This window comes from Notolabrus celidotus, chromosome 13 (genome assembly GCF_009762535.1).
Source record: "Notolabrus celidotus isolate fNotCel1 chromosome 13, fNotCel1.pri, whole genome shotgun sequence".
In the NCBI taxonomy this organism is placed as follows: domain Eukaryota; kingdom Metazoa; phylum Chordata; class Actinopteri; order Labriformes; family Labridae; genus Notolabrus; species Notolabrus celidotus.
In genome coordinates this window covers 32,833,342-32,905,430 of record NC_048284.1, presented here as the reverse complement: position 1 = coordinate 32,905,430, position 72,089 = coordinate 32,833,342, and the positions used below count along the sequence as shown (strand labels likewise).

The 72,089-nt window shown below is 42.6% G+C and overlaps 2 protein-coding genes across 2 annotated transcripts; one reads left to right on the top strand and one right to left on the bottom strand.

Moving 5' to 3' along the window:
* Positions 1 to 23,473: 23,473 nt before the first annotated feature.
* hsf2 (heat shock transcription factor 2) lies at positions 23,474 to 53,264 on the top strand. Its single transcript, XM_034699527.1, has 12 exons — positions 23,474 to 23,699; positions 31,393 to 31,501; positions 34,387 to 34,514; positions 40,066 to 40,190; positions 41,076 to 41,151; positions 41,381 to 41,442; positions 43,909 to 43,987; positions 44,105 to 44,238; positions 46,003 to 46,320; positions 46,470 to 46,572; positions 46,704 to 46,770; positions 50,655 to 53,264. Exons 1-12 carry the CDS (start codon positions 23,607 to 23,609, stop codon positions 50,978 to 50,980), a joined length of 1,620 nt encoding a protein of 539 aa, XP_034555418.1. The 5' UTR covers positions 23,474 to 23,606; the 3' UTR covers positions 50,981 to 53,264.
* Positions 53,265 to 55,263: 1,999 nt separating this feature from the next.
* On the bottom strand, positions 55,264 to 70,334 carry serinc1 (serine incorporator 1). The gene is made up of 10 exons (XM_034699531.1): positions 70,069 to 70,334; positions 69,204 to 69,365; positions 61,112 to 61,305; positions 59,851 to 59,930; positions 59,575 to 59,712; positions 59,243 to 59,412; positions 58,918 to 59,008; positions 56,564 to 56,705; positions 56,211 to 56,435; positions 55,264 to 56,029 (listed from the first exon to the last, which is right to left on the bottom strand). Exons 1-10 carry the CDS (start codon positions 70,105 to 70,107, stop codon positions 55,891 to 55,893), a joined length of 1,380 nt encoding a protein of 459 aa, XP_034555422.1. The 5' UTR covers positions 70,108 to 70,334; the 3' UTR covers positions 55,264 to 55,890.
* Between the last annotated feature and the right edge of the window lie 1,755 nt (positions 70,335 to 72,089).

Genomic DNA, 72,089 nt, shown 5'->3' with positions numbered 1-72,089 from the left:
GGATGTACTGGAGTTTATTGAGGACTTTGGATGATGAACCATATAAGATGCTGTTACAGTACTCAATTCTGGAGGTGATGAAAGCATGGATCAGGGTTTCAGCTGCAGCGAAGGAGAGTAGTGGGCGGAGTCGGGCGATGTTTTTCAGGTGAAAGAAGGCGGTTTTGGTGATGTTAGTGACATGTTTTTCAAAGGTGAGGTTGGTGTCAAAACCAACAGTTTCTTTTTAAAGGTGTGTGAACCGCAGAGCTCAGAGAAGAAGGAGAGCTGAATGAGGACAGTTTCATGTTCAATCCACCACAACAGGCAGAGAAGAATCCATCACCATGGAACGATCACTGACGAGGAATCACTGGGACTATTTTTAAAAACTGTAAACATGAATCATTTAAATCAATAAAATCATCTTTAATCAATGTTTTTAACAACATGTTTGTATCTGAAGTTAGTACCCTGGTGGCATAATGTATAGAATCTCCTTCAGGGTGCTTACCATACATAATGTACGGTTACGTATCAGGTGTGTCTGCACGTCCACCAGCTGCAGGAACATTCATAAGCATCAATTGAAGGATTAGAGAGTACGATACACCCCTCGTCTGGAGTTATCTACCGATCTTTAGCAGTTCAGCTTCAGACCACATCTAATGGCTCTGCTGAGTTTCAATGTTGTTGTAGGAAAATGTAACTCGTGTGGACACTACAGCTCTGCATGATCAAGAAAACACTGAAGCTGTATTTGATTTAGAAAAGGCGCGTCGTACTCTCAGGTGCAGAGCTCTTTTGTGCTCAGCTGGAGCACAAAGAGGAAGCAGATGGATTCACGTCAGATTATCAACACAGCTGAAAACAAACCATATCAGCACTTCTGTTCAATCACTTTATACTCTTAGTCCTGAGCCCCTATGTGACATTCTCTGTGGTATTTTCTGCTCTTATTGGATTAACACCTCAACACATATGCTGCCAATTGTCAGGAGCTAAATTGAGGTAATTAGGTGTTTTCACTTAAAAATAGAAGCATTAACGGTGTGAAACAGAACCTTGAGTCCTTTCACTAGTCCCCATGAAGTTCTTGCCTCATTTATTGATGCAGACTTTGCCACATTACACGAGAACTGCCAGTATTGGATGTGACTGCCAAACCTGTAAATCCCTATTTATTTGCCTCAGTCTTCTAATCATCGTGCACAGAATGGAACATTTGTTAAACCAAATAAATGGAAATGTGTTCTGAGATGTTAAAGTGTTTGCTTACAGCTTACATGGGTTCATTTTTATTATCACTGATTGTTTATTGTGAGAACGATCCATCACATAATCTGTGAGCTGCAGCCACGTGAAGATAACAGAGTGTTTCTCTGGATGCCATGTTGCAGGATTTTGATAAACTAAAGAGGATGCTGCAAACAAAGAGATGTTTAAGAGGACAGACAGCTTCATGTAAAGTCAGAGCAAAGACACAGAGGACACATGTCCCCCACTAATTTAAATTCAAACATCAGCAGTCAAACAAAGTGCAAACAAAGCTTTAAAAAGTGTCTCTCTGGTTTGGTCAGAACAAACATTGAGTGTTGAACCAGAGCTAGCTCCTGCAGTGACTCACATTAACTGATTCATTCTGCAGAGCACAACTGTACATGAATTTAAATGCTAAAGTTCAGTCAGTTACAGTAATACACAGTCAACTTCCAGTATTTGACATATTATATTACATTTACACATTTCTTAGATTTAACTGATCATATTCTTACATCAGCCTCTTTGATGCTAAATGTTTAGCGGTAGATAATCTTCCAAATCATTTTACTTTGTCATTTATTCTTTAATGCATGATGAGAAAAGGAAAACTACACATTTAAAATCCTGGAGGAACATGTATGTTTGCTGCATGTTTGCTGTATATTGGTTGCATGTTGGCTGTGTATTGGCTGCATGTTTGCTATATGTTTTCTGCATGTTGACTGTATTGGTTGCATGTTGACTGTGAGTTGGCTGCATGTTTGCTGTAAGTTAGCTGCATGTTGGCTGCATGTTTTTTGTATGTTGGCTGTATGTTGGCTGTATGTTTGCTGTATATTGGTTGCATGTTGGCTGTGTGTTTGCTGTATGTTTGCTGTATGTTTGCTGCATGTTGGCTGTGTATTGGCTGCATGTTGACTGAGTTGGCTGCATGTTTGTTGTATGTTAGCTGCATGTTGGCTGTGTATTGGCTGCATGTTGACTGTGAGTTGGCTGCATGTTTGCTGTAAGTTAGCTGCATGTTGGCTGTATGTTTGCTGTATGTTGGTTGCATGTTGGCTGCATGTTGGCTGTATTTTTGCTGTATGTTGGTTGCATGTTGGCTGTGTGTTTGCTGCATGTTGGCTGTGTATTGGTTGCATGTTGACTGTGAGTTGACTGTGAGTTGGCTGCATGTTTTTTGATTGTTGGCTGCATGTTTGCTGTATATTGGTTGCATGTTGGCTGTATGTTTGCTGTATGTTTGCTGCATGTTGGCTGTGTATTGGCTGCATGTTGACTGAGTTGGCTGCATGTTTGTTGTATGTTAGCTGCATGTTGGCTGTGTATTGGCTGCATGTTGGCTGTGAGTTGGCTGCATGTTTGTTGTATGTTAGCTGCATGTTGGCTGTGTATTGGCTGCATGTTGACTGAGTTGGCTGCATGTTTGTTGTATGTTAGCTGCATGTTGGCTGTGTATTGGCTGCATGTTGGCTGTGAGTTGGCTGCATGTTTGTTGTATGTTAGCTGCATGTTGGCTGTGTGTTGGCTGCATGTTTGTGGCATGTTTGCTGTATGTTTGCTGTATGTTGGTTGCATGTTGGCTGTATGTTTGCTGTATATTGGTTGCATGTTGACTGTATGTTTGCTGTATGTTGGCTGTGTATTGGCAGCATGTTTGTGGCATGTTTGATGTGTGTTCACTGCAGGTTGGCTGCATTTTTGCGGCATGTTTGCTTCGTGTTGACTGCATGTTGGCTGCATGTGTGAGTTGACTGCATGTTGATTTCATGTTGACTGCATGTTTGCTGCGTGTTTACTGTGTTTTGAGTGTGTGTTGGTTGTGTGAGTTGCTGCTGTCAGCCCATTTTAAATGTTTCTGAAAATAGCAGAGAAAATAACTCAATGTTCTTACTTGACATATGGTCTCATGTCCCTCCACTGGTTATTTTTTTTTTCATTTGCTCATCTTCAGAGAGGCACTTGAAATACTTAAAAAAAAACATCACTATACAACATTTTATTTAAACCTTTAAAACTGGAAGACAGCAATTCAGCTGCAGTCTTAGTAACCCTCCAAAAAAATGACCACAGAGAGGATTTGACTCCAGGAAAATAGTTCTTGATGCATTAGTGCAGAAAAAGCAACATGTTTATAGGATCAAACACTTCAGGAGGGAAACAAGATAACACACACCGACAGCCTAATGATCTGTTTCCTCACAATCCTCTATGAACGCTCACAAAGAACCAATTTACACACACACACACACACACACACACACACACACACACACACACACACATACACTGCAGTGCACAGACCCTCCCCTAAACATTGTTCTAATGTTAGTCCAGAGACAATCAGAGTATTTACGGCTTCAATAACTCAATCTGCTTCATTAGAAGTCACTGTTGTGCAGCGGGGCCCTCCAGGGGCCACAGAAGAAGACTTTATTGTTGGAGGTTCAGATCTGAGGCCCCGCAGCAGCTTCCATCATGCTGCAGTCATGTCAGTCCGCCTGTAAACACCCAACACAGTGATTTACTCACAGAGGTTATCATCTGTGTGTGTGTGTGTGTGTGTGTGTGTGTGTGTGTGTGTGTGTGTGTGTGTGTGTGTGTGTGTGTGTGTGTGTGTGTGTGTGTTCTGGGTATGTATCCAGAATGTCTAAGTAACTTCTCAATGGGGGGGGGTCACCCTGTGAAAAGGCCAGAGCAAAGCCGAAACAAAGAGAGAACCTGAACTCCTCAAGTGCACCCACGGGTGGGGGGGGCCGGGTTGTTTGGGTGTGTGGGTGTGTGTGGGTGTGTGTGTGTGGGGGGGGAGTCAGAGGGGAGTTTAATGGTAAACTAGCATTGAGGTTTAAAGAGGATCAAAGCAGAGCCTGAAGTGGAAGGTTAGCTCATCACATACAGTGTGAGCTTGCGGTGCAGCTTGGTCAGAGGGCCTGCACCTCAAAAAGAAGATGTTGTAGCTCTTGTAGTGTCAGTTTGGTTCCTGCAGGGCTCCAGCATCAAGTTAGCAACACTAAATAAACAAATTCTTATGAAAAATTAAACCATGATGTGAAGTTGAGGACGGTGAATCATACATCATAACAATATGAACACGTCCATCTTTGAGTTCCAGGCTGCTAACATGTTTATTTCTGCTGTAAGCACAGACGTTTGTCCTCCGGTGTAAAGATACACCGGTGTGTCCACTCGGGGCTGTCTCCAAAAAAGAGTAGATACCAGCAAACTCTTAAACCAAGGAGCTTTTCTTAGGGGCTTTATGACAACTCTTCAGAAACCAATGGGGAACATCATTGAGACCACACTCAAAAAAAGCAACATGGGTGTCTGTTTTATCAACATAAGTATAACATAGCTTCTATTATATTAATTCATGTTTAGTGGTTAAACATTTTTAAGTCATGTAGTTTTAACATTACATGCAAAATCCTGAAAGGTGACATATCACGCTTTTTTCATCAATATATATTGGTCTAAGAGGTCCCCAAAACATGTCTTTAAAGTTTATGCTCAAAAAAACACTTTGAAATCAGATTTTGGTCTGCCTGAAAAACCCTCTTCTTCAGTCCTCCTCAGAACACTCTGTTTTCTCTCTGACCACGCCCCCTCAGGAAGTGGATGTGCATCGGCTGTCCAGCACGTTGATCTAATGTTTACATGTTGGCTGAATATACACGGCTGCTCAGAGATCACGTTACTTCAACCCTCTGAATCTGATCATGAATCTGATCCTGACGGAGAGGCGCCTGCAGCGGGACCTTTCTGAAGGATTGGTCACAGATTTAGTGTTTCTTGTTGTTTTATTTATCAGTATGTCGACGTGTGTCTTGGTACACAGCTACGAACATGTAGCTATGTGGCTATGCTAACTAGCGCTAGCACTTTTCCATGATAAATAAAAATCATCCACTAGATCTTCAAATCTGCAGACGTGGGGAGTAAAACCGACCTTTGTGTTTATTAAGACAGCCTACAACTAGCATGCCTCCCTCCTAAGCTCCTTGTTAGCACACATTTGTGCAGGTAATGAAAAACGGAGGAGGGGATTCAGTATTAGTTTATACAGTCTATGGGCTGAACAAGCTCCGAGCTCTGACTCCGTGACAGACCGGATATTGTTGTGACGTAACAAAAACACTGAAGTCTGAAACGTCTCGTTTCACACACATTTACAGAAAGGTGGAGAAATCAAAACAGGGGCAGAATGGATTTTTTTCATTCTCGGGGGGTTTGTAGACATGCCAGGGACACATATTTCAGGTAGAGAACCATTAAAAAGTCCATTTTGCATGATATGTCACCTTTAAAACTACAAGATTGCTTCATGTCAACACAACCTAAAGAGTTTAGGTAGGAATCCCATCTGCAATACCTCTCCAGAGCAGAAGGTGGCAGTAAAGTGCAACAGGCCCTATTCATCAGCCAAGGTAATGTGCTTCTGGCAAAGAAGAGTCATTACGGTTTGACTCCCGGCAGGTTGACCATTCACTGCATATCTTCCCCCACTCTCTACTCCCCACGTTTCCTGTCTCTCTTCAGCTGTCCTGTCAATAAAGGCGAAAAAGCTCAAAAAATATAACTTAAAGTAAATAAAATAAGCTATCCATAATCATATTATACAAGTTATTTTGACCCAAGACCATAAAGTCAGATCCTACCTCAGTAAATATGTTGAAACAACCTTTACAAATGAAGTTGGACCCAAACATTGCAAAATGGTAACATCAATACTTTATGTTCACTCAACATATTTACAATTAGTTGGTTCAACAAAGTTGTGTTTTGCTTAATGAAAGCATTTTAATTAGGTGGAAATTATCTCCATAACTTTAATACGTTCACCCAACAAATGATTTATTTGAGTGCAGGACTATGTTTCATACAGTCTTTCTTCTTCATATTGGCTTTAAAGTTACTAACCATAGACCTTTCTGGAGTCCCTGAGCTCCCTTGTCTCGTAGCTTCCTCTGGATCTCTGCTGCTGTGGACGTGCCAGACTCCAGCTGCTACAACTACTACTATCTGTCTCTCTCTCTCTTCATCTCCCTCTATCCCTCTCTTCAACACGGTCTCAGCAGATGTGTGTCTAACATGAGTCTGGTCCTGCTGGAGGTTTCTGCCTGTTAAAGGAAGTTTGTCCTTGCCACTGTAACTTGCTAAATGCTGCAAAGTGCTCTGCTCATGGTGGATTAAGATGAGATCAGACTGAGTCCTGTCTGTAAGATGGGACTGGATCTGATCCTGTCTTGATGTTGGGTTTTTGTTAATAATAGAACATGGAGTACGGTCTAGACCTGCTCTGTTTGCAAAGAGTCTGAGGAGAACATTTGTTGGGATTTGGTGCAATATAACTAAGTATTCATTGATTGACCCGGTTTTCTTGTCTGCTTGGTAGCCACAGTTGTCCAAAACCAAAGGAACATGTTGCACAGTGAAAACAGGACTTTAGTAAGAGGCCTTAAACCGTTCTCCTTCAAGCCCTGTCAACAGCGTCACATAGCTTAGCTTCAGAGTCTCCACACAGGAGCAGTGTCTACTGCCCTCTACTGTACGTTATACTGTGACTATTAATAAGTACCTCATACAACCCTACTTTAAAAACATCCAAAGAATCCCTGTAACTGCACGGCATCCAAAGAAACTATTCAGACATCACTGCCAGGAGCAGTAAAGAAGATTGAAGACTGACAGCAGCTAGAGCTTTTCACAGAAACCATCAGTGGTAGAGCAATAATTTAACCTTCAAAATAAAGGTCCCTTTAAACCTCAACCATACTAGTACACTGCAGCAGGTCCATGCTGGGTTCATTTGTGAGTCCTCACAGCTCCAACCATCCCTGTAAACTTTTAAAGGGTCAGAGTGTTAGACGGAGGATGTCGGTGTGATTGCTGTTAAATCCGAACGCCAGCTGCTTCACCCTTTCTTTTATCGTATACATATTTATGTGGTTTTTAGGAGGATCTGGTGCAAACACAACACAGAGCTGCTCCACGGCTCGGCTTTAGTATCCACAGGTGTCGGACAGTGTGAGAGGAGCATTGTCAGACGTACAGCTCATCTACTGGACAGGATACAGAGGTGTGATATCAGCAGAGTCAATCCTAACGAGCCGCTCTCTCGTCTGCAAACAGAAAGTAAGCTCGGTCAGGTGCTGCAGACACAGGATACGATTAGTAAGGGCTCTGGTATCAACGCTGACTGGATGAGGTCAGAGCTGCAGGCAGGTGGTGAGAGACGTTCACCATCCAAGAGAAACCAGAGAAAGAGAAGATTTAATGACTCGGATTCTTCACTCAGACCCAGTTCATAGTCAGTGATGCAGTTTGAACCATGTGAGGTGTAGCATGAAGAGTATTTATAAAGTATTGACCTTCTCCAGGCCAAAAATAATCAACATGTCATTAGCTAAATACATCATACACTTGTGCTCTCACAGCCGATCAGTCAGCTTAAATTCAGAATTCTAAAAATGAATTAAAACCGCAAGCAGCTATGAGCAGGCCCTTGCAAAACCACCACCTGATGTGCAGCAGGTGTTGCTTATCTGCACTTTATGAGGCCTCGGCTGAAACTGTGAGCATACTCATGCAGTTCTAAGTACATTGCAGTACTGCCTGTCAGACTCAAGTGCTGAAGTATCCTCCCATCTGTGGTGGAAGATGACACAGAGATAAATCGTTTTGGCAGCAGAAGATATTTTGAAGATTGCTTTTGACCTCATTAAGTTGTTCGTCTTTGGTGAGTTTGACATTTCATTTTATATCATGTAGTATGGGCCTGAGTAGATTTATGAGTCTACCTTTGGAGTTATATGTGATTTAGTAACAGTACCGGTTCTGCTGGTAGGTGGTTGCCTTTTTTTTCGGAGGTGCTGGTGGATAGAGGAGGAGTCAGGCCCTGCTACTTTTAAATGCCTTTCACTGTCCATGCATTGGACATCATGACAGTGTAGAATTGGTGTCCTATTGTGTGTTTTACTTTCTATTCTGATCCGTCTCCTCATCGGATCTGATTTCTATTCTAGTCAATGTGTTAACTTCCACTGGATCCGCTCCGTTGCGTTCCGGCTGCGTCTCTGATCCGGCAGGTTGGAGTCCTCCGGATCAGATACACAAGACTTCTAGTTTTGCCGGATGCAGGAGCACGACGCATCAATTTCAACAGAGCAGATGGAGAGGGACAGGAAGTCAGGCACCAAAACAAAATGAAAACATCCGGTTAATTTTCAAAATAAAACACTCTGTGTTATCACCAGATCGTATTTCACTTAACTACAACAACAAACCGTCATGATGAGCGGAGCAAGGCCTGGAGTCAACAGGTCAGAGGTTTTCAGAGGACTAGAAAGACAACATGGATGAGGAGAGGAGGAGGAGAATCCTTGATTCAGTGATTACTGCGGGAAAACCTCGGTCACATGAGTCTGGCTGCCCGGTGGTCCTGCTCTGTCCTGTGTTCTGAAACACAACCGGTGGGTGTTGACGAGAGAGCACGGAGCCAGACTGGTCATAGATCACTCACACAGCAACAAGCTCTTTCAAAAGAAAGATGGCATATTAACTGCATTTTGTTCTTTGATTTTCATCCTACAGATTCTGCAGACTTGAACAAAGCAGCTCTGCACTTTGACCAACATGACATGCATAGAGGCTCCACCATCAGATCACTGGGATCCTTTAGGAGGTTTTGGTTGGCAGGTGGCTCCAGAACGTCAAACAGTTTTTGTGTTCCTAAAAAAAAGAAAAGACTTCCTCTGGGTAGTAAACGATGAGAGAGAGAGAAATGTGTTTTATGATGCTTGAAGAGAATCAGACTGAATCTGAGGAGGTGTGTTTTATTGTAATATAATATAAGGGTGAGATCATTTATTATCAGATTTGTGTTGGGGGTTGCATACCTTTTGTGTTACACTTAATCAAACAGTGTTTGAAGGTGCAGTAAAAGTCCTGCTTTGGCAGTCTGGGAGCTCGATGCCCGCCCACCTCCATGAAACATATTTATTCATTAGACTGAAGTCTGAAAGTGCTGAGGTCAGCTGTTAGACTCTACCTTTTTTCTCCTCTCGTCTTTTTGTCCTGTTAGACCTCAATATTCATCAGGTAACGAGAGAGAACAACAGCTATAAAACCAATGTCCAGGATCTCCATCCAATGGAAAATGTCTGCGCTTTCCAACCTCTCTGTGTTCCAGCACACACACACACACACACACACACACACACACACACACACACACACACACACACACACACACACACACACACACACACACACACACACACACACAGGCCAGGTTTGGGTATTAAACAGGAATGCTTTGGTTCGAGCTCACAGATTTCAAATGTTAAAGATCTCAGCTGACACGTTGCGTTTCATGACATCAGTGATTCCTTCAGATCACTTTGTTTTTTGCTTTGTTGATTAAGGAAAAGTTATTGTCCTTGTTTTTTGATGTTTATAATTTAGATTGACATTTTGTCATGATGTGATGTCAGCTTCAGAGACACAGCTTGCATTGATTTAGGCAGCTCACTAACCCCCCTGGTGGCTGGAAGCATACATGCATGAATGGATTTAGATATGCTTTAATGATAACACAGGACTTTTTATCAGACTGCTTCTCATTGTGAAGTCAGTGATCAGTGCTGGTTTATTTCACACACACACAGAGAGAGAAGTCCATGCTCTGTGAAATTATAGGGTAATAAATATGGCTGCTATGCACTGAGGTACAACCAAAGTTCAGCTGGGTTCACCCTACTTTTCTTTTCACTGTGCTGGCTCTCCTTTCCGTCCACAGACTGGTGTTTAAACAAATGAGGGGGCTGATCTGTGAGAGACTGGACTCATGGTTCAGCAGTAGGTTAGGAGCAGAGAAGCAGTAGCTCACAGACCACAGGCAGAGGGAAGAGTGAAGCATGAAACTGTCTCAAGGTGTGAACACAGGAGAAACACCAGTCCAAGGACTTCAGGGGGACCGGTCGGGTGTGAAAAGGTTTGAAAAGTTCCATGAAAGTCCAAGATAAACCACCTTCATGATCCTGACTCAGACCCCTGAAGTTCACCCTCCGTCACACCTCTCAGGTTTTTAATCTGTCCTTCAGATGTTTTCATGAGAGCGTATCTGCATGAAACCATCTCCCTCTTCTGCTTCTGTTATTTCTTTGAGACATCACAGTGTAAGATTGTTCAAAGTACTTTAACACCTTGATCTGAATGAAGATGGAACTTCATATTGGGCTCATGCTCATGAACATCATTAATTCTTCTTCTGTAGATAGGAAAAACATGAGTCATGATGTTTGTTAATTACAATTAACTGATAATATATATATTAATAATAATAATAATAATAATAATAATAATAATAATAATAATAATAATAATAATAATAATAATAATAATAATAAATGATGATTATAATAATAATAATAATAATAATAATAATAATAATAATAATAATAATTTAAAAAAATAAAAATAATAATAATAATAATAGCACCTAAAAACAAATGTGCTTTGACAAACTAAGCATGGTTCAAATAACAAAGTAAACCTTTTGACATGGAGGAGGAATTTTAACAATGCAAAACAAAATACAACGCTAGAGGTTAAAAATCATTGTTTAAGAGGTTTTTCAAACATTAATAAATAAATAAAAATAAATAAATAAATAAATAAAATAAATAAAAATGGATACATAAATAAAAGCATTAAAGGACAATAAGAGGTTTTCAGAATGTGAGGACAACATCACATTGGGAAAATAAGAAAAAGTGAAAAGGATAAATTAGGAACATTAAAATAATAAATTAAAAAAATAAATTAAAACAATAAATAATCAAATACAATTCAAAACAATGAAGAAGTTGGATAAGAGCTCAAAATGATAATAAAATAGAGGTGAAAGTTGTTAGAAGGATGAAGTCACATAAAAGCAAGTCTGTAAAAATGGGTTTTAAGAAGAGATTTAAAAGATGTGATGATGGTTGTGTCTTGGTTGTGTCTTGTCAGAAATAAGTTTTAAGACTGTTGGATTCTTTTTTCAAAACAGACAGTGAAAGTTGTTTTTTTTCGTTCATCTTCCTCTATTCTTTTTCTTTTTGGTAATCATTTATTTTTTATTTGTAGGTTTTTTTTCGTGAAGCAGGTCAGATAGTTGCGTTATTGAATAATGTGGCTGATAAGTGCAAACATGCTGCAGCTGCTGCACAATGATGATTTCATTGATTCCTAAAGAAGTGCAGAACGAAAACTTATTCAGAAATTATGCTAATTAACTTGTGTCTGTGACCACGACTGAGTTCACACTCAACTTTATATTAACCTCACAACCTACATGGGCATTAATCCTAAAGTAGTCGTCTGACTTTTAACTGAGTGAAAGTTGAGTCTTTGTCCTATCCCCAGATCCTGTCGTTCAGCATGGATCCATCTGTTGCTGGGCAAACTTGACATATCTGTGATTAGGTGCAAACTAACAAGCAGACACAGCTCAGGCTCTGATTTGCAGAGGTGACATGAAGTATGTGAGCCAGTCTAACACTTCATTTATTTTGGGGTGATGCTGGATGAGCTGGAGGCAGACACACTGGGCTGCAGGTGCTCGGCCTGATGAACTTAAGATGTTGGTTTATTTTGTCCTCAAGATGTCTTGTAAATTGTTTGTTTGTGTTGCTGCTCCGTCGGAAATTCTGTGAACTGTGCTGCCGCCTCTCAGAGTTTTCTTTCCTGGTTAAATAAAGGTTAAAAATAAAAGCAATAATAATAATAATTATCTGCAGTCTGATGAATATTTGTGCAACCAATTTGATTATGTTGAAAGAAAACAAAATGATTCATATTTTCTAATTAAAGGGTACTTCCTGCATGAAGGTCTCACTATAATAAGATGTAAAGAATTTTTTATTTTATTTGTTAATTTTAAATATTTTTTTATTTTTAAAGTGTTCACAAAAGCCAGCATCATTGAAACTGCAAACAGGTCTAACGATACACCGCTAATCTTTATACACCGGCATCCCACCCCCTAACCCAGATAAGTTAAACAACAGCAAATACACATACATAAGTAAAATAAATTAAAGTCAATAATACTAATAATAATAATAATAATAATAATAATAATAATAATAATAATAATAATAATGAAAATAACAATAATAATAATGATAATAATAATAATAATTATTAATATTATTATTATAATTATAGTAATAATAATAATAATAATAATAATAATAATAATAATAATAATAATAATAATATTATTATTTTTATTTTTATTTTTATTATTATTATTATTATTATTATTATTATTATTATTATTATAGACTTTGGTACAAATGTATATCTATATGTTTGGTTCCATAGGACCTTATCCATTATTCATCTCCTCTAGAGCCTTTTCAAAGTTGGAGAAGAGCGAAAACCAAAGATCATGAAAAATGTGTCCTCTACTGTGCCGTCCCAAAGTAAATTCCCAAATGTGTTACTTTATAGTGTCATCTTAAAACTGAGTAGGTAATTAATAATATTAATTCAACACTCAACTAAAATAATACATTGTGAAGTATTAAACATAACTCACAGACCTTGCACAACAACCAAACCCAAGTTAAATTAGCAGCAGGGTACCTTTTTATATTTCAATGAGGGCATCTGAGAGGGCACATTATTACATGTTGTCCACTGTAACAGCTTTTTGTTTAGTTTGATCCACTTGAAAGGTAAACTAGGAGAGCAATGATGCACACGCTCTCCACTGACAGGGCACCAGAGAGGGCTTTATAATGTTTCCTGTACTACAGGGGCTTCCAAGAGGGCACTTCTACAGAGTTTTTTCAGATTTGAGGGCACCAAGGGGGGCGAGGGGGACAATTATCCCCCTTGAGTACATCACTGAGGGGACCAGCTTCTTTGAGGAAGAACAAAAAACTTTAAACATATATTTTTGTCCACAAAGTTTTTTTTTCCATTTCTAGCTGCTCATACACGCACAGCAAATGATGATTGTTCTTATCAATGTGTCAAACAACGTCTAAACCAAAGAGAAGCTGAAGGTCATTTTTTCTGATAAAGAAGTCATGAGCACGAATCTGAATCTAGAAACAAACATTTCCAGCTCACTCTTCCCGTACGGTGTGTGTGTGTGTGTGTGTGTGTGTGTGTGTGTGTGTGTGTGTGTGTGTGTGTGTGTGTGTGTGTGTGTAATCTGCTGTGATTCCTGCTCCTCCATAATCTCCCCTGTGTCCCGCTCAAAGAATGTCCTCATTACAGCCATTTATACGGAGCGTGTGACGTCTTTTGATGTAATATTACCCTCCGATCCAATTAGCCCAGCACATGTCAGCCTCACTCAGCGGGCTGAACTCAGGTCTGAGAGGATGGAGCAAACGTTTACTGCTGCTCTTAACACACAGAAACATTCCTCTACTGGGACCAGGCTACATGCTGAAGTTTAATCTACATCTTTCACTCTTTGTATTCATCTACAACCCTGATTCCAAAAGAGTTGGGACACTTTGTAAAATATTATTATTAACAGAATCCAATGGGTTGCAAATTACTCAAACTCAAAATGTTGAAACTGAAAATAAATATCAATTGCTTTATGACAACTATATGAATATATTATATGTGATGCTTGAACAAGTTTTAAAACAGCTGGTACAGGGGTATGTTTATCTTGTGTTGCACCATCAAAACCAAGGAGACCAGCTTCTGGCGATTTGTCCCATTCTTGCCTGATGGAGGATTTCAGCTGCTTAACACCTCAGGGTCTCCTTTGTCATATATTTAGTTTCATGATGCTCCAAATATTTTCAATGGGGGACGAGTCAGGACTGCAGGCGGGCCAGTTCAGCACCTGGACTCTTCTACTACAGAGCCATGCTGTTGTAACACGTGCAGAATGTGGTTTGGCGTTGTCTTGCTGAAATCTGTAAGGTCTTCCTGAAGACGTGATTGTCTGGATGGCAGCATATGTTGCTCCTAAACCTGTATATATTGTTCAGCATTAATGGAGCCTTCACAGATGTGGAAGCAACCCATGCCATGGTCTCTTATGATCCCCATACCATCAGGGACGCTGGCTTCAAACTGTGAGCTGATAACAAGCCGGGTGGTCCCTCTCCTCCAAAGAGGAGAGGGACCACCCGGCGTCCATGATTTCCAAAAAGAATGTCAGATTTTGATTCATCAGACCACAGGATTGTTTTCCACTTCCCCTCAGTCCATCTTTAAACAGGCTCAGGTCCAGAGAAGTCTCTGTGGTTCTGGATCATGTTTATGTGGTTTCCTTTTTAAATGGTTCAGTTTGAACCTGCAGTGATGAACTGTGTTCACAGACAACAGATTTTAAAAGTGGTTTGAGATCATGCAGTAATTTCCACTACAGAGTCATGTCTGTTTTTAATGCAGTGATTTCCACTACAGAGTCATGTCTGTTTTTAATGCAGTGATTTCCACTACAGAGTCATGTCTTTTTTTAATGCAGTGATTTCCACTACAGAGTCATGTCTGTTTTTAATGCAGTGATTTCCACTACAGAGTCATGTCTGTTTTTAATGCAGTGACTTCCACTACAGAGTCATGTCTGTTTTTAATGCAGTGACTTCCACTACAGAGTCATGTCTGTTTTTAATGCAGTGATTTCCACTACAGAGTCATGTCTGTTTTTAATGCAGTGACTTCCACTACAGAGTCATGTCTGTTTTTAATGCAGTGACTTTAGGTAGAGTCATGTCTGTTTTTAATGCAGTGACTTCCACTACAGAGTCATGTCTGTTTTTAATGCAGTGACTTCCACTACAGAGTCATGTCTGTTTTTAATGCAGTGACTTTAGGTAGAGTCATGTCTGTTTTTAATGCAGTGACTTCCACTACAGAGTCATGTCTGTTTTTAATGCAGTGACTTCCACTACAGAGTCATGTCTGTTTTTAATGCAGTGACTTCCACTACAGAGTCATGTCTGTTTTTAATGCAGTGACTTCCACTTCAGAGTCATGTCTGTTTTTAATGCAGTGACTTCCACTTCAGAGTCATGTCTGTTTTTAATGCAGTGACTTCCACTTCAGAGTCATGTCTGTTTTTCAGAGTCATGTCTGTTTTAATATGTTTTGTTGTCTTTGCACTTTTTCAATTTATTACAGGATTTAAATGATTTACGAACCATAAAAAGTGGACAAAGTTCACACCAAAGATATGGAAGTTAGTTTTCTGTGAAACAGCTTTTCACAACCCATATTATCATTTATGCCAGGAGGCAACTTCCAGCTGGGATTGTAGTCATGGCCCAAAGGAGGCTGACGTCTCATGACCCTATATAACAAACAAACGCAAGACCTGAGTTGACTCCCATGTGAACCCAAATGTTTTGTACATCAGTCCAGTTTCTATATTAATTTGTGTTAGGGACCACATATAAAACATAAATTACATTAAAACCCCAAAAGATACAAGAAGCTTGTTGTTCATCCATCGACTCTGAGGAGACCAGTGGAAACAACAAAACACAGAAGGAAAATCCACAACATATCCCCATATGAGCCACAAAATCAAGCATGTATCTATCTTTAACGTGTCAGTGCTGTCAGTGGGTCGGTGACAGACACGATTAGTTACAGCACGCTGCAGATACAGACTTTAGAAGACCCCACTCACATGAACAGGACTAAAGCAGCGGGGAGAGAAGACATGCTACTTTATCCAATGGGGGGGGGCTGAGTTCCTCACAGGAGCAGAAGTAGTTGCAGTGATGTCACCCTCTGGTTTTTGAGTTTTGAAGCCTAATAAGAGAAATGCTGATTCAACCTTTTCGTAGACCAAGCAAGAAGAGGAAAAGAGTTGAGCTGAGGTGGGCCTTCAAGCCTGATTTATACTTCTGAGTCGAATCGACGGCGTAGCCGACAACGGAGGTCCGTGTAGCTCCTGTACCTACGCAGAGGCCTACGCATGTAGCTGACGTGCATCTCCTCCAAAATGTAACTGCGTGTAGAATCGACGCAGACCACAAGCCCTGTGATTGGTCCGCTCGTCGGGATTGTTTTCCCCTTATTTACAGCACTTCCGGGCCCCCCCCCCCACATCAGCCGCACATCAGCCATGTATTTCATTCCCTCCTCTCTATTCTTCATGTAATCATGTCTGTATGATAAACAGCAACATGTATCAGCTGTAGATTAAAGCTGCTGTTGGTAGTCATGATATAAACATCAGTTCGGAGAGAGATTCCGAATGTCAACACTACCCCTCCCACCAGATGTCCTCTCACTCACCTCCCCCTCCCCTCTCTGCTTCCGTAACCCAGCCCATAAAAGATTGTCGCGTGCGTTCTATGAGGAAGAAGTGGCTTCCCAGCCAATCAGGGTGACAGAGGGTTGGGGAGTAGCTCTGATTGGTCCGTTATAACCGGAACGAGGGGAATAATAACATTGCTTGATACAAAGGCATTGGCAAACACAGAGATTTCCCCATAACCTCAAATTACTTCACTTACAGATGAGTACTGATGGGTATTATGACCTTTCTCCAAACCCAGCAGAAAAAATGTTTTTTTTACACAATTCCTACCAACAGCAGCTTTAACATAACACGCTCTGAATCTCTGTGGCTATCAGAGAGACCACACTGCCCTCAAGCGTTTCAGCGGAGAATTGCTGCGCGACATGGACACATCGAAGCACAAGTATTTGGTGCTCATGTCTGCGTCAGCCCCTGCTGCGTAGGGGAGATGCAGAAGTATAAATCAGTATAAATCAGCTGTTAGCGAGGCTCCTCCTCGCTAACAGCTATAGTGTTCCCACCTGTCACTCAAGTCAGCCACACCCCCAACTGTTCATTTTCATTCATTTTTCTGTACCAGGCTGTAAACATGTTTATTCTTGTTCTAATGATGGGCATGATGGACGAGAGAGCAGATAAAACCTCATATATCAATCAATCTTTATTTATAAAGCACCAAATCCCAACAAATGTTATCCTCAGACTCCTTTCAAACAGAGCAGGTCTAGACCGTACTCTATGTTCTATTATTAACAAAGACCCAACTTCAAGACAGGATAAGATCCAGTCCCATCTTACAGACAGGACTCAGTCTGATCTCATCTTAATCCACCATGAGCAGAGCACTTTGCAGCATTTAGCAAGTTACAGTGGCAAGGACAAACTTCCTTTAACAGGCAGAAACCTCCAGCAGGACCAGACTCATGTTAGACACACATCTGCTGAGACCGTGTTGGAGAGAGGGATAGAGTGTTTGAAGGTAGTCTGGCTGTCCTGTTGGATCTGGTCTGCAGGATGCTGGGTCAGGGGTCGCTGTATTTTCGGTTTCAGAAAGCGGAAGTAAACAACGACCAAGATGATAGATTAACTTCTTCTTTAACATCACTTATGATTTAGAAAGTTAAGAAGTGGTTTATATGGAATTTAATAATTTTCACAGCACCTAAAAACTGAGTCCCCTGCCATATACGGAAAAAAGGAGAACATTAGCCCTTTGCATTATGGGAAACAGTACGTAAGAGAGACTGGTCCGAGGCAGACTGAGGCTGTTTTCGAAACGGCCTGCTACCTACTAATGTAGTTTGCAGTAGGTACAGCCTACTACATACTGCGTTTGAATTTAGTCTGTAGTCTGTTCTGTTGGATCTGTGTTGCAGGATGCTGGGTCAGATGTCACTGAATTTCCGGTTTCGGAATGCAGAAGTAAACAACGACCAAGCTGATAGAGAAACTGCTTCTTTAGCATCACTTGGGATTTAGAAAGTTAAGAAGTGGTTTATATGGAATTTAATAATTTTCACAACACCTAAAAACTGAGTGCCCCCCGAGAAAATAAAAAGTGGAACGAGTGCTGTGCATTATGGGAAACAGTATGAGGGAGACTGGGCCGATGCATACTGTGCTCCCTAGATGTCTACTGACATCTAGGGAGTTTTGGCATACTGCAGATTTTGCTCTTGTTCACATACTACTTACTACATACTGAATTTTGGCCAAATCAGTACGTACTGCTAGTATAGTAGGCGGTTTGAAAACAACCTTCTTCTCTAACTGGAGAGCAGGAAGGATCATAAGTTACCTGGTGGTGCAGGTGTGTAAACGGTGAGCCCATGAACCTAGAGAGCTCCTGCTGACAGGAGTGGGACATGGTAGCAACAGGACTTCAGGATTTTTCTGAATCAGAGGAGACCAGCAGCTCACGTACGGCTGCAGTCTGCATCACAACATCCAGAGTCCCTGCAGCCTCACTGAACGCTGCTTTCTTCAATTTTCAGAAGTTAAACTAGAAAAGCAGAACGTATGTGTCTTCAGAGGAAGTTTTTAATGTTGAGCATTTGTTGCTTATAATTGTGTCAAACTGAGATGCACAAATATATCAGTGTATCATAGCCTACATCACAGAGCTGATCAGCTGATCAGTGCACTGCAGGCGAAGGATCACGTAGCCTGTGTGTTGTATCTGCAAACAGGAAACAAACAAATAGTCTGTCTGATGGTAAAGTTTGTAAGTAGGGCGCACACCTTCAGTATCTGTTGACATCAGTGTCTGGGTCAGAGTTTCTTCAAATGAGCAAAGAAGAGGAAGGAAAAACACAGCTACTCCTTTAAGGCTTAAAGCTCATTAACACAGAGTTGCAAAAGAGCAACTCCCCAACAAGAAGTGGGAACACCTGCTGGGTGAGGGAATTCTGGGTAATTATGGCCTCTGAGCAGCTGAAAGCCTGCACAGGGAAACAGAGGAGGTACTGTCTGAAAATGAGACATCAGAGCGGATGATTTGATCAGCTGCTGAAATGGTCAGTCACAGAGTTTTTATGGATTACTGAAAGTGTAAATATCCAACAGAGAAGCGTGATCATGGAAGGGATGTTTAGGTGAACATCTGTGATAAGGTTAGGGTTAAAGAAATTCAAGGTTTATTGCTGACACGCTTCAAGACATGTAGATCTCATACAGAGTACTTCAGGCTTTATTTTTTAGCTGCCGGGTTTATTATTGAAGCAATGAGTCCACCTGCCGGTGTAGAGAGGAACTACACTACATCTGCAGTGTGAGCCTTCTCCATATTGGAGCCCAGAACACTGATGCACTTTTGTTTTGTTGTTTGTGTGTTTTTTTGTTTGTTACTCACCCGGTTACTTACCCGCCCCTGCTCCAGAGCCTACATCACATCCATCCTTTAGTATCCCCATACAGCACTGAATCCATTTCAAGATCCTGCTCATCACCTACAAAGCCCTGAAGAACCTCAGCCCCTCATACCTGACCCACCTCCTGAAACGTCACTCACCATCTCGCTCCTTGATACCTGACCCACCTCCTCAAACGTCACTCACCATCTCGCTCCTTGATACCTGACCCACCTCCTCAAACGCCACTCACCAGCTCGCTCCTTGATACCTGACCCACCTCCTCAAACGTCACTCACCATCTCGCTCCTTGATACCTGACCCACCTCCTCAAACGTCACTCGCCAGCTCGCCCCCTCATAACTGACCGACCTCCTCAAATGCCACTCCCCATCTCGCCCCCTCATACCTGACCCACCTCCTCAAACGTCACTCGCCATCTCCCCGCCTCAGATCATCAGATGCCGACCTCCTGTCCCCTATCACTAAGACCAAGCGCTGCACCTTGTGGGACAGAGCCTTTGCCATCGCTGCCCAGACTCTCTGTAACTCTCTCCCTCCACACATCCACAACTCTGACTCACTTCAATCATTTAAAAAACACCTGTTCAAAAAACTACAGCACATGACCTCTACTCCTTCCCCCCGGCCGCTGCTTCAGAGCTCTGAGCACCAGAACATCCCGGGACCGGAGCAGCTTCTTCCCTCAGGCCGTATCCCTCATGAACAATCACAATGTAAACCACTAAAGACTCCTATGATACATCAGGGTTTGGCACATTTATCTATGTCTTTTAATATTTTTATACTTTTACTTAATTTATACATATTTTTACTGGTGTTTGAACAAGTCAGTTAATGTACAAACACATACATGTCCATCTCTAACATCCCCCAAACTCAGAAAGGTTGTAAAACAAAACAGGAAGTAACAGAAAAAGGTCAAAAAAACTCAAACTCTAACAAACAGAGATCATTTTAATTGGACCACCACACATGACCAAGCAGTTTCTGCCATCTGCTGGTCAAATGGTGAATCACATAAAAACCTGCTGTAAAGAATCTTGGCGTCTGGTTTGACAGCAATTTAACTTTCGAACATCACTCCACAAAACTTGTACAGTCGTGTTTTTACCACCTCAGAAATATTTCTAAATTTCGGTCCGTTTTAACTTTTAAAGACACAGAGATGATTTTACATGCTTTTATTTCTTTTTTAGCAGCCTGCACAACAAACCTCCTCGATGGTCTTCACACTGTACAGAACTCAGCTGCCAGGGCTTTAACCAGAACCGGAAAAATATGACTCTGGTTTTAGCTTCCTTGCACTGGCTTCTTGTATGTTTTATTTCTAATAAAAAAAGAACTATTTTGCTGCCCATGTAAAGCACTTTGTAACATGGTTTTTGGAAAGTGCTCTTCAAATAAAATTATTATTATTATTATTATTATTATTATTATTATTATTATTATTATTACCCATCCATCCATCCATCCATCCATCTTCTTCCGCTTATCCGGGTCCGGGTCGCGGGGGCAGCAGTCTCAGCAGGGAAGCCCAGACACTCCTCTCCCCGGCCACTTCCACCAGCTCTTCTGGGAGGACACCGAGGCGTTCCCAGGCCAGCTGAGAGACATAGTCTCGCCAGCGTGTCCTGGGCCTTCCCCGTGGCCTCCTTTTCGGACATGCCCGAAACACCTCCCCAGGGAGACGCCAGGGAGGCATCCTAACCAGATGCCCAAACCACCTCATCTGGCTCCTCTCGATCCAGAGGAGCAGCGGCTCTACTTTGAGCCTCTCCCGGATGTCTGAGCTCCTGACCCTGTCTCTAAGGCTGAGCCCAGACACCCTGCGGAGAAAGCTCATTTCGGCCGCTTGTATTCGCGATCTCGTTCTTTCGGTCACTACCCACAGCTCGTGACCATAGGTGAGGGTCGGAACGTAGATTGACCAGTAAATTGAGAGCTTTGCCTTCTGGCTCAGCTCTCTCTTCACCACGACAGACCGGTACAGCGCCCGTATCACTGCAGACGCCGCCCCGATCCGTCTGTCAATCTCCCGCTCCCTTTTCCCCTCACTCGTGAACAAGACCCCGAGATACTTGAACTCCTCCGCCTGGGGCAAAGACTCCCCTCGGAGAGGGCAGGCCACCCTTTTCCAACTGAGCACCATGGCCTCAGACTTGGAGGTGCTGATCCCCATCCCCGCTGCTTCACACTCAGCTGCAAACTGTCCCAGCGTGAGCTGGAGGTCACCGCTCGATGGAGCCAGTAGGACGACATCATCTGCAAAGAGCAGAGACGGAATCCCAAGGCCACCGAACCGGAAACCCCCCGCCACTTGGCTGCGCCTAGAAATTCTGTCCATAAAAGTTATGAACAGAACCGGTGACAAAGGGCAGCCCTGGCGGAGTCCAACCCCCACCGGGAACAAATTCGACTTACTGCCGGCAATGCCAACCAGACTCTGGCTCCGACAATACAGAGACTGAATGGCCCGTAGCAACAGGCCATCCACCCCATATTCCCGGAGCACCCTCCAAAGGATACCTCGGGGGACACGGTCGTAAGCCTTCTCCAGGTCCACAAAGCACATGTGGACTGGTTGGGCAAACTCCCATGCCCCCTCCAGCACCCTCCCGAGGGTGTATTTTTATTATAAAAAAGCAAAAAATAAGTCTATTTCTGGAACCTTGTGTTTGATTATGGATCAAAAGCATTTACTAAAACTATTACTCCAGACCCTCTTCTTGCTATCTTTGGTTCAGTAGACACAAACCCCTCCATAGATTAATATTTTGGGCGATCTATTTCCTTACGTACATTGTTGGCTAAAAGCCTTATTTTACAAATTGGCTAACAGAGAAAACCCTTTCATGAAAATATGGAAGTGCCTTTTGGACAAATGGACAACCTCTTCCAACATGCCTCCCTCTTAAGCCGCCTCGCATTGCGCTTGAACCCTCTTAATGGCTACTCAGATGACACTTGTGTTTTTAGAGCTGCCACCAACCCACATTGTAACACGCTGATGCCTACGTTTTGTTTTTTGTTTTTTGTTCTTTGTCTTTTTTTTCTTCTCATGTATTATGACCGTATGACTCTTATATTTTTGCTGTAAATTTTATATATATATATATATATATATATATATATATATGTATATATATATATACATATATATATAAACTGACAATGTGGTAAGAAAATAGAAACAATATAAAGTGACTTGCTTAATTATTTCCATTATTGTATGTCCTTAATGTTTGTCTTGTTTTTTTTTTATTTAAGTATGCCTAAAGATCAATAAAAAGAAAGTGAATATAAACAAATAAAATAAAAATAAAAAAATGAAAAAAAATAATAATAAAAATAACGATAATAATAATGATTGTTAGTATAATACTCATAATAATATAATAATAATAATAATAATAATAATAATATTTTAATAACAATAATAATAATAATAACAACAACAATAATAATATTATAATATTAATTAATAATAATATAATAATAGTAATAATAATAATAATTGCAATAATAGTAGTTATAATAATAATAATAATAATAATAATAATAATAATAATAATAATAATAACAATAATAATAATAATAATAAGAGGAAGAAGAAGAAGAAGAAGAAGAAGAAGAAGAAGAAGAAGAAGAAGAAGAAGAATGATAACAAAATAATAATAAATAATAATAATAATAATAATAATAATAATAATAATAATAATAATAATAATAAGAGGAAGAAGAAGAAGAAGAATGATAACAAAATAATGATAAATAATAATAATAATAATAATAATAATAATAATGATAATAATGATAATAATAATAATAAACACATGAGAAATGTGTAAAAAAAAACAGTTAAATGATACAATAAAATGAGTAATAACAGCAGTGTAATTACATGGTGAGTATTATCCATAATGCTGTTTTTGATTGTGTTTCATCAATACATTCTGATTTTGTAGAACTCACTCTCCCTCTTTGGAGGAGCATGCACTCTGTTGCTGTTTGCATGAAACTGCACGTGATAAAGCTTACGTAAAACCTTTTTGGACCAATCAGCTTCCGTCCCCAGAACCGGAAACTGTACCTCACACTTCCTCAGAAGCAGCGACAGAGCTGACCATAGCTGACCATCTTTCCAGGCTACAAACAGAGACACACTACGCACAGTTTAATCAGAGGGTGTAGGAGAGTGTGTGACAGACATGAAGCAGAGCTCCAGCGTGCCGGCCTTCCTCACCAAGCTGTGGACTCTGGTGGAGGATGAGAACACCAACGAGTTTATCTGCTGGAGCCAGGTAAGCCTGCTAACACAGCTAACGCACCTAGCTAACGCAGCTAGCCGTGGGGCTGCTTCAAACAGACCGCAGCGTGTGTAGCTGTTAGCATCACGGAGCACAACAAACAATAAGGAGGAGGAAGAGGAGGAGGGGGATAAGTGTTAGCTGTTTAACCTTTGAACTCTGTAGTTAGCTGAAGCTACAGATAAATAACACCGAGGAGCCCTGTTAAACACTGCGTGATAGCTAACACAAATGTAGCTGCTCAGTTCAGAGTGTACCTGTCCTGTTAGCGAGTTAATGTGTAAGTTTATTACACACACACACACACACACACACACACACACACACACACACACACACACACACACGAGGCCCAAACAACAGAGGCTCAGACCTAAAGCCTGCATGCTATGGTAGTGTTGATCAATATTCAGGTCATTTATTGGCAGTGGTGTATAAAGTACTTGAAAGTCGTACTTGAGTAAAAGTAAAGATATCTTACTTGAAATCTACTCAGGTAAAAGTGAAAGAGACCCATTAAAAAAGCACTTGAGTAACAGTCTGAAAGGAGCTCAAATTAAATGAACTTAAGTATCAAAAGTCAAAGTACAAAGACAAACAAAACAGCTAGAAATAGTTATTTCTCTCACAAGCTTTATTAAGTTTCATTCTCCCTCCCTCCCTCAACTCCCTTCTCCTCTTGCTCCCTCCCTCCCTCCTTCACCTCTTGCTTCCTCCCTCCTTCACGTCTTTCTCCCTCCCTCCCTCTCTCTCCCTCCCTCCCTCCCTCTCTCTCCCTCCCTCCCTCTCTCTCCCTCCCTCCCTCTCTCTCCCTCCCTCTCTCTCCCTCTATCTCTCTCCCCCCACCCTCTCTACCTCTCTCCCCCTCCCTCTCTCTCCCCCCACCTCCCTCTCTCTCTCCCCCTGCTCCCTCCCTTCCTTAATTAAAGTCCACAAATTTGCGGATCATCTTCAGCAGAAGTTGGTTTTCAAAATCGGGAGACTTCAGTCATGCTCTTCGTGGGCTGAAGTCCTGCGATGCTAAATATTCGTTGACAGGCTGCAGAGGCAGGTCGACGTGTGTTCAGCTTCACAGACAGCTTGCAGACAGAAGGGAACGATTTCAGTATTGACAATATGGTCTCCATACTTATTACTGCACTTAGTTCATTCACTTACTGCAATGTGTTTTATTAGGTTTGACGGTGAGTTTTGGAACGTCATTATTTTGGTGTTTTTCTGCAAACACGGGACAGACTTCATCCTGTAGGATGAATCTTTCAATCCCGACTAAAGTGAAAAGGTTTTTTAGATATGTCCACGGGTGTCTGTCTAGCAGGTGGAGGTGTGGAGGTATCTCCACTATCGCCAGTGGACGAGGCTGCTTCCATCATGCTGATGAGACGTTGAGACTGATGAATATTCGCAGGCTGTGTGGACAATTATTTTTACATTTAATTTTGTAACGTGTAACGACAGTGACAATATAAGATAAGATATTACTTTATTGATCCCCCGGGGGGAAATTCAGTTGTTACAGCAACCCAGACATAAGTACAATCAAGAAAGAAGTTTCAATAAGTACAAAATAAGTACAAAATAAAAATAAAATAAAAATAAGTAAAATAAAATAGATAAATAAAGCTAGAGTACAATTTAGGTATATACAATGTTACCAATGGAATTTAAATTAAATAGAAGTCATTACAGGCAGTATTAAAAAATGTTTCAGTAGTGACAGGTTGACATGGTGTGATTATGGTTGGTAATGACAAATTAAGCAATAAATAGAAAGAATATTTGTATGTAATATGACCATGGGTTGTAGTTAGAATAAACAATATACATACATACAGACAATATAAATGTAGCAGAGTAAAAGTATCATTTTTTTCTTTTTAATGTAACAAAGTAAAAGTGAAAGTTGCCAAAAACATAGAAACTCAAGTTAAGTATAGATACTCCCAAAACCTACTTAAGTACTGTAACAAAGTACTTTTACTTGGTTCCTTTACACCACTGGTTATTGGGTCACATTTGAGTGTAGCTTCATATGAAAACACATCTTAGTGAGGTGCATCTTCAATGGGCAAAGTGTTCCAGCTTTTACAAAACACTGAGACACATTTCCAAGCAAACCTCCAAGTGTAACGATTAGAGGCCGTCCATGCAGGTGTGTAACCATGGCTAATTTACAACCCCTGAACCAGTTCAGGTTGCTACAGTTAAAACAAAGTAGTGAGTTTAAGATGCAACAATTAAAAACACACAACAGGATAATTGTGTGCAGTAAGGTCTAAGACGTGAGCAGACATGAAGAACAAACAGTTAAACACTTGGCCCATTTATGTGTTTGTGATCTATGAATTTAACTGTAAAGTTAGTGTTCACGGATGGGTGGATAGATAGATAGATGGGTCGATGGATGGGTGGATAGATAGATAGATGGATGGGTGGATAGATGGGTCGATGGATGGGTGGATAGATAGATAGATGGGTCGATGGATGGGTGGATAGATGGGTCGATGGGTGGATGGTAGGGATGACCCCAATTAATCGATTATAGATTAATTGATGGTCAAGAAATTACTCAAAACACAAATTTTTGATTTAAATTAAAACATCATGTGGTCTCATATTACACTCAGCTATCAGGGAGGTGTTTTAATTTAAAGCATGTTTCAGTGAATCAGCTGTTAAAGGTCTTACACACAGCTGAGACTCTCAGCTGGGGGCTGTGCATCAGGTCTCTGCTTTTTAAAGAGGATCAATACGCAACTGCTGCCAACAACGACACAGACATGAAGGTTTATTACTTTAAACAGGACATTTCCCCACCTTTTAAATACAAAGCCAACAGACTGGTGGCAATTGCTAGTACACTATGTTTGCAGAGCGGCAACATCAGAGCCGTCTGAGCTTTTCTGCAGCTGGACTGATTATGACCCGGTTGCTCTCCCGGCTGACATCTGACCGAATACACATGTTTTTTATTCTCAATAAGAACGAGTAGACAGAAAACTGGACACTGGGAGTCTGAAATACTTTTCTGTTAGTATTATGAGGCTTCACATTATAAGAATATGTCCGCAGAGAATATTTCTATGAGCCTGATCGTTGATATTCAGCGTGTTAAACATGTTGTACCTGTATTCAATACTGTCACTTATATGCATTTTGTTGCTGTGGAAAATATGATTAAAAGGGGAAACAATGTATTTAGCCTTGTTTTTAAAATAAGAATAATAATGATTTTTTTTATTGATTAATCGATAAATGATCGTTAACATTTCCAAAAATCGATCACAGAAAATACTGAACATGTACATCCCTAGTGGATAGATGGATGGGTGGATGGGTAGATTAATATATAGATATATGGATGAATGGGTGATAGATGGATTGATAGATTGATGGATAGGTAGATTGATGGGTCAAAGGATAGATGGATGGATAGACGGATAGTTAGATTTATAGATAGACGGATAGTTAGATGTATAGATAGACGGATAGTTAAATAGACAAAGGGGTGGATGGATGGATGTATAGATAGATAATAATAATTAAAAAATATACACTATAAAACAATTTCAAAATAAAAAGATCAGTAAAATACAGCAGATATAACATATATCAACTTCTACTCTTCTATCTAATGAATGGATAGTAAGGTGAGTTATTGCAGCATGTTTTTATGAGGACACACAGAATGCTTCAGTTTCACTCATTTCTTTATGTGTGTTAAAATGTTAAAGAATGAAAATGGTTCTAAATACACTAACATATTTAAAACAACAAATTCTGTAATAGAAAGTATTTTACCAGAGAATCCTCACCATGGATTACCAGCAAATACACACAATATGTTACTCTGCTACTCCTCCTCCTCCTCCTCCTGGATCCATGTCTCTGAAGCTTAATGAACGAACCAGAAGATGTCTTTGTGTTTGTCCTCCTTTTTTATTGCTTGACGTCACTAAAACAGAAACACACATTCAGCCGATGAAGAGCCGTTTCAAGGAATCAGCTCTGCCTCTTCTGACCAGGGTTTTCAGAATATTTGATGCCTTAGTACTTCCATGCTTTAGAATGATCTACACCCTTTTATGTCTGGTAGTATGTGAAGCACCAAAGCTTTCTAACAGGCACCACAGATCTTCAGTCATATATTTAACCTGCAGCTGTCACACGCCACAGAGAGAGCAGCTGCAGTCCAGACAGCGCCAGTTCTAATCACAAACAAAGAGCAGGGACTTCTGACTTTAAGTGTCTCTGATCTAGGGCTGGATGATATGGCAAAAAAAAAAAAATCACAATATATTTTTTTCATATTGTCCAATCTCGATTATATTATTAATATTGTTTTTAAACTGCCGGTTTTAAAGCATCTGTACGGAAAAACTAAAGAAACTAGAGATTAGTTCAACATTTAAGATACAAAGTAAATAAAGCAAATTAAATAAGATGAACATAGAACATTTTTTTATTTTTTATTTATTTTTATTTAACCTTTATTTTACCAGGAATAGTCCCATTGAGATACAAAGTCTCTTTTTCAAGGGAGTCCTGGCCCTTAAAAATATAGAAACTATTTTTACTCAACAGTACAAAAATGTAGAAAAATATAAAATAGCAGTGAACTAGTTTACAGTCCAGAGTGCTTTTGCAGGTATGGACCATAGACTGTAAAAAATATGGACGTAGTATCCGTGACGTCACCCATCTGTTTCTGAAGAGCTGGTTTGAGACCAATCGGCTGCGGCAGCCATATTGCTTCTGTCGAGCCAGTGTGACGTAAAGAGGCGGGCTTTGAGCCTCCTAGCCAACAGCTGCAGTGTTCCCACAGGCAGCTGTGCCTCTGATTGGAGGACTAGTAATCTCAATATCTTCGAAATTGCCGAATTACAAAAAAATTCATCCCCCTCACAGTGAGAGGACGTCGAGAAATGAGCTATTCAGACTACACTCATCTTTTGTACCAGGCTGTAAACATGTTTATTAATGCTGCAAAGATCGTCTTTTCCCCATTCATGTGTATGTGACTTCCGGTACTTCCGGAGCCAGCCTCAAGTGGATCCTCGATGAACTGCAGCTTTTAACACTTCCGCATTGACTCATATTTTTAGACCGGAGGTTGCCGCTTGGAATGGACCCAAAATAAAGAAATTTCCCCCTCTAGGGGCCTTAAAATGTAAACATTATTGCTACTTTCAAATGTGCATCATCTTGAATAAGATTAGCTCGTCAAGTTAAAATATAACACAATTCAAAACAAACTTAACAATATAAAAACTAGCAGCACTGAATACTCTGATCAAATGCCTTTTACAAACAACACTCTTCATGGTCAATATTTAAAACAACATTATATTAACATACAAGCAAATTAAATTAAATAAATGTAGAAAAATATAAGAACACTTTTCACTCAACAGTGCAACGACTGTAGAAAAATATAACACAACAGTGTTCTAGTTTACAGTCCTGAGTATTTTTGGAGGTATAAGAGATACAAAATAAACAAACTGCCCCCTCAGGGATAATGAAGACACTTTGGAATGTATATATTCTCTAGTTATGATGCTACATACCCTATTAACATCATTGCTACTTTCAAATGTGCATCATCTTTCATGCTTTCTGTGTAATCACATGGGTTGTTCTTCTTCAAATGATTAACTAGATTTGTTGTGTTGCTGGTTTTTGAAGGTACCGACCACCGGCATACCTTGCACATCGGCTTAATTTGCTCCACGTCACTTTGGAGTTACCCAAACCACCGCCACACAACTGACGTTGAATAACTTTTCTTCTCAACAATAGTCTCAGCTTCAGAGGATAACTCTAAGTCATGGCTGCTGACATCTATTTCACTTCCCTCAGCTCCACGTTTAGCTCCACGTTCAGTCATTCTGTTTACTTCTCCAGCAACTTGAAAACGAAAGTGAAGCAGGAAAAGGTCGACTCTGATTGGCTGTTGGCACGCAGATTTTGATTGAGTAAATATGCTCACAGCTGATCACCTTAATCGACCTGAAATTTATCACGATCACTAATCGCAATCATACAATCACCCAGCACTACTCTGACCAATCATGTTAACTCAATGGAGGAAAGGCTGGGATCGTTATTAGGTGCTTTTCGACCACAGGAACTTTACCCCTGAACTATGTGCGTTTCAACCGGTGGACCCAGGGTCTAAATTTAGTTCAGGGGTAGATAATCTCCCCCCTTTAAAAGCCCCTGCTAGGGGGGGTAGTATTTTTCAAAGGTCCCAGGACTTTCGGGGGGCAGGGTCTGCAATGCTGAACGTGTCTGATTGGTAGATTAACTGATTGGTGTTTTTATTCCGCCCTCCGTCCACAATAACATCACACACATCTGTGATTCACTTGATTTCTCTTTCTTTCATTCGTTTTGATTTGTTCTATCTTTTTTGTATGTGTGTGTACTTTTCAAAAGAAGAAGCTGTGATTCTCTTGATTTAGCAGCTTGTAACAGTAGTCTTCTCTCAGCCCACCGTGAATGCGTCTCTCCCGGTGTTCCGGTTTTAAAAGTGACCCTGTAAACTGGAGACCTTCAGCTGAACGTGTCAGTGTTTGTGGAGTTTACACAGCTGTTGAAACACAGAGGGAGTTCCTGGGAATGCAAACTAGTTTAGTTTTTATTAAGATTTCAAAATATCCTCATCAGATATTTAATGATGGTCTAAAGACGTTTATGAGGGATGCATCCGGCTGAAAGTCTCCAGTTAACAGGGTCGCTGTTTAAACCAAAACACCGGTCGATCTCTGCCACGGCTTTTTGAGTTCAAAAGGATTTTAAAGCCGTGTTGAAACGTCTTTGCTACTCGCGCTTATCTCCTCTCACGTGTTGATTCAGTGAATCCATCTGTGATGAAATTAGTGGTGTGAAAAAATATCGATACAGCAAAATATCGCGATACTTTGACCTCCAATATGATATTGATATTTCAATTCTTAATATCGATATTTTTGTAATAATAAAAATTCATATTTTAGCCGAGTTGGACCTAAAATACGACTTCAATATTTCAAAAACAATAAAGTGGAAAAGTTGTTTTCAATCAAATAGTTTTGACTTAATTTTTCCTTTCAATTGTGAGTAATATTTTGTGATTTACATAAACACCATCTCTATTTTTTCTTAGTTTACTGTGTAGAATATTGCAATATATCACAATATTGTAATATCATGATATATCGTGATACTATCGTATCGTGACCCAAGTATCGTGATGCGTATCGTATCGTGAGGATCTTGCCAATACTCACCCCTGGATGAAATATAGCACCATCTAAAACAGCGCCAGCTGAGTCTCTTCATGCTAACAGGCTAACTGTTGTGTTGCTCATAATGATACCTGTCTGTCCGTCTGCTTCTATGGTGTCATCTGTGATGAATGGCATTCCTCTTTGTATTACTGCCCTCTACTGGTCTGGTGGTGTAGTGCATTTACTTTTTTTTTCTTCATACGTCACTGGCCTGATTTGCACAATCTACCCGGGACTTCACCCCGCGGTCGAAAAGCAGACAACAACGAGGGCACAGGAACCTTTTAGCTCAGGGTTAAGTAGTTCTGGGGGCTAAAAGACCCCAGAACTCTTGGTGGAAACGCACCCATTGACACTGGATCAGCTCTACTGCCTGCTGCCTGTTCTGATCATTGTCTCTGTCTCTATTTCAGGAGGGGAACAGCTTCCTGGTGTTGGACGAGCAGCACTTTGCCAAGGAGATCCTCCCGAAATTCTTCAAGCACAACAACATGGCCAGTTTCATCAGACAGCTCAACATGTGTAAGACTTCAGCTTCACTCTGTTATCTCTGAGCTCCCTGCAGACAGGACAGGTTTATCTAGCAGCTCAGAGTGGTTAGAAGTGACACAGCACACCTATATTGTCAATAGACGACTTCACTTGTGTGCTTTGTTTTCATGTGTGCACGTTAGCTGTCTCTAGATTCCCAGCTCATAATGAGGCAGAGGCACAGAAAATGTGTAAATAGAGCCTTTCAAGGAGATCAAAACATTTAAAGCACTTTACAAAACACCATGAATTACCAAATGGGGCCTTGAGATAAGGGAGTTCTGTCTTCAGACTCAGCGCTGCACACATTTATTTATCTGCCATCTTTACCTCAGCTGTACGGTTGTCAAAGTTGTAGATACTTTTACACTCTAAAAATTCTGGAAAAAATGTAGGTCACTTCAGCTTTCAAATACACCCTTACACACATCATCCCTACCACTATGGTGGTTTATGCAGACTGTTATTTTATGTGGTTTATAAGGGCCAAACAAACACTGTGAACACAAAAGGTGGTCACGCAGAAAAAGTTTGGGAACAACTGCAGGGCTCGAGACTGCAACCACAATGGTCGCATATGCAACCTTTTTTCAACGTGTGCGAGTAAGAATTTCACCTGGTCTCATTCATGTGAGTGCATTAATGCTCAGTGTCCTCCACCTGCACTCTCTCCTGTTCTGAAGAGACAGCGCCGTCACGTTCACGCGCAGTGCATACGCGCATCACACACCAGAGACAGACAGAACTTCACAACAAGCGTTTCACTATTTCCACAAATGAAGCGGTCTATCACTGATTATATTAAAAACAGAATGAGGAGAGAGAGGTGGAGGAGGAGGCTGGTGGTGAGGGAGAGCCAGAAAAAGGTGCCAGATCAGACTGCGGTCAACCCTGCCTTCACTTCTGAAACGACAGTCAAGCAGCCTCCACTGTGTTCTGTTGTGAGCGTTTAGAACAGGCATTACGGTTATAGTGCGGAAACACAGATTATACATTTTCTGAATAAATGATGATTTTAGATATTTTCAAAGTGAGATTATTTTAAAAATCCCAGTTTCCACTGACTAATTTAAATTCAGACTGATAGTGGAAAACCTCATAATATAATCCTGTCAATCTCAGCTCGATCTGATCTGTCATTTCAAAATAAGAGACACTTGAAATTTGAAAAAAAGCGCTAAATCTGGATACATTCAAAGTGAGATTTTTTTAAAAATCCCAGTTTTCACTGACCAGTTCCAGTTCAGACTGATAGTGGACAGCTTCATGATGTAATCCTGCCATTTAAAAGAAGATCTGATGTCATTTCAAAATAAAAGACAATGCAATAATTTTGAATATTTTATAACAATATTTTCAAAGATTCTGTTTTTTTAATCCCAGTGTCCACTGGCTAATAGTAGTAACAATAAGAGCAGTTTGCGATAGAGACTTCTCAACACTAAACAGAATCAGGTCAGGTGTTAGTCTGCACACTGATACTGTGGAGGACCTCATCTGAATCAGTGTTGAGGGGCAAGAATTGATGGATTATGATGCCAGGCAGGATGTTAAGCTGTGGTTCTCCCAGGGGAAGAGGGTTAGGAGGCCCCACTATAAGAGCTGGCCCCTCTGGGTTGAATTGCAGGGGGTGAAGCAATGCTGATATTAAGTTAATTAAAGTACAGCATTTATGAAAAGTAAAAAAACACAGAATACATGTATACACATGCATGCCGGTTGCTATGCTTTACTTCTATTTGAAAACATTTTGTTATGTCTTCTTTTAATTCTATAAAAGAAATGACCTGTTCTGTCAGCCACTGCTTGTTGCAGACAAACTTCATATTCACAGTCAAATATTTTGCAAATATCATAACTCAAGTCACTGTCAATCTTTACTTCATACGGTATGCCAATTAAAACAATTATTAATCAGCATGCATGGTCATGCTGTACCCCCCAAAAAAGGGTGCGACCAAATCCTGTGCTGGTGCGACTAACTGCGAAAGTTGGTAGCACCAGTGCTACCAGTGGAAAAGTTAGTGGAGAGCCCTGAACTGGTTTAGAGGATGTTTCAGTGAATCAGCTTAAGTTGTTACACACAGGAGAGTTCGGACAGGTCTCCACAAGGGACCCGGTTGCGCTCCCGGCTGACACCCGACCGCATTCACATGCTTATTGTTCTCAGTAAGAACGAGTAGACAGAAAACTGGACACTGAGTCTGAAGTACGTTTCTGTTCAGTTCCCTTGTTGAAGTCTGAGCCTTCACTTTATGTCTGTATGTCCGCAGAGATTATAATCCTGCACCACATGTTGATATTCAGCGTGTTTAACGTTTTTAACACTTCAATATGATCCCTAGATATTTAATACTGTCAGTTATAAACATTGTGTCATGAAGGAAAATTTGACTCAGGGGGAAAAATGCATTTCACATTGTTTTCGACATGGAAAACGTTTACGTTTGTTTTGATAAAATCGATAATTGATCGTTAACATTTCCAAAGATCGATCACGGAGTGTTCTTGAAATTTACATCCTTGTACTTAATGAGACGTATCTGTGGAGTCATTTCAGAAACTTTAAAGAGATTACTTGATGAAAAGAGAACGCCTTATTAAGTAATCTGGTGAATTTAAACCTCACATAGAAGTTTTTAGTCCAACTGGTGCAGAAATGAAAAATAAAGTCTGACATAATCCAACAGCAAACTGTTCATATGCAACTTTTCAAAGTAGTGGAATGATAATAATGAAAACAGTATTTGGGAATAATTATAATACACTTATTCAGTGTTATCCAGTATTTCCAGCTCTGACGTGTGTTTGTGTGTGTGTGTGTGTGTGTGTGTGTGTGTGTGTGTGTGTGTGTGTGTGTGATCGTGTGTTTTCAGATGGGTTCCGTAAAGTGATGCACATCGACACGGGGATCGTGAAACAGGAGAGAGACGGTCCGGTGGAGTTTCAGCATCCGTACTTCAAACACGGACAAGACGACCTGCTGGAGCACATCAAGAGGAAGGTAGACACATCCCTCTCTCTATCATTCATCTTTTTATATGTGTTACATCATGTTTGAAAATGTAGCCTAACGGATTAATGCAGTGCATCCACACAAAACACATCAGACCTTCACTGCATGACTCGGCAAACATTATAAACCCAGTCTTAATCTGCACAACCATTCTGCTGACTGGTTTGAACTCAGGAGACCAAACATGGCTGAGGACAGAGTGTAGTGTTTAACGGGCTGCATCATAGAATTATCATATAGCATCGTCACAACATGCTTAAAATCTAGATAGCTCTACCAGCAGGTCTTAACCTTTGTAACACTCGACTTGGTTTTATGACGTTAAACGCTCAAGGAGATCTTTTGGAAATACCACAAACCTACTCACTTTTAAAACATAACAACCCGAAACAAAAACAGTTTTAAAGGTGACATATCATGCAAAATCAACTTTTTAATGGTTCTCTACCTGAAATATGTTTCCCTGGCATGTCTACAAACCCCCCGAAAATGATAAAAATCCATTCTGCCCCTGTTCTGATTTCTCCACAATATCCGGTCTGTAACAGGAAGTCAGAGCTCGGAGCTTGTTCAGCCCATAGACTGTATAAAATACAACTCAACCCCTCCCCTGTTTTTCATTCCCTGCACACATGTGTGCTAACAAGGAGCTTAGGAGGGAGGCATGCTAGTTGTAGGCTGTCTTAATAAACACAAAGGTCGGTTTTACTCCCCACATCTGCAGATTTGAAGATCTAGTGGATGATTTTTATTTATCATGGAAAAGTGCTAGCGCTAGTTAGCATAGCCACATAGCTACATGTTCGTAGCTGTGTACCAAGACACACGTCGACATACTGACAAATAAAACAACAAGAAACACTAAATCTGTGACCAATGGTTCAGAAAGGTCCTGCTGCAGGCGCCTCTCCGTCAGGATCAGATTCTGGTTCAAATTCAGAGGGTTGAAGTAACGCAGGTCTGTGAGCAGCCGTGTATATTCAGTCAACACGTAAACATTAGATCAATGTGCTGGACAGCCGAGGCCACATCCGCTTCCTGAGGGGGCGTGGTCAGAGAGCTTATTCTCATTTAAAGGCACAGACACAGAAAACAGCCTGTTCTGATCAGGGCTGAAAAAGAGGGGTTTACAGGCAGACCAAAATCTGATTTCAAAGTGTTTTTTTGAGCAATAAACTTTAAAGGTGACATATCACGCTTTTTTCATCAATATATATTGGTCTAAGAGGTCCCCAAAACATGTCTTTAAAGTTTATGCTCAAAAAAACACTTCTTCATTCCTCATCAGAACACTCTGTTTTCCCTCTGACCACGCCCCCTCCGGAAGTGGATGCGCCTCGGCTGTCCAGCACGTTGATCTAATGTTTACATGTTGGCTGAATATACACGGCTGCTCAGAGATCGCGTTACTTCAACCCTCTGAATCTGATCCTGACGGAGAGGCGCCTGTAGCAGGACCTTTCTGAACGATTGTTCACAGATTTAGTGTTTCTTGTTGTTTTATTTATCAGTATGTAGACGTGTGTCTTGGTACACAGCTACGAACATGTATAGCTATGTGGCTATGCTAACTAGCGCTAGCACTTATCCATGATAAATAAAAATCATCCACTAGATCTTCAAATCTGCAGACGTGGGGAGTAAAACCGACCTCTGCCAGAAAGGCAGCAGGACCTTTTATGAAGGATTGGTCACAGATTTAGTGTTTCTTGTTGTTTTATTTGTCAGTATGTCGACGTGTGTCTTGGTACACAGCTACAGCTACAGCTACAGCTATGAACATATAGCTATGTGGCTATGCTAACTAGCGCTAGCACTTATCCATGACAAATAAAAATCATCCACTAGATCTTCAAATCTGCAGACGTGGGGAGTAAAACCGACCTTTGTGTTTATTAAGACAGCCTACAACTAGCATGCCTCCCTCCTAAGCACCTTGTTAGCACACATGTGTGCAGGTAATGAAAAACGGGGGAGGGATTCAGTATTATTTTCTACAGTCTATGGGCTGAACAAGCTCCGAGCTCTGACTCCGTGACAGACAGGATATTGTTGTTACGTAACAAAAACACTGAAGTCTGAAACGGCTCGTTTCACACACATTTACAGAAAGGTGTAGAAATCAGAACAGGGGCAGAATGGATTTTTTTCATTCTCGGGGGGTTTGTAGACATGCCAGGGACACATATTTCAGGTAGAGAACCATTAAAAAGTCAATTTTGCATGATATGTCACCTTTAAAGACTTGTTTTAAGGACCTCTTAGACCAATATATTTCGATGAAAAAGAGCATAATATGTCACCTTTAATATTTCTTAACTTTTCCTTTCTGTAGTTTGAGGATACTTAATAGTAGAATTAAACCTTTATAGATTTGAAATAAATCCAGAGTCCAAACCTTACGAAATATGAAAACAGTTTGCTTTTAACAGACTATTAAGTCTTTTAAAGTCCTCAGTGATGATCCAAAAAACGCTGATGCAGCCCTCTTGACCCCAATCCCCAACAAAAACCCTTCAGATCCACGAGAAAAAACAAAACTAGTCCACCAAAAGAAAAGGGATCCATCGCCTACTGCTATATTAGGAAGAATCAAAAAGGCAAATATCCTACCAAAACCAAGGGGGGACCTGGAGGTCCACGTTAATCTGCTTATAATACGTATTCTGCAGGGTTTACGTTAGCCGGTATTTACTGGCTATTAGCCGGTTTCAATCAATCAATCAATCAATCAATCAATCAATCAATCTTTATTTGTATAGCGCCAAATCACAACAAACGTTATCTCAAGACGCTTTTACAAACATAGGAGGTCTAGACCACTCTGTGTCAATATATATCTAATCTATCAGAATATATAAAGAAGAAATGTCTATCAGAGACGACAGCTTGGCCATAATTCTCCTGTCAGCCACCACCTCCACAGGGTCCAGGACTGAGCTGGCCTTCTTCACCAGTTAGTTCAGTCTTGCTCTCCTGTATCCTGTCCGCCCACAGCAGGTGAAATCCTTCTAATGTGGCGTCCGTGTCCGGTGTTAGCTCTCTTAGCATGATGCTACTCTGCCAGTATTCCCTCTGGTGCTGGGTTAGCTCGTCCACCTTATCGTAGATAGATCTTACAGTCCCCATAACGGTGGGTGGAAGGACAGGTCCTTGTCATCTTTTCTTAGCTTGCACCTCAGTACCAGCACGTCGTCCTTGCCTCCTTCTCCTCAGCTCGCAGGGAACATCGTTTAGCATCGACATGCTACAGGCTGCTAACAGCTGATCTTGTATGTAAACAGTGCGACCATGGTTACACGTAGGATCTCCGGACACACACAGGAACAAAAATAGCAAAAACACCACTGCAAACGTAGCCAGTTTGGTGTCTATGGCCAACAAATGAGTCATTAAAAGACATGACAGGCTGCAAATACAAAGAGAACTAAACAGATATGAAAAAAGAACAACGAAGAGAGAGCTGCTGCAACAAGCAGCCACTCGAGCTGTCATATATCAACATGCATTCATGACCATGCCGTGAAGCAGCAGATTTTTTTGGTGTCACCTAAACGCCACACGTCAGGTTTACTGATTGACAGCAGCACGGAGAAAACAGTCAGACCTGAATAATGAAACACATCAGGAGAACACTTCTCCACTGATGACAGACGTGTGTAACCACAGCTCCTACTTTGACAAGTTTACAGAAGGTTATGATCACATGCTTTATGAAGAGTTTAATCAAGTTAAGCCTCCCAGCATGATGAGATATGAATATCAAAACAAACTGGGTGATGGCCACCTTCCATAGCTCTTAAAGGGGAGAGATAGCGTGCACGTGGATTACTCCCTTCAGCGCAGTGTGCAGAGGACATTACCAAACATTCACTCGTTACTTGCACATGGAATTCGGAGCGGAGTCCGGTGCAGAGTCCGGTGCAGAGGGGCACGGAGGACACCGAACAGACATTGCAGGTCACCCCTGTTGGCCCCAGACCAGAGGAGGCTCAGGTTAGAGTAAAGGTTCGGGGCTCACGGAGTGAAAGACAGAGGATGCTAAACTACTAAAATAAATAAACTCACCATGCTGCAGTCATACGGCCCTATCTGACAGCTATCAGACATTTTAAGGTGGAGCGTTTTCTTATGACCCAATGCATGATTTCACTTTGTGAATCAATCAAACCACCTTAAAGGTCAAAATGATTACTGACCAGCGTTCGTTCTAAACCTCTTTCTTGCATGACGTAGACTTTAGTGCTTATTAGATCATGAAGTGCTCTGTAATGTCCATGTGAATGTAAACTGCACTTTGAGATAAAGTGCTGGTCCGGTGCGCTTGATCATAATATTTATTAGTTGATTTATTTTTAAATTTAAATGTGATTTTCCAGGTCTGTGTGTCGGTGTTTTCATTGTTGTATTGCTGGTAAATGTAAGCTATTCAGCAGATCGGGCTTTCAGAGCAGATGTCCGACAGTTGTTCTATTTGGCCGGAATTCTGGAATATCACCAGCCAAACTGACCGACATAAAAAAAGTCTACTGTAAACTCTGGTATTCTGCATGGTTTTGTTTGAGGACTTCACCTAACTTACCAAATCCTCCTACCAGTGAGCATAGTGAGCAACCTCCCCCCCCGGCACCTGCCTAACTTAACTCAAGCCTAGATATCTTCTGAGGCGTTCCGGGCTCGAGGCAACTTTCAAAACCGAGCTTTGGTTCCCCTCAGTCATAAGACCAAGGACCTGAGCCCAGTTTACCCCCAACAGAGAACCAGTCTCCACCCAGGATTACCTCAAAAACAAAAAAGACAAAATAACAAATGAGTGGACCGTAGGAAGGATGAATGAATATTCAGCCCAGCTGACCCACTCCCTAACTAGCCAGGGAGATCACCATAAGACTGATATCACAACACCCAGAACTATACTCACCATCTACTCACCAGAGGAGAAACAAAACAGCTCACTGCCACGTTGCATAACAGCACACCACTGAACGAAACAAAGATCAATCTACACAAACTAAGGGTAAACAACACAAGACTCCTCCAGGGTTAGCTGGACGAGCCCCCAGTATGGTACGACCCTGGCTCAGGTGAGGCAGCATAGTGGAGCCATGAGACAAATCGACAACAAGATATTTATTACAGAAAACTAATAAAAATATTACATTATATTTTATTTCAGGTTAAACAGTCTGTGGATAGAGTAGCTGCAGTCTGGCCTGGTACTTCCTCCTCTTCCTCTATGTCACACCTCCTCATCTGACTTCACTCATACTCCAAATGATAACACTAAACGTCACATATACACAAACCTCTCATTGAGGAGGAACCTTTACAGCATTAAACACAAATCACACATTCCTTTCCTTTTTGATTTGACAGATATTAATGTCTTTTATTTCCCTTTAGTGTTATTATATCTGACACTTCTTTAATCATCATGTGGCCCCGTCACACCTTCATCTCTTCCTCTTGTTCATTTTTAAGTGAAGTGAAGTTAAGTCCTGCTCAAAGATGTTCAAAGTGTTCTCTCTGTGTGTGTCAGGTTTCTACGTCTCGGCCAGAGGACACAAAGATCCGACAGGAGGACCTGTCAAAGATCTTAGCCACTGTTCAGACCGTCCACAGCAAACAAGAGAACATCGACGCCAGGCTCATAACCCTGAAGAGGTGAGTGCGAGGATCTGTATGAATGAAATTATACACAGCCTGTCCAAATAAACAGTTGCACGCTCTAGTATGTTGGTGTACCGTCTTTAGCTTTGTGTACGGCTCACCTTCGCCGTGGCATCGTTAGATAAGCTTCTGCAATGTCACAACCTTTATTTACATCCAGAGTTGCAGTAATTTTACGCAAAGATTTTGTATTGATGACGGGAGGGTCAGACCACTGTGCAAAGTCTTCTCCAGCACATCCCAAAGAGTCTCAATGGAGCCGAGGTCTGGACTCTGTGGGGGGCAGACCAGGTGTCTCATGCTCTCTGAAACTCTCATTCACAATGTGGGCCCGATGAATCCTGGCATTGTCATCTTGGAATATGCCCTTGCCATCAGGGAAGAAAACCTCCCCTGATAAAAAAGACCTGGTTCAGTACTCAGGTAGTCAGCTGACCTCATTCTTTGGGCACGTTCTGAATCTAGACCTGAACTACAAGGCCCCCAGATCATAACACCGCCCCCACAGGCTTGTACAGTAGGCACAAGGCATGATGGGTGCATCACTTCATCTGCCTCTCTTCTTACCCTGATGCTCCCATCGCTCTGGAACAGGGTCAATCTGGACTCGTCAGACCACTTGACCCTCTTCCACTGCTCCTGAGTCCAGTCTTTATGCTCCCTCGCAAATCTCCTGAGTTTTTTTCTTTGCTTGATGCAGGCTGATAATCTGACTCTTTAACTATTTCCTGCATTAAATCCAGGCGGTGACTTTTATTTTGGACGGGCAGTGTATTTTGTGTTTACTTGTTTTGACTCTACGTACACTGTAACATACAGTCAGCAGGGTAACTCCTCCCCCTCCCTGGAACATAACACCTCTCTGTTTCTGTTGTGAAGGGAGAATGAAGCTCTGTGGAGAGAGATCTCAGACCTGAGACAGAAACACTCTCAACAGACGCAGCTCATCAAGAAGGTGAGGAACACACCTGAGCCATCACATTAGACACACATACACCTGTATCATCTGCTTCTACTTCTTTAGAGGTTTTACATCTGCAACCCACCTCTGGGCCATGACCCAGTCAAGAACCAAGGCTCAATGCGGACTGTAGAAATTCACCTGAATAACACACAACACATTCCTGTGTGTACGCTTCTTTATCTGTTTTCTCCTGTTTAAAATTGTATTCATTATTTTCCAGATGATCCATTTCATTGTCACGTTGGTGCAGAACAACCGCATCCTGAACTTAAAACGCAAAAGGTGAGTTCACAAGGAGGTCCGTCCTTCAGGTGTGGAGAGAGCACTGTCACATGACAGAGACGAACGCATCTGTCAGGTAGACTCTGATGAGTTATGGTGCGTTCACACCAAACACGAACGATCGCGCTATTCTCGCGAATATGGACGCGAGAATGATTTGTATTTACTCGCTCAATTCGCGCAAATGACTCGCTCAATTTGCGCGTCAAAATCACGTGTGAACGAGTGCCAAGACGCGAATATACGCCAGAGGGAGGGGGTTGCCCACGCCACAGCTGTCTGTTGTCAACAAACAGAAGACAGTGGAGGCTGGCTTGACTTTTGTTTCTGAAGTGGAGGCTGGCTTGACCGCAGTAACAAGGTTGAGCTCGCTGACATTGAATGGGGAAGCCGGTTACCCTAAAGTGGGCAGAGATAACTTCCTACTACTACAACCGATAGCTGACAGACAAAGTTTTTCACAACTCACCACATAATCCTCCTCACTCTCTGTCCTCACTCTCTGTCCTCACTCTCTGTCCTCACCCTCTGTCCTCACTCTCTGTCCTCACTCTCTATCCTCACTCTCTGTCCTCACTCTCTGTCCTCACTCTCTATCCTCACTCTCTGTCCTCACTCTGTCCTCACTCTCTGTCCTCACTCTCTGTCCTCACTCTCTGTCCTCACTCTCTATCCTCACTCTCTGTCCTCACTCTGTCCTTACTCTCTGTCCTCACTCTCTATCCTCACTCTCTGTCCTCACTCTCTGTCCTCACTCTCTGTCCTCACTCTCCTCAATCTCTGTCCTCACTCTCTGTCCTCACTCTCTGTCCACAATCTCTGTCCTCACTCTCTATCCTCACTCTCTATCCTCACTCTCTGTCCTCACTCTCTATCCTCACTCTCTGTCCTCACTCTCTATCCTCACTCTCTGTCCTCACTCTCTGTCCTCACTCTCTGTCCTCAATCTCTGTCCTCACTCTCTGTCCTCACTCTCTGTCCACAATCTCTGTCCTCACTCTCTGTCCTCACTCTCTGTCCTCACTCTCTGTCCTCAATCTCTGTCCTCACTCTCTATCCTCACTCTCTGTCCTCACTCTCTGTCCCCCCTCTCTGTCCTCAATCTCTGTCCTCACTCTCTATCCTCACTCTCTGTCCTCACTCTCTGTCCCCCCTCTCTGTCCTCACTCTCTGTCCTCCCTCTCTGTCCTCCCTCTCTGTCCTCACAGTGAGCTCCTGTTGATTCCTCATCCCATAAAAACAGGTAGTGTCACAGAGTTTGGGGAAGCTGCACGGTGATAGAATCAAAGTGTCCCATATATTCCAGATGAGGGAATCTCCGCTGGTCCATACGTCACACAACACACGCCCCGGGTGATCTGCACGCGGATTGGCTATCGCGCCGCGATTCATTCGCTTGAGTTCAGATATTTCAAGTCTCGCGAATCGTTCGCGCGAATGAATTCGCGCTGTACGCGCAAATGATGTGCGTCATTCGTGTCGCCCAATTCGCGCGATACGCCCCACCAGACTCGCGTCTACTCGCGTCTCTGCATTGACTTTACATGTACTTCATCCGCGCGAATGATTCTATTCGCGTTTGGTGTGAACGCACCATAACGGCCAAATTCCATCAGATCTGTGTCCGGTCCATCTCTGATCCGTCACATCATCTGATTGATAGGTTTCTATTTTATTCAATGTGTTAACTTCCACTGGATCCGCTCCGTTGCGTTCCGGCTGCGTCTCTGATCCGGCAGGTCAGAGTCCTCCGGATCAGATACACAAGATGCCGGAGCACGACGCATCAATCTCAACAGAGCAGATTTGTGTTTCTTTGTGGCTGAGTGTCTCGGCCAGGTCTCCCTTGAAATAGTTTTTTGATGTGAATGGGACCAACCTGGTTAAGTAAAGGTTAGATACATCATGAAATAAATTTAGCATTTAAGACGGGTCATTACTTTGGTGGAATAAAAACCCCTTTTCACTTTTAAAGGTGTTCACATTGGAAATAGAAACTGTTTAGTTATTTACTAAATAAACATCATGCTTCTTTTACACTGGAGAGAAATGTTGTCCTTGAAATCTTCAGAGAAGTCTGAAAAATGACGTCTTGAAAAGTCTGGAACATTAAGATGTAGAATGATTCTAAACCTGGTTATTGGTGGATAAACATTCTCATAAATGATGTTTTACAAGCTTCACTGGACGTGTAGATCCTTCTATGGATGTTGTATGTAATATTTGTGATGTGTGTTTGTGAACGTAAATTAAGCTTCTATCAGAGGATTAAGTTATTTGAATTAAACTGTATGAAGTCAGGACAGTGAACGTGACAGCATGACAACTAAATGACAAAGTGAAAGCTAAGAGTTAATTTCTTTTTGGCATTTTCACATTTATCAATCCATATATTGTTCCTCTCTGTAATCCCAGCTCCAGTCTGAAGTCTTCATCCAAACCTGAAACTGTCTCTTTGTTTGACAGACCGATTCTCATGAACAGCACCGGAAAGAAGCCGAAATACATCCATCAGATCTACGATGACAAAGTGTGTGTGGAACAGGTGAGTAAACACAGGAACCTCTAAGCTTTTAAAGCCTTCACAGATCACATGTTTTTATAAGATCATGAAGGATGTGACGGACGTGAATGGCTCTGACTGTGTGTGTTGTCTCTGTAGTCGTCTGTCGGCAGTCTGAACGGGGTGAAGGGCTCCGAGCTGTCTGACGATGTCATCATCTGCGACGTCACTGACAGCGATGCTGAGGTGGCAGCTGACGTCACGGAGGAGTCATACCGGGCCTTCGAACAGGGGTGAGGCTGTCTTTGAATCTCGTTATCACCGTGTCATGTAAGGGATAATGTACGGTTAGCAGGAAGTTATGGGAAAGAGAATCCTGACAGGGGGAGACAAGACCATTTTGGGGGTTTTATTCCCCTTTACTACCCGGCTACTAACTTAAGATACAAACACAGGTGACATATCATGCAAAATGGACTTTTTAATGGTTCTCTACCTGAAATATGTTTCCCTGGCATGTCTACAAACCCCCCCGAGAATGAAAAGAATCCATTCTGCCCCTGTTCTGATTTCTCCACCTTTCTGTAAATGTGTGTGAAACGAGCCGTTTCAGTTTTCAGTGTTTTTGTTGCGTCACAACAATATCCGGTCTGTAACTGAAACCAGAGCTCGGAGCTTGTTCCGCCCATAGACTGTATAAAATACAACTCAACCCCTCCTCTGTTTTTCATTCCCTGCACACATGTGTGCTAACAAGGAGCTTAGGAGGGAGGCATGCTAGTTGTAGGCTGTCTTAATAAACACAAAGGTCGGTTTTACTCCCCACGTCTGCAGATTTGAAGATCTAGTGGATGATTTTTATTTGTCATGGATAAGTGCTAGCGCTAGTTAGCATAGCTACATAGCTACATGTTCGTCGCTGTGTACCAAGACACACGTTGACATACTGACAAATAAAACAACAAGAAACACTAAATCTGTGACCAATGGTTCAGAAAGGTCCTGCTGCAGGCGCCTCTCCATCAGGATCAGATTCTGGATCAGATTCAGAGGGTTGAAGTAACGTGGGTCTGTGAGCAGCCGTGTATATTCAGCCAACATGTAAACATTAGATCAACGTGCTGGACAGCTGAGGCCACATCCACTTCCTGAGGGGGCGTGGTCAGAGAGCTCATTCTCATTTAAAGGCACAGACACAGAAAACAGACTGTTCTGATCAGGGCTGAAAAAGAGGGATTTACAGGCAGACCAAAATCTGATTTCAAAGTGTTTTTTTTGAGCATAAACTTTAAAGACATGTTTTGGGGACCTCTTAGACCAATATATATTGATGAAAAAGAGCATAATATGTCACCTTTTAAATGATTCATGTTTACAGTTTTTAAAAATAGTCCCAGTGATTCCTCGTCAGTGATCGTTCCATGGTGATGGATTCTTCTCTGCCTGTTGCGATGGATTGAACATGAAACTGTCCTCAATCAGCTCTCCTTCTTCTCTGAGCTCTGTGGTTCACACACCTTTAAAAAGAAACTAATGTCACAACTTTGAACCCTGCTGCTATCATCACCACCGCTCATGGTTTAACTTTCTTTGTAGAGATCACTAACCTAAAGTTTCTCTCACCTGCTCCGCTCCTTCATCATATTGATGGACAGGATCCAAGATGGAAACGTCTGTAGCCTGCTGATTTAGCATGCTAACGGAAGCTAACGTTTTAGCCACATTGATTTGATGCTAACAGAAGCTAACGGTTTCCCTTACCTTACGGTCTATGGTGTCAACAAGCAGAAGCTAAATGTGTCTGAACTCTTTTCTGTGGATTGATTTGACATGACGTGTGATCAGTTTGACTCTGGTGTTGCTCATGTTAGTGAAAGTTAATAACCGTCGTCAAGGGGTTTTGACCAATCAGAATCAAGCATCTTACACAGCCGGAAGATCAGTAAGACAGTTGGGTAATAAAGTGTATTAATATGGAGTGAGTGAATCTCTTGAATGTTAAGTCAGTGCTCACTGAAACGTCCGTCAGTATGTTAATGTGTGACCTCCGCCCTCAGTGATATGGAGATCGTGGAGGTGGAGCTGTATAACGGAGCGGAGCTGCCAACAGAGACGGAGTTGAGCTCCTTCAGCACGGAGGACATCAGACAGACGGAGGACGGAGCATCAGACGACAGCAGACAGAGGACATCAGACAGCAACACGCCTACAACCAGCACCACCACAACCACGGCACCACCCGGAAACTCTCCCACCAGCTCCGCCCTGCAGCTGAACAAACAAGCAGCTCTGAGCCTGGAGGACCCCGTCAAGTTGATGGACTCCATCCTGAAGGAGAATGGAGCCATTTCACAGAACATCAACCTGCTGGGAAAGTAAGAGGAGAAACACAGATCCCTTTAAATGTTCGACACTGAGAGCCCGGTCTACATCACTCTACTCATAGCTTTACATTGTCTCCTCATACATGTGACAACAAGGCTGCAGTGTATTGATAGTTATTCATTGCGTGTTTGTGTAACAGGGTGGAGCTGATGGATTATCTGGACAGTATCGACTGCAGTCTGGAGGATTTTCAGGCCATGCTGTACGGAAAACAGTTTGGAATTGATTTCGATTTACTGGAGGTAAAGTCAACCTCCTCCAATCTCACTTCTCCATCGCCTCCTTCTTTCACCTCGTATCGCCACATTGACAGAAAGCTAAAGATACGTGTCCTGTTGTTGTCCTCACACCTTCTTTGTGTGTTTTCTTTCAGGAGAGCATGTCCTCCAAAGACGGCACCGTGCCTCTGAACAGAGGGAGAGCAGAGGACGAAAACACAGGTGAGACACATCTGATCAGCTGTTTGCAGGTGCATGTAAAAGCACTGTTTATTTATACGCTCAGTGTTGTTGGGGCTCCTTCACCATGACTCGCTGCATCAGCTACCCAATTTTGACCAACGTGAACCGGGTTGTATTTCCGGGCTGGTTGAACTCTCAAACCAACACGGCACCCGTTTCCTTTTCCGCCCGCTCAAGCCTGTGGAAGAGGCACGTCATGATGTCGGATTTAAGTAGGGGTGACCCCGACTAAGGATTTGCTTAGTGGAATCTGATCCATCAGATTTTGCCCATAGTCGACGAGTAGTGGAATGTTTGTTGTTTTTCCTTACTGACCCAAAGTCTGCATGATGGTGACCGCATGACAATATCACGCATAACTAGGGATGCTCCGATCAGGTTTTATGCTGCTGATTCCTACACCCATCAGCCATGAGTGCCAATCACTGCCGATCACCGATACCGATCACATGGATTTTCTGTACGTTTTTCAATTTAGTTATGGTGAGTGCTACATCATCTGGGAAAAAAGGAACCATAAAATCAGCTTAATTTAGAAAAAAAACATGTTTTTTCTTTCTTCAAGAGAGAAAAAATACAAAAAACTCTGCAGGCACAATGCAGCAACTATTCAGTCAAAAGGACAACTGAGAGACACTTAAATGTACCTGCTATCAGGAACCCAATCTTTAACAGATTGGAAACATTAAGGCTCTCAACAGGCTAAATAGTGCAGAAAGTCAAATAAATAAAAGACAATATATCTCAAGTTTGTCTTTCTGAATATGCCATGTTTGAAACTCGTGAAACTTACAGAGAATGAGATTCCTTCTTTAGGGAGACGTTCGATGTGAGAGTACAGTCTGGTGGAGCTCTGGCAGCTCTACGTCTGTGAATTATTTACGTCCCGGTGGCACGTAGCGGGGCTCCAAGTGAGAGAGCAGTCGGCGGAAGCCGGTGTCTTCCACCACTGAGAAAAGCTCATCTAGCCCGATGAATTCAATTATTTTTGGGGTTATTTGCTTAGCCTTCTGACTGTCACGCTCATACAGGCGAGTGTTGCCACCGTGGGCTGTGTTAGCTGCCGTCTGACTGATGCCGCTCTGGCTGTCTTCTTTTCATTCACTGCCGTGAGTCTCAAAAACTCACCATACTCCACCAAGTTTTTGTTCTTTAAATGTCTTATTAAATTGTTGTGTTGAAGCTTTTTTAACGTGCTTCCCCTGCGAGGTATTTTTTTGTCGCATGTGTTGCAGGATGCAAACTTTACATCACTCTCACAGACTGTATAAAAGTGTCTAAAAGACATGTTTGTTGTGGTTTGCATACGCCGATCACATACTTTTTCACAGAAATCGTCCGATAATGATTGGTGGCCGATCGATCGGAGCATCCCTACGCATAACCCTTTACGATGAAGAGACTCGTAGCTTAAAGTAAAAGGGACAACAGAATATTATAAGTATAAACTTAGATTTTTTAAATCTATATTGCAAAAACAACGATGTGATGAAGGAGAGAAAACTCAAATAAGACCACCATCCGTTAAACATGGAACAACGCTCCACTATAGAGAAAGGAATCAGGAGATATTTAAACAGTGTTCACACAGAGGAGAGCAGCACTGTGGAGGGTAGTTTGTCCAACTTAAGACTAAACATTTGTATAATGTTCAAAATCAAACCTGAACCAGCTAGAGGGTTTTTAAATCTCTTAACAGAACCTTTTAAAACAGTCTTTCATCTCGTCTTTGTCCGCTTGAGTCTTTTCAAATTGTACGTGAGGAAAACCATCGTGTGTACGGGCAGAAGTGCGCTCCTTGCTTTGTTGACTGTAAATCCTGTCTTTGAGAATATCCTCTCTGATGGTGTGGAGGTGGATGGGATGCTGTGGATTGTTTTTGAGGCTTCGGACAGCTTTGGGTATCCCTCCTCGTTCTTTTGGCCCCGTACAGTTTTTGTGTGGTCCGGTAATCCTTGATCTCACAGCCCTCTTCATGAAGCTGCTCCTCATCTTCATCACTAGTTTTTAGAATCAACTGAAGTTTTATTTCCTGACATTTTGAGCTGCTATGAACGTAGAAAGATTTAAAGGCCAGCTGAGGTACGTCTGCTCCACAGGTCCCGCTAAATGGTCCACCTTTAATTACCAGGGGAGATTTAATTACCACTTTAAGGAGATTTAACACTTCAAGAGCTGTTCTCAGAATTACATTAAATAAGTCTATATTTATATCAAAACAGGATATATGAGACACTATTTTTATGGGAAACAGGAAAATAATGTAAAATTAGACATTGAGCACCCCCATGGTTTGAATGGAATGATCCCCTTTCATATGCAAATATTCGACTATGAGATTGGCAGTCGACTAAGGCTCGTTAGAACCAATCGTCGAATATTCCACTATTTGGGGTCACCCCTAGATTTAAGTTACTGCTTTTCCCAGCAGTGCTAGCGCGAACGTTCCCTCACAACAACAACGATGGCGGATAATGGCAGCTTGTCTCCTCGGCCGACCACTGCTCTGCCTTGGAATCCATTAGTCTCTTTAATTTTTCGCTGCAGGACAATGGCAGAAACCCGTTTGTGTTTTTGATCACAGTACAGCCCCTCGCCCCTGTCGTAAGCGGTTCGCGGTTCTAGACCAGCAAAGAGTTGGAGCCGCTCTGAAACCGGTGTTCCTGGCGGAAGCCGGTACACTCAAAGTCGAAACACAAAAAAACGGTTCTCAATTGAGCGCCAGCTCCAAACCGGCCCTGAAACTGCCTCGGTCAAAAAAAGGGATATCTGATTCCAGACTCTACCCCTTTTCCACCAAGGCATTTCAGAGCCGGGGCTCAATTGAGAACCAGTTTTTATGTTTCAACTGCGAGAGAACTGGCTCCCGGACAGGAAAATGGGTTCCAGGGTATAGACTGTGTAAATAATGGACATAGTATCCGTGACGTCAACCATCTGTTTCTGAAGCACTGTTTTGAGGCCAATCGTCGGCGGGTGCAACCTAACTTCTGTCAAGCTAGTGTGACATAAAGAGGCGGGCCTTTAGCCTCCAAGCCAACAGCTACAGTGTTCCCACCTGTCAATCAATCTCAATATCTTCAAATTTGACGCGTTATGAATAAATTCCCCCCCGTACAGTGTGTGCTGATAGAGATATGATCTATCCAGAGTACACTGGTCTTTTGTACCAGGCTGTAAACATGTTTATTTCTGCTGTAAAGATCGTCTTCTTTGATTTGGTGTGTATGTGGTTTCTGGTACTTACGGAGCCAGCCTCAAGTGGAAACTCAAGGAACTGCAGTTTCTTAATACATCTGCATGGCTTCAGTTCTCGGGGCCAGAGGATGGTTCTTTGTTCCAAAGCAGCACCAACTCTTTGCTCGTCTAGAACTGCGAACCGCTTACATTAGGCGCGAGGGGTGAAGGTGGCGTCCACGTAAAGCACGACGAAGTGTTGGTAAAGTTGGATAAGTTCTCTTCGGGACCTTGTGATTACGAAAAGCCAGGAGCAACACCAGCGAGCATGCTACGTTGTCCTCCATCGTTGTTGATGTGAGGGAAAGTTTGTGCTAGCGCTGCTGGGGAAAGCGGTCACGTAAATCTGACGTCATGACGTGCGTCTCGAGCGGGCTCCAGCGGGCGGAAAAACAAACGGGTGCCGTGTTGGTCCTCAAGTTCAACCAGCTCTGAACCAGCGCGAGCACCAGCCCGGAACTACAACCAGGTGTGTGTGGTCGAACAGAGGTATTAGACCTTAATTTACAAACTAAATGCTGACTTTCATCTTAAAGAGGACTCTGAAGGGGGGGGGTTCATGTTGTTGGTGTTCTGATCAGACCCCCGCTCAGGCTGATTCTCCTCCTGTCTCCTCCTGTGTTCAGACAAACAGCTCATACAGTACACATCCTGCCCCCTGCTGGCCTTACTGGATGGCTGCACCTCCTCTGCAGACCTGGACCTGGGCCCCAGCAGCAGCAGCAACAGCAGCAGCAGCGCCTCCACCTCCCACCTGCAGCTCTCCTCCACCTCTGCCCTCCTGGACTCTGACCCCACGTCAGACCTGCTGGCATCCGTCCTGGAGACCAAACAGCCGGCCCGCAGCTCCCTGATCCGCCTGGAGCCGCTGACGGAGGCCGAGGCCAGCGAGGAGATGCTCTTCTACATGAGTGAACTGAGTCCTGCTCCGCCTGAGCAAGACTCTGCCTAGATGGACCGGGTGGGAGACCGGAGCTGGACTGATGGAGGAGTGACCCCCCTGCTGGTGCTCACAGTGAACACGTTGAGGAGTGTGTGTGAGTGTGTGTGATAATCCTGCACACTGAGGAGCACACACACGTTTTATACTCATCTTTTACCCTCTGAACCTTAATGCACCACAGGAAACACACACACATACACACGCACACGCACACACACACACACACACACACACACACACACACACACACACACACACACACACACACAGACAGACACTTAACATCACAGAGGAGGGCCAGTCTGATGCTTTCATGGCTTATAAAATGTCCAGCAGCAGATTTGAGCTTCTTAAAGTCATACTTCAGTTCTAGTCCCAGTCCAGGAGGAGTTTGCGGTCTTCTGTCTCCTCCCTCTGCTCCTCATGAATCTGTTCTTTCTGTCGTTTAGAGGAGAGTTCACTTTGATCCTGCAGTTTGCACACAAACACATCCGTCCTCTAAAAGCACTCACTGTGGTGCCACCTCTCCTCTTTAAAGTAAGTCTCCTAAAGTGCATGTCGTCATGAAGTCGACAAGCGGCTCACGAAGACACAAGGACTGAGTCGCTGCTGAAGTGTTTGTCAGTCATCGTATTACAACACCTAAAGCATGCTGGGAAGTGTAGTTCCAAAACAGAAGAGAATTAAACATCTGAGCCTTCCCATCAATTGTTGGGATGTGGCCGTCTTACTCAGCTCCTTGTGTCCTCTCTTCCTTTCCTTGCTCGGCCGTTCACGACTCAGACCAATCAGAATGAAGCATCAATCAATCAATCAATCTTTATTTGTATAGCGCCAAATCACATCAAATGTTATCTGAAGACTCTTTTACAAACAGAGCAGGTCTAGACCACTCTATGTCAAATTATGAACAGAGACCCAACTTCAAGACAGGATAAGACTCAGTCTGACCCCACTTTAATCCATCATGAGCATTACACCTCACAGTATTCAGCTAGTTACAGCAGAGAGGACAAACTTCCTTTAACAGGCAGAAACCTCGAGCAGAACCAGACTCATGTTAGACAGCCATCTGCTGAGACCCAGTTGGGTCTGGAAAGAGGGATAGAGGAGAGTAAGAGAGAGAGGGAGCGGTGATAGTGATGAGACGAGTAGTAGTATCTGTTGCCGCTGGAGTCCAGCACGTCTGTATCAGCTGGAGTCTGGAACGTCCACAGCAGGAGGACGTCTACAGCAGCTCAGAGGAACCAAAGAGAGTTCAGGGACTCCAGAAAGGTCTATGGTTAGTAACTTTAATGGGACAGGGAGAGTTAAAGTAAGTGATGGGGGGGGGTCGGGGGGAAGGGGTGAGACAGGATCCTAGTGTGTCAGTTCCCCCGGCAGTCTAAGCCTATAGCAGCATAACTAAGAGCTGGTCCAAGCCTGATACAGCTCTAACTATAAGCTTTATCAAAAAGGAAAGTTTGAAGCCTACTCTTAAAAGCATAGAGGGTGTCTGCCTCCCATACTACTTTTAGAGACTTCAGGTATGACCAGCAGGCAAACATCTCACACAGCTGGGTGATGGTTTCTCTTTGATTCCAGTAGTGTTTATATTTTATTCAACATTTCAGTGTCAAAACATTTTAAAGGTTCAAATCTAAGTTAAGTTTATGTTAATCTCGTGTCGGATTAGGATTGAATAAGAGAGAGAATGAAACTCAAAGATGCTTTTAAATTTCTGAACACAAGGCTGAAGTGAAGTTTGAGGAGCGGTGAGCAGAGACTTCCTGAGTGTGTTTCCTGATGGTTCAGAGGGTAAACCGTTGTGTTCCTGACATTAAAACCTGACTTTATAAAGATGAAATGATGTCAGAGTGTGACTCCAGTGTTTTCTCCAAAGTTAGTCTGAAATGTTGAACTGGCACACACAGATCTCCTCCATCAGGATGTTCAGCGTCAGTGAGGAGGCGTCACTCCTCCCTGTATTTACAAGCGTTTGTATTTACTCCTCCACATTTATTTATTCTCTTTTTGTTCTTTTGCTACTTCTTTTTGTTCCTCAGAGACTCTTCATCAAACATCATTCCCTCGGATAGACTCGTCCCTGAATGCTACCGCGGTTTGTTGAATTTAGTCACAGTATGTAAAGAAAGCAGAGCTCTGCACAGCTGGGATCACATTCATTTCCCCTAAGTCATCCTTAGTGCTGTTAAAAAGGCTTACTGATAACAGGACCTGTTTACATGATCTGATGCCATACAGCAGGGGGCGCTGTTTAAATATGTGACATGAAATAAATATTTCCTTTCTACACAGTGTGTTTTTTGTGAACTGGCTCATTCTGATGAGGCTGAATTTAAGAAGTGGACACACTTTATTCAACTCAAAAGTGACGCCAAGATGTGAAGCTTGGGATGCTCAGTGTGTGTGAGTATGTGTGTGTGTTAGTGTGTGCACTAAAGCAGGGGTTCCCAGACTTTTCAGCCTGCGACCCCCAAAATATAGGTGCCAAAGACTTGCGACCCCCACTGTCCCTCAGAGTGATTTAATGTGTCTTCATTTAGCTGGTCTGCAGAAAATGACCCTACCTATATGAGCATGTGTCTGTGTTTCCTGTGCCGTTATGAATGAACCTGCTGCTACTGATGCTTTAGATAATTAACTGTTCACTAACCCTAAACTGAGGAGTCATCTGGAGAAAAGAAAGGCAGAAAACTCATTACATTCTCTATTTTCAAGGTTTTATTTCAAGTTTAGCTACTGTTTTTGTTGATAGTACTTTTTACCCATTATAGTAAAAAATCTCATGAGATAATTAAAAAAAAAAAAACATTCTGGAAGACCTCTCACGACCTCTCATTTGTGTCTCCTGACCCCCAGGTGGTCCCGACCATAGACTGTATATATAACTGACAGCGTCGCTCTGCCTTTTCTCATTGTTCAGTTTTGAAGCCAAAATATCCCGTTCCAGAACGCTGACATCCTGTAAGTTTTCTGCATCCAGAGTCTGCGCTGTAGGACATTTGTGTTTCCACGGTAACAAGCTCCGCCCTACAGTGTAGCGTCCCGGGGTCCTACGGAGTTTCTCTGTATGGCAGCTGTCAATCAAAGTAAACCAGGAAGTAAAACCCCGTTTTTTAACCTCTGATAACTAACGAAAAAGAAACTTTTCAGAAAAAAGAGGACTTGAACACAAAACAGTCAAATAATAACTACATATCACCACAGCATACGGATGTGAGAAACATTCATACCACGTGTATTTCTTTTTTAAAGTTTGACTGCAGCCCCATTCAAATGAATGGGGGAGACAGTTTTTGACCTATTCTGCTGCCAGCCACTAGGGGGAGCAGTTTTTGTGGCGGCCTCAGTTCGAGCAGAGTGCGATGACGTCTATTTTATATACAGTCTCTGGTCCCAACCCACACTTTGGGAACCCCTGCACTATAGGATGCTGATGAGATTATTTTTAGTGCTTTTTTTGTTCAAAGTCCATGGCTCATAAACTTTTATTTTTTATTTTTTATTATAATAATTATAACAATAATGAAAGCAATAATATTAATCATAATAAGAATATTAATATTATTTATATTGCACCATTAAAGAAAGGAAGACAATACAAAAAATACAAATAAATAAATACAGCACAAAATGTTTAATATAATCAATACAAATAATGGAACATTAGACCAATAAGTTCGTGTTACAGAGGTTTTGAAAATTAAAATAAATAAAGATTAATAAAAGGTTTTAAGGAGAAGACGACATCACATCAGAGGTGATATAAAAATATAGATTAAGAACATTAAAATAATAAATAAAAAACAACAAATAATCAAATAAATGAATTAGTTAAATTAAAAGTAAAAATAAGTGAAATCAGTTAAAAAGGTGAAGTTACATTAAAGCCAGTCAGTATAAGAGAGAAGAGATTGAAAGGATGTCTCTGACTCTGCGAGCGTTTTCTCCTCAGGAGGTCGCTCCAAAGTCGAGGGGCTCTGATGGAGAAACCTCGATCCCCTTTGGATTTGAGCCTCGACTTTGGAATGACCGGGAGTGCCCCACCCGAGGGTCCATATGGTGTCAGCTTTGAGACCCAGATGAGCTTTATAGTGACGCTACAGCAGAGGATGATTCTCCTTCCTTATGTCTTGTATCTGTCATGAACACCTGCCGCTTTATTTTTAGATTCATCAGGATGAGAAGCTGGAGTTCTTTGATTTGATGGACTTCCTGCAGCAGAGTGAGCAACCAATCAAAGACTACAATCAATCAAATAAGGACATAAAAAAGCAGACAAACACTCCTTTCATTGTTTTAGTTCAGTTTTATTAAACCAGGTAGGGATCTTACCTTTACATGTCAAAGAGGGTAAAAGCACAGGTGTGATGACCGAACTCATGTCTGTGAGAAGCTACATGCTAATGCTAACAACACCAAATAAGTTAACTAGTTAAAACTTGTTTAAACAATCACTTTCAGTTTTTACATTTGAAGTCAAAGCTACAGAAACAGGAATGCTGTGCGTGTGTGTGTGCCAAAGAGACACACACACACTCACACACACCCACACTAGAGCATTAAATTGATAATCATAATAATAACACACACGCACACACTCGCACAGCTACACAGCACTGCCGAAGCTGATCAGTCTCTCCCTTTATTTGACATTAAACAGTGTTTCCTTATGCAATACTGATGCTGACCACAGGGGGCGCTGCGCTCCACAAAACAGCTACTCTTAGAGTCACAGAGAGAAAGAAAGCATGCAGGAGGAAGGAAACAACACTCTGCAGGTATTTACAATGAGGACAGTGAGGAGGGGGGGATATCAAGGATTTGGATGGGATGAGGGAGCGGGGTCAGAGCAAAAGGGGGTGGAGTCAGAGCATTGAGGGTGGGGTCACAGCATGACGGGGAGAGTCATGAGTTCAGTCGAAGTCTCTGTTGACCAGGACGAGCGGAGCCACCAGGGTCCACACGTAGAGGGCGATACAGATCCAGCTGGAGGAGATCTTCACCCACACGGCGGGCCAGCGACTCGTCATCACCTCGTAGTTTGAGTCAGGGCTAGAGAGAGAGAGAGAGAGGGAGAGAGAGAGAGACCACACACTGTTATAAAGACTGTTTAAAAACATCCACAGCACAACAGCTCACCTAAAGTGAAGCCAAAAGGTGCAGGTCTCCAGATGAAGGCATGTCGTCCATCTGGATCTATATTTAAATGAATGAGAGGGGGCGGAGATCTTACCTGTACCAGTTGGTGAGCGTCATCATGATGTAGAGCGAGGCCAGGAACAGCATGAAGTGGAAGAAGGAGTACGAGTACGTCACTCCGTCCTTCTCGTTATCCACGGCCCGGTTCGCGCCGCCCTCCTCCTCGAAGCCGTCCACCTGAGGCCCGTCCTCGATCAGAGCGGACTCGTCGCTCGTCAGGGTCAGTTTGTTCACCTGGGTGTTGGACGAGTTACGGATACTGACGGAGAGAGAGAGAGAGAGAGAGAGAGAGAGAGAGAGAGAGAGAGAGAGAGAGAGAGAGACTGTGATGAACACATCAGACGGAGATGAGACCACCCCCCACCCCTTACTCAGCGTCTTTCTCACCTGGAGTACAGGACACACATGAGGAAGAGGATCAATCCCACAATCCCCTGGGCATCCCACCACTGGACCACGTGGTCCTGACCTGCAGGGGAGGTGCTGTTCAGCCCGATGATCCCCAGCAGGCTTGGGTTACATGTCCTGTCTGTGAGAGAGAGAGAGAGGAGGGTATGATTACTCTCCTAATAACGACAGAGGGACAGAAGCAGCTGATTAGAGTCTCTAATCAATGAGTCCTGTGTAGTGTCTTCTGGTCCCGTGATGCTGTCACTCACGATGACCGCGTGTTCCAGCAGCTGAACCTTTCAGACATTCAGAACCTTTTTTTTTTTTTCATGTTTGCATGTAACGGACAAAGACTGCACAGAGGCTGACAGTCTTTGATATCTCATCTCTCTGAGTGACCTGATAAACACAGGCGTCCTGATCTTCACTGCACTGAGAGAGGCTTGTGGTCCTGATGGATCCTTATCTCTGCTGACTCTCGGCTCTGCTTCCTTCTCTTCTTGTGGGTGTGGTGTGTGTGTGTGTGTGTGGTAGGAGGTGAGAGCTAAAGTGGAGGGTGGAGCCTCCTCGAGGAGTCGTGTGTCATGGCTTCATTGGAAGCACTAACCCGCCTCGAACTAATAAACTACAATAAACAAAATGATAGAAACATGTTTCAGTGTTTGTGAGCGGAGCAAAGAGTGGGTCAGTATTTTCTCTGCTAGTTAAAATAGTTATATCAATAAAATAAACCCTGTCTGTTATATTTTTTTAAAACACAACGTGGACATGAAGAGAACAGGAAACAAGTCCTCTTTCATCAAACGGCCTGGCTCTGACTGTTGTTGTGGTCTCTTACACTGACATCGGACTTCTACCAGATCCGTGTCCGGTCCGCCGGACAGCTGGAGTCATGTGACCGAGGTTTTCCTGCTGTAATCACTGAATCAAGGATTCTCCTCCTCCTCTCCTCATCCATGTTGTCTTTCTGGTCCTCTGAAAACCTCTGACCTGTTGACTCCAGGCCTGGCTCCGCTCATCATGACTTTGGTTTGTTGTTGTAGAAATATGCCTGAAATATGTTTACAGGCTGATACAAAGACCGGTCTGGTTTCTACAGCTCTGTTTGTATTCATTACATATTGAGGCTTCAAGTCACTGAACGGCGTGGCCTCTTTGTTTATGATGTTTGAGCCTTTTGGAGGGTCCCATGGTCTCAAGCCTGGTTTATACTTCTGCATTGACCCTACGCAACAGTGATTGATGTGGATGTGAGCTCTACATACTTGTGTGTGGATGTGTCCGTGTCGCTCTGCAGTACTCCATCGAAACACTAGAGGGCAGTGTGGTGTCTCTGAGAGTCGGGTCGCTTGTTCCTGGCCCCGTTACATTTCCTGTTTACTTTTTCACAGCAATTCCAAACGTATGATGTTAATTTACAGCTGATACATGTTGCTGTTTATCATACAGCAATTATTACGAGGAAGTATTGAGAGGAAGTGACATGTATAGTCGACGTGTGGCGATTCTGGAAGTGTCGTAAATGCAGGAAATGCAATGCTGCCACGTGGACCAATCACAGGGCATGTGGTCACCGTCGTTTTGGAGGAGGTGCACGGCAGGCTACTATATTGAAAAAGGGCTATTACAAACCTATGAGGTAGGCTACGGCGTCATTCAGACCCAGAAGTATAAACCGGGCAACCCAACCAGACTTAACCAGGACTTCCACCAGATCTGTGTCCAGTCCGTCTCCGATCTGCTGCAGTCTAGCTCCGTGCTCCCTCGTCCGTCAACACCCACCATTTTCAGAACGCAGCACTGAACAGGATCTCCGGACAGCTGGAGTCATGTGACCGAGGTTTTCCTGCAGTAATTACTGAATCAAGGATTCTCCTCCTCCTCTCCTCATCCATGTTGTCTTTCTGGTCCTCTGAAAACCTCTGACCTGTTGACTCCAGGCCTGGCTCCGCTCATCATGACTTTGGTTTGTTGTTGTAGTTAAGTGAAATACGATCTGGTGATAACACAGAGTGTTTTATTCTGAAAATTTTGTTTTGGGGCCTGACTTCCTGTCCCGTTCCATCTGCTCTGTTGAGATTGATGCGTCGTGCTCCGGCATCCAGCACAAATAGAAGTCTTGTGTATCTGACTTGGAGGACTCCGACCTGCCGGATCAGAGACGCAACCGGAACGCAACGGAGCGGATCCAGTGGAAGTTAACACATTGACTAGAATAGAAACCTATCGGACCGGACACGGATCTGGTGGAATTTGGCCATTAGACACGGTGAGTGAACCCTTTATGTGTAAATAGAGCGACAGCTGGGGGATATATTTATCTTTAAATGCTGTATCAATGCTAATCTCACCTGGTTCGTTGGTCATGGCAGACCAGGTGAGGTACATGGTGTACAGAGTGACCAGAGAGGACTGCAGCAGACCGGAGCGAGGCTGAGACTCCTGCGCACACACACACACACACACACACACACACACACACACACACACACACACACACACAGAGATGAGGTTAGATCACATGTGTTAGACTAAAACAGACAGCGGTACTGAAATCATCATATAGTTGTATTTAAGATTCAATCCTTTGACAAATTAACGCCCTGGTGAGTGTTTGTTGAGACGTGTGTGTGTGTGTGTGTGTGTGTGTGTGTGCAGGTGAGGTGAGTTGTGTACCTGGATGTGGGGCATGATGGACATGACGGAGGCGCCGATGCTGAGCAACATGTTGATGCTGATGAAGACTTTGTTCTCGGTGCAGCCGTCAGAGTGGGTGTAGTAGACGTAGAACAACACCAGAGACACCAGGGAGAGCACGTAGTTCAGAGCCGTGACGGAGAGCAGAGCTGAGGACACACACACACACACAAACACACACACCTTTAACTCCATCATCACACATCACACCTTCAGCTGTGAACACCTTCAAACTTTATATCCCTTTTTTCTGTGTTTTCCATGTTTCTGCTCTCCTCTGTCGTCTCCAGGAGAGCACTCGGTCAGCTTACCTGCATACCAGCAGCGAGAGTTCCCCTCCTCCATCTTCTCCACCCAGGATTCGTTCCAGGAGTGAGCGAAGTCGATGAGGAGAACCAGCTGGATGAGGATGAAGCAGAAAGCTCCGGCCATGCCCACGTAGAACCACACTGAGGAACAGAGAGGGAGGTTTAAGACATCCGTAAGTCCACGTGCAATCACGTATTCTTTATCTCTGATGATGTCACAGTGATGTCACAGACCATACAGTGAGGAGGAGGAGGAGGAGGAGGAGGAGGAGGAGTTACCTGTAGTGAAGGCTCCGTCAGCGATGAAGAAGGATCCGATGGTAATGGCAGCCGCTGCAGCAAACTTAAAGAACCAGAACCTGAAAGAGTCAAGAACCAGAGCTCAGGGTCAGACAGGTGTGTGTGCAGACAGGTGGACAGACAGGTGTGTGTGTGTGTGTGTGTGTGTGTGTGTGTGTGTGTGTGTGCAGACAGGTGGACAGACAGGTGTTTGTGCAGACAGGTGGACAGACAGGTGAGTGTGTACAGACAGGTGTGTGTGTGCAGACAGGTGGACAGACAGGTGTGTGTGGACAAGTGTGTGTGCAGACAGTCAGACAGATAAGTCTGTGTGAAGACAGGTGTGTGTGCAGACAGTCAGAGAGATAAGTGTGTGTGCAGAAAGTCAGACGGACAGGTGTGTGTGTGCAGAAAGTCAGACAGACAGGTGTGTGTGTGCAGATAGGTGGACAGACAGGTGTGTGTGTGCAAACAGGTGGACAGACAGGTGTGTGTGCATATAGGTGGACAGACAGGTGTGTGTGCAGACAGTGGGACGGACAAGTGTGTGTTCAGACAGGTGGACAGACAGGTGTGTGTGTGCAAACAGGTGGACAGACAGGTGTGTGTGTGCAGACAGGTGGACAGACAGGTGTGTGTGTGTGCAGACAGGTGGACAGACAGGTTTGTGTGTGCAGACAGGTGGACAGACAGGTGTGTGTGTGCAGACAGGTGGACAGACAGGTGAGTGTGTACAGACAGGTGGACAGACAGGTGTGTGTGTGTGTGCAGACAGGTGGACAGACAGGTGTGTGTGTGCAGACAGGTGGACAGACAGGTGTGTGTGTGCAGACAGGTGGACAGACAGGTGTGTGTGTGCAGACAGGTGGACAGACAGGTGTGTGTGTGCAGACAGGTGGACAGACAGGTGAGTGTGTACAGACAGGTGGACAGACAGGTGTGTGTGTGTGCAGACAGGTGGACAGACAGGTGTGTGTGTGTGCAGACAGGTGGACAGACAGGTGTGTGTGTGTGCAGACAGGTGGACAGACAGGTGTGTGTGTGTGCAGACAAGTGGACAGACAGGTGTGTGTGGACAAGTGTGTGTGCAGACAGTGGGACAGACAGGTGTGTGTGTAGAAAGTCAGACGAACAGGTGTGTGCAGACAGTCAGACAGAAAGTTGTGTGTGTGTTTGTGTGTTTGTGTGTGTGTGTGTGTGTGTGTGTGTGTGTGTGTGTGTGTGTGTGTGTGTGTGTGTGTGTGTGTGTGTGTACACTGACCCGTTGTGTAGCGAGGCACGGGGGTCCTGGCTGCTCTTGACTTTGATCATCAGCAGAGAGAAGAGGAGGAAGAACATGGCCATGCCGAAGCAGACGCGGTACACGGCTTTGTACCCGACCAGCACGTCACAGTTCACGTGACCCTCCACACCTGGCAACGAGGTCCCTGCACCCCCCTCACAGAAACCTGGAATCTACAGACGAACACACACACACAGAGGAGACGGAGAGATTAGACACATTGTTGATCAGAGACTGCTGTCTGAACTTTAGTCCTAGTCTTCCACCTCAGAGGGTCCTGGTTCCACTGACCCCTTCATTTCAGTCTTGAATTAAGGTTTGTATAAAATAACATGAGTGAGTCTGAAGTGGGGTCAAAGAATATATCATGTTTGTCATAAGGTGTAATCTGGATCAGAAACTCTTTGTTTTGGTGTCAATGATCAGTTTCTCCAGTTTACATAAATGAACTTTTTGGGAACTTCTTACTTTTCCTCCATTTAAAGACAAATCTCATCCTTTTGACTCCTCTACATTTCTATCAGTGCTCTAGTTACTCTCTACTTTATCTTTGAAGTCAGCTGATGAGTCTTCTTCTCTGAACTCAGATCCCAAAGACCGTAAACTGTTGGTGTCCTTGTGTTCCCATGCATTCTTGACTGACCTCGTGCTTTGTGAAAATACATTATTTTAAAAAGTACTTTGAATACTTCAGCATTTTTACAATCAAGTACTCCAGGACTTTAACTCAAGTCAGAATCTGACTGAACAACTTTCACTTGTATTGGAGGAATGTTTGACCAGGAGGATCTATACTCTGACTTCAGTCATGAAGACGTGGACTTTGTCCACCACTGCATACAGCAGGATGTTCATCCAGCACCACGAGGTCCTGATTCATTGTGATAACTTCAGACATTGACTTCATATAAACCGTCTTTAACACAGCAGTCTGTCAGCGTGCAGACCTGATCTCATTCTGCACACAGAGCATGTATACCTTCATTAACACCTGTTTTCACTTCTACAGACTAGGGCTGAACAATTTTGGAAAATAATCTAACTGCGATTATTTTCCTTAATATTGCGATTTAAAGGTGACATATCACGCTTTTTTCATCAATATATATTGGTCTAAGAGGTCCCCAAAACATGTCTTTAAAGTTTGTGCTCAAAAAAACACTTTGAAATCAGATTTTGACATGCCTGAAAACCCCTCTTCTTCAGCAGTCCTCAGAACACTCTGTTTTCTCTCTGACCACGCCCCCTCAGGAAGTGGATGTGCCTCGGCTCTCCAGCACGTTGATCTAATGTTTACATGTTGGCTGAATATACACGGCTGCTCACAGACCCGCGTTACTTCAACCCTCTGAATCTGATCCAGAATCTGATCCTGACGGAGAGGTGCCTGTAGCAGGACCTTTCTGAAGGATTGGTCACAGATTTAGTGTTTCTTGTTGTTTGATTTGTCAGTATGTCGACGTGTGTCTTGGTACACAGCTACAGCTACAGCTATGAACATGTAGCTATGTGGCTATGCTAATTAGCGCTAGCACTTATCCATGATAAATAAAAATCATCCACTAGATCTTCAAATCTGCAGACGTGGGGAGTAAAACCGACCTCTGCCAGAAAGGCAGCGGGACCTTTCTGAAGGATTGGTCACAGATTCTGTTTCTTGTTGTTTTATTTGTCAGTATGTCAACGTGTGTCTTGGTACACAGCTACAGCTAGGAACATGTAGCTATGTAGCTATGCTAACTAGCGCTAGCACTTATCCATGATAAATAAAAATCCTCCACTAGATCTTCAAATCTGCAGACGTGGGGAGTAAAACCGACCTTTGTGTTTATTAAGACAGCCTACAACTAGCATGCCTCCCTCCTAAGCTCCTTGTTAGCACACATTTGTGCAGGTAATGAAAAACGGAGGAGGGGATTCAGTATTATTTTATACAGTCTATGGGCTGAACAAGCTCCGAGCTCTGACTCCGTGACAGACCGGATATTGTTGTTACGTAACAAAAACACCGAAGTCTGAAACGGCTCGTTTCACGCACATTTACAGAAAGGTGGAGAAATCAAAACAGGGGCAGAATGGATTTTTTTCATTCTCAGGGGGTTTGTAGACAGGGACACATATTTCAGGTAGAGAACCATTAAAAAGTCCATTTTGCATGATATGTCACCTTTAAAGTTCAAACACCTCCACTCAGTGAGTGACGAGAGAGCAGCAAGAGACTTCATGATGTTGAACAAGAGGAGTGTAATGCAAATAGCGCCTTCTACTGTTTAAAACTAATATCCAGATATAAATGTTGTTGAATTGATTTTAATCCACCCTTATTTGTATTGATTTTTTACTGTCTTGGGATATATCCTTACACCCCTACAGCATATGTGAAAAAGATGGTGGACAAGAAGCTGCTGCGACACATCCCAAGTCTGATCCTCCGTTAGTCAAGTTTTCACCATCAAAAACGTGACCCGCTCATATTTATACAAACTTATGAACACTGTGATCCGTTTCAACCAGTGAATACAACACGGTGTACCTAGAAAGCTTGTCCCTGTGATCGGATTACCCAGGAGTAAACAGAGTCTGAGGTATTACACAACCAGAACATGAGAGTCCAGAATAACCCTCGGACAGGAGCTCTGAGCTCATAGACTGGATCAATCCAGTTGGTAGTCTCAGTGAGGTCACCTACTGAAGCAGAGCTCTGAAGCCCATCGATGGCTGTAGCTGTTTTGGTAATGCTGAGTCAACCTAAGTTAGCATGAGACAAAGAGGAGCTGTTGAGGCCGGCCTTTAGCCTCCCAGCTAACAGCTTGAATGTGCCCGTCTGTCAGTCAGATCTACAAATATGTTAGTATCTTTGTTATTCAAAATGTTGCCCCTGAAGAGAGAGATCAAAATGTTTTGTACCCGGTTGTAGACGTGTTTATTTTGCTCCAAGTGGACACTTTAGGAACTGCAGTTTTTAGCACTACAGCATTGGCTTTACATTTCAAATACAGAGGATGAGCTTGAGCTTGTATGACATTTAACCAGGTAAGAGTAGAGGTTGTAGTATCTTCATCTGATTCACATCTGCATGAGTCATCCTACAAGGTTTAAACAGACTCTTTCCCCCTCAAACTAGTGTTTCTGTCTTTTCAAAGGCAGAAACTGCTTAAAGCCCTGGTTTTAAACTCAGGGGCTGTCCCTTTACAAGCAGTTGAGCACACTTACACTCTTGGGCGCTTGGTGTGTGCATTCTAGTGATGGGAAGTTCTCCTCTTCTCAGAGAGCCGGCTCTTTTGACTCGGCTCCCAAAGAAGAGCCGGCTCTTTCGACTCCCGAACGGCTCTTAATTTAATTAATTTGTAGTCATACTTTTTACCTTAACTTTGCAAACACTAATGGTTTGTGTGTTGAAAACCCTTTCACGTACAGTGTTTTTATGAGAAGCCTTATAATTGCCTAATTCTGTGCATTTATTCTGTTACAAAACCCCTCTTACTTTTGTGTAGTATTTTTATCAAACAGAACCATAACAAAACTCAAGCAACATAATGGTATGATCCTATATCCTCACATGTGATTGGCCGTATGGCCGCCATGCTGACCAATCACAACAAAGTTCTGCTGTGAGCAGAGCTGGGGCTGAGCACTGTGAGACCTAAGCAGCGAAAGGAAAAAACTGGGAGCCGGCTCTCTCTCGATGCGAGCCGGCTCTCCTGATACACTATAAAGCATCGACTCTCAGAGCCGCAGCTTTTGATCATGACACATCACTAGAGCCTTCATGTGCCGAGTCTCAGTGGCTAACTGTGTCCAACAATCAAAAGCCCAGCACACTTAATTTATACTCTACGCTCCCAACATGCAGGCCTGCTGGTCGTACCTAAAATCTCTAAAAGTAGTATGGGAGGTAGAACCTTCAGTTATCAGGCCTCTCTCCTTTGGAATCATCTACCAGTCAGGGTCTGGGAAGCAGACACCCTCTCTACTTTTAAGAGTAGGCTTCAAACTTTCCTTTTTGATAAAGCTTATAGTTAGAGCTGGATCAGGCTTGGACCAGCTCTTAGTTATGCTGCTATAGGCTTAGACTGACGGGTGAACTGACACACTGGGATCCTATCTCACCCCCTTCCCCCCAACCCCCTCATCACTTACTTTAACTCTCCCTGTCCCATTAAATTCACTAACCATAGACCTTTCTGGAGTCCCTGAGCTCCCTTGTCTGGTAGGTTCCTCTGAGCTGCCGTAGACGTCCTCCTGCTGTGGACGTTCTGGACTCCAGCTGATACGGACGGGCTGGACTCCAGCAGCAACAGCTTCTACTACTCGTCTCATCACTATCACCGCTCCCTCTCTCTCTTATTCTCCTCTATCCCTCTTTCCAGACCCAACACGGTCTCAGCAGATGGCTGTCTAACATGAGTCTGGTTCTGCTCGAGGTTTCTGCCTGTTAAAGGAAGTTTTTCCTCCCCACTGTAACTAGCTAAATACTGTGAGGTGCAATGCTCATAGTGGATTAGGTAGGGTAAAACTGAGTCTTACCCTGTCTTGGTGTTGGGTCTCTGTTCATAATTTGACATCGAGTGGTCTAGACCTGCTCTGTTTGTAAAAGAGTCTTGAGATAATGTTTGTTGTGATGTGGCGCTATACAAATAAAGGTTGATTGATTGATTGATTGACTTAATCTGTACTCACGGTAAGACGTAGGGCCGTACGAAATACGTTTTATTTTTTCCCAAATTCCATTTCTTACATTTTAAGTTTTTAGAATTCTGTTTTTTACCCTTAACACTTATTATAGCACCATGTAATGTGCGCTTACCGTGTCAGTGGATAAAATGTCTGTTAATGAAATGCCAAAAGTAAGTGCAGGTTTGCCTGGCTAGCATTAGCAGCTCAGTGTTTTTCTCTGTTTTTCACATGGCTTTTGGACAACAAGTGGTCATCACACGTATCTTTACATTTCCAGTCAACAGTATGTTGGCAGAATTTGTAAAAAAGCATGTGACCTGTGGGGACTGTTCAGCTCTGTGTTTTGGAGTAAGGGACGAGTTGTTGTAGTTCTGGTGGCTGCTTCGACATTTCAGGAGGGGGTGGGTGAGAGTTTGAGGAGATGCACGGGTGGTGCCACGAATGAGCGGTCCCCAGAAACATTTCCCCAGACAAACGTTCCTTCTCCTCATGATGACAGCATTTCACTCACATTATGTCAATTTCCACGATATTCCACGTTCAACAGTAGATTCCGTTTTTATTGGCCAACGCCCCGATCCGTCCGCAATTACGTGAACGCTGAAACCACAGGGCCCTAAAGACCACAGCTGAGTGATATTAACCCACGTATTTATCCCACAATGCATCTTGTTGGTGAAGTTTATTCACATGAAGTTTCTATCAAGAGACATAAGTAACTGCTGGATGCCATGAAGACATTTTGATGTAAGAAAGATGTTTTAAAGATGGAAAATTGGTAACTTAATATGATATTCATATCATAACAATACATCAGTGATTTTCAACCACTGTGCCGTGGAACACTAGTGTGCCGTGACAGATCGTCAGGTGTGCCGTGGGACATTAGCCAATTTCACTTCAATAGTCCAAAAAACAATTATTCATATGCTGCAAATAATTTACCATGTAGTGCGTCTGTGTAGCAGCAGTGTAGTGACTGGCAGAGTAATTCAATACTCGTCCATGTACTGACCTGCACTACCCATCCACTGGGTGGCAATAAAGCACACTAATGACCGTGTTAATTTAAGACAATAGAATTAATGATGCATGTGAGAGGTGTATGTGACAAGACGTAGGTGTACAACAGTGATGGGTAAATATTCAAAAAGGAAAACTCCAAACTGAGCCCTGGACTAAATTCTAACCTGGATGAAGAGCGTGATATGGGAGGTGGAAAAGACAACTTCTCAAAGCTAGCTACTTAGAAGCTGAACTCATAGCCAAATCAAAAAGCCACACCCTGTCACAGAGACATTAACACTACCTGCAAAGATCATGTAAATAAGATGCTTTGCCCTGACACAGTTAAAGAAGCAGCCAAAGTCCCTCTCTCAGATAAACAGGTTCATATATTGAGAGACTAAATGTGTCATTTTGTAAACTTTTGGTCGGTGGTGTGACTCTGGATTTTTTTAATGTATGAAATGTGCCTTGACTCAAAAAAGGTTGAAAAACACTGCAATACATAACCGTACGTTTACAGTGAGCAGGTCCACTGTGATTAATAATGTTATACTTATTTTATAAAGGCATGAAACATCCTGATCAATCAAACTGAGAGTAATGAACGACCTTTTTACCCGTGTGCTGAGGAGTTTTATTGTCTCTCTTTTTAATCTGATTGTGGCTTTTTATGTATGACTGCTGGTATCTTGTCATGCAGAGATGTTGTCATTTATAATAGTTTGGAGTGTTTTATTATGTCCCGTTCACACCAGACGCGAACGATCGCGCTATTCGTGCGAATACAAACACGAGAATGTTTTGTGTTTACTCGCTTTATTCGCGCGGCAAAATTGCAAAAGTGCCCAAGAAGCTCATTTTCACAAGAGGGAGGGAGGAGGGTTCTGACGCCACACCAGTCTTTTGTTATAAAACAAGGTTGAGCTCGCAGACATTGAATGGGGAAGCCGGTTATGCTAAAGGGGGCGGAGTTAACTTCCTACTAGGGATGGGAATTTACCGTAATCCTTGTACTCGATTACTCGAATTTCCTAATGAACGATTACTCCAGTACTCGCAATTATTTTTTTTTTTAACCATAAACAAAAATATATAAATAAAAGTCCGTCGGACACAGACCTACCAGACCAGACTTGTAGTAAGTTCTGCTGCCTTTTCTTCAGACATCTCTTCCACTCTCGTAGTTGTTGTTCTCTGTGATGGTAGCTTGTACTCCGGCTCGACTAACGTGATCAGCTCTTTGAAGCCTTCCCCTTCCACAAAACTTAATGGGAGCATATCTCCACTTACCATTTTGGTTATCATCAGGCTAATCTTCTCCACTCTGGTTTCATCACAACGACGTGTGCTAACAGGGCGAGCAAAAGGCATGATGTGAGACTGCCTGTTATCTGTCTCCACTGTTTTCTCCTTGTGATTTAAGCGCATGTGGTTAAACATCAAACTAGTATTTCTATGATACGTAAGTTTAACGCCACATATCTGGCACTGCAAATTAACTTAATAGTTTTTTGAAGCACTTCCAGACATTACTTTTTTTAACTGATATGTCGCAGGTGTCGCAGACGGTTCTGTGTTTGTTGTGCTTTCGCTTTCGGTTGAATAACGTGTCCCTAGAGAGTTGCCGTAGCTGCCATAAAACTGTTGTTTTTGCTGAAATCTGGCTCGGTGTTCTAAAGCTGAAGCCGTGGACGGAGGAGTCATATGCTTATATCCAGTGAATTATTTTCCTACATTCAGTTACGCGAAAACAAAAAGCACATGGTCACACATGTAACGCTGTATGATTATCTTGCCAGGTGCGCAAATAACAAATGCTATTCGAATAATGGGGTCAACGGCAAGTACTCAAGTAATCGTACCCATCCCTACTTCCTACTACAACCGATAGCTGGAGTCAAGTGACAGACAAAGTTTTTCACAACTCAGTAGATAATCCTCCTCCCTCTCTGTCCTCACAGTGAGCTCCTGTTTATTCCTGATCCCATAAAAACAGGTAGAGTCACAGAGTTCAGAGAAGCTGCACAGAGATACAATCAAAGTGTCCCATATATTCCAGATTAGGGAATCTCCGCTGGTCCAGACGTCACACCTCATGTCACCGGGTCATCTGCATGCTGATTGGCTACCGCGGCGCGATGGATTCAATGGAGTTCAGATATTTCAACTCTGGCGTTGGCATGAATCGCATCATTCACGTTTTTTGTATTACGCAATGTTATCTACTCAATTTATAGCATGATGAAAAGAGGGTCTTCAAGTGTGTTCCTTTAAAAATCCCTACAAACTTGACCACTTCATACTACGTCCACTACGTCACCAAAGTGTGTGCGTAACCAAGCTTACTCAGCTAAGTGTGGAGAAATGGGACAGGGCCTCAGGTTACCTTCTTGAGCTGTTCCTCCATGCCGGGCATCAGCATGATGCAGGCTATGCCCACCCCCAGGAGCAGGAAGAAGGCGTAGATCAGACGGGTCACTGTGGAGTTGTTTCCACTGGGGCAGCATCTGCACAGCAGGCAGGGGGCGCTACCACACAAGCAGGGGATCTGCACATGGACACAAACACAGGTTTCATATTAAACCCCATTAAACACGTATAATACCACCATAACCACACACTACCCTGTTTATTCATTTGAAATGCTCTGATTGTTGTTGTTTCCTTACTGCCTCGCACGGTGGATGTGTGTGTGTTTGTGTGTTTGTGTGTTTGTGTGTGTGTGTGTGTGTGTGTGTGTGTGTATGTGATATCTGACTCTGTTTACACTGCGGTGTTGCGACAGATCGCTGCTGTGTTGACATCATGTTTACTGTGTTCACTCCCATATAACATAAAAGCCCTCACACACACACATACACACACACAAACACACACATCCCTAATCCTCCACCTTTTGATGCATTACGTCATTGTTTAGCGGAGTTAGAACAAAGGCAGGCGTCGTGTTGAGCTAAGGTTAGCTTCGGTTACTGAGCTAGCTGTCAACATTACATTACATGTCTCTGTACTTCAGTCAGTGTTTACGAGCTATCAAACCGGAGCTAGCGTTAGCTGTTGTCTGTTTCTGCGCACCGTCTGCCTGTGTGTGTGTGTGTGTGTGTGTGTGTGTGTGTGTGTGTGTGTGTGTGTGTGTGTGTGTGAGTGTGAGTGTGTGTGTGTGTTATTGCGCAGTCATGACCGGAGCGGTACTTCAACACAAACAGGGTGATTGTCGGTAATAACGCGGTAATAAGGTGTCAGGGACTCACCCAGCTCGCCATGGAGCAGAGGCCCAGCACGGCTCCCATGATGCTCACTTCTCTGTCTGTCTCTGTCTGTCCCTGTCTGTCCCTGTCTGTCTCTGTGTGTAGCGTTGGTTGGATCAGATGGAGGATGTTTTTCTCTCAGAAGATGGATGAAGATGAGCTCGCCCCACTTCTTCTTCTTCTACTAACAGAGAGGCGTGTGGATCCCATCAGCGCTCAGCTGCGCCCCCACAGGACGGCGGTGGAACTGCCACCTGCAGTGGAGCGTTATAACGGTCATGCTTTTAACTCGACGGTTGAATTTAACAGAAAAGAAGCCAATAAGAAAAACTCATAAACATGTTATCATGATGTTTTGACGTGCTATACTCGACATGCTAACCCAAATATATATCTATTTGTGGATTAAAACATATTGGCCCTTTTTTCCTAATGAGTCATTCACAGGTAACAACAGAAACAATGGGGTTCAGTGGGAGGGCTCTGATAATCCTAGGGCTATTTGACTTTTCAGATTTAGGACTTTATTTAAAATCAACTGTTAGGCTGTAAGTAGCTTCCTTTCTATTTATTATTATTATTATTATTATTATTATTATTATTAATAATAATAATAATAATAATTGTTATAATAACAATAATACAAATATAAATAATAATAACAATAATAATAATGATGATGATAATGATAATGTATTTTTTGTAATAGTTATAATAATGATAATATGAATGATAATAATATTAAAATAATAGTAATAATAATAACATAATGATACAAAATAATAGTAATAATAATATAAAATAATTAACAAACAATAGTAATATAAATAATAAATATATTACTAATTAAAGTCGCAGACACAGACTTTAAAAATTTAAACGTGAAGATCACAAATATTCCTCTAAATGTGATTTTAAAAAAGTGACTTTTAAAAATTCACTCTACATTTTATGAAGTTTGGAGCTAAATGTGGAGAATTGTAGCTGTTATTTTCAGTGTGCTCAACTTTACAAACAGCGTCCCATAGTGATGGAGAGGAGGGAGGAGTATCCTGCTAACCTGCTGTTATTTGATCAGTAATATTCTCTACCTGAGTGAACTCTGACTCAGTTTGATGTATATTTGTTTTCCATATCAGCGGTTGCTTTTGGTTGTTAAACAGATGTTGTGTGTTGATCTTCTCAGCTTCACGAAGCTGTCACTCAGCGCCCCTGCAGGCCTTCATCACTTCTTCTCAGGGTGGATTTGAACCATTTATCTTTTTCAGCAGTTCAGCTTTGGTGTGTTTGTTTTATTGCTTCAGTTCATGTAAAGCTGTTGTGGTTTTTTTTAACGTGTGTAAACAGATTTATTTATTCAATAACTTACTCACACTTTGACCACTAGATGGTGATGTAGTCCTACTGTAGCCCATTGACTGATCCCAGCTGGTTTGGAAGCCAGTACGGGCACTACACCTGTCCCACAGTCAACCCCTTCCTTCTTTTCTGCTATCAGCCTAAAGCCACAGAGCTCTTCTTTGACCTGTGCTGTACTCCATCAAAAACTCTTTAAATGAAATAACCAAACACTTCTAACTTTAGGACAAATCCTGTGAGGTTAACAAAGCCCAGTTTGAACAACAACTTTGCTGTTTTACATCATTTCATCACTTTCTCAACAGGAGCATTACTTACCTCTCTTTATTGGGTCTCTCTCTACAGGAAGTGACCTCATGTAAAGTGACTGCCTTTATAAGAGTCTAAATGATGGGAAAAGTCTGCAACTTCCCTCAGACTCATTGAACTTCAACAGCTTATATCTTCAGCATACTTTTACTTACAGACTCCATCCACACTAGTGATGGGAATTCCGGCTCTTTTTGCTGGGCTCACTACAAAGAGCCGGCTCTTTCAGCTCCTGAGTGGCTCCTCAGATGTTTTCTTGTTTAAATGAATGTATTTCCTAAAATAATGTAAAATTATCTGTAAAATGAATAACTAATGTAAAAAACATGAATTATATCAAATGTTTATTATTAATA

Excerpts from the sequence above, each read along its gene's own strand:
- hsf2 (XM_034699527.1), top strand. The coding sequence starts at position 23,607 with ATGAAGCAGAGCTCCAGCGTGCCGGCCTTCCTCACCAAGCTGTGGACT. Across the intron at positions 23,700-31,392 it reads AGTTTATCTGCTGGAGCCAG|GAGGGGAACAGCTTCCTGGT; the intron begins GTAAGCCTGCTA and ends TCTCTATTTCAG. Across the intron at positions 44,239-46,002 it reads TACCGGGCCTTCGAACAGGG|TGATATGGAGATCGTGGAGG; the intron begins GTGAGGCTGTCT and ends CTCCGCCCTCAG.
- serinc1 (XM_034699531.1), bottom strand. The coding sequence starts at position 70,107 with ATGGGAGCCGTGCTGGGCCTCTGCTCCATGGCGAGCTGG. Across the intron at positions 59,413-59,574 it reads CTCTCGCTGCTGGTATGCAG|CTCTGCTCTCCGTCACGGCT; the intron begins GTAAGCTGACCG and ends GTGTGTCCTCAG. Across the intron at positions 56,030-56,210 it reads ACGCTCACCAACTGGTACAG|CCCTGACTCAAACTACGAGG; the intron begins GTAAGATCTCCG and ends CTCTCTCTCTAG.